We start from the raw sequence: 72,089 nt of genomic DNA, 5'->3' as shown, positions 1-72,089 counted from the left end.
AAAGCCTACAAAAGTCAAATTGAAGTTAGCTGACCATTCTACCAAGATTCCCAGAGGCATAGTTGAGGATGTTCTTATTCAAGTAGCCGATTTCTACTATCTAGTGGATTTCATTGTGATAGACACCTAGGAGGCCTTTGATAAAATTCCAATTATTCTAGGCCGACCTTTCCTCGCTACCGCAAAAGCTTTGATAAATTGTCACAACGGTGAAATGAAGATGAACTTTGGTAAGATGTCCATGGACATAAATATCTTTCACCTGTTGCATAAGAATTGTGATGACACCGAAGGTGGAGATGTGTACTTCCTTGATAGTATGATACAAGAATCCTTCCCATTCAAAAATACAATTGAGAGTGCTCAATCTACAGAAGACTGTGACGAACCTGAGAACCCCACCACAGATGCGTTGCTAGCCATGTTCTGCAGAAAATTCAGGATTTAAGTGAGCAGAATGGAAAATTGACAGAGAGAGTATCATATCTTGAGAAGATGAACTCTACATTTCAGGATGAACAACAGACTTCTTCCCAGAAAAATCAGTTATTAGAGAATCAGCTTAAAGAAGTTTTGGAAAAACAACATAATCTAGAAACTGAAATGAGTCTTCTGAAGCAGAAAGTGGACCATATTGATAAGAAGCATTGCACTGTTGAAGCCTCTTCTACACCATCATCATAATGCGAACGAGAAGTATGTGAACCGGTCCATCGCCCACCTTGAGCCTTGATCGGCCCGGACATCCATTATCATCACTGTGGTGGTAAAGGGCACATCAAATACTATTGTCCTATTAGAAAGAAAGATTTTCGTCAATCTTCTACACAGAGGAACCACAAGGCCTATCACACAATCATCAGACCTGAAATAGTTCAAGGTAGAGAAGCAACTTCACCAGCAATCTTTCCAGTATATCAAGGAGTATTTTTGACAAACCACAAGGTGAGACCTCCTCGTCTTCCAAACATTCGTTAGATTTGGGTAAGAAAATATGATCTCCTCACTCCAAATTGATAATGCATGATATATAGTCTTAGGGTTCTGACTTAAAAAGACCTAAAAAAAAAAAAAAAATCTTGGCCAAAGGAAATGTTCTTATTTTTGGGATTAATTTTGATATTCGGTATCAATGGTAACATTTTCCCTTTTTCTCATTCATTTCATTTACTTAATTTCTATACATTGAGGACAATGCATATGTTAAGTTGGGGGAGGGTGTACTTGAGAAATGAATTTCAAAAATTAGTTTTCAAAAACAAAAATATTTTTGTTTCTATATCAGTAGCATGAGAAAAATAAATTTTAATGATGAGTCTGAGATATAGATTCTATACTGCTTAGTGTTGAGTTTGATAGATAGTTGATATTATTGATTTCATTACCGCTTAAACTATTTATTATGCTCGGACATAGTTCTTGTTGATAGAATTCTTTATCAAGGCACCACACTATAATACTTGGTCAGTTTTGAGTACTTTTGTTAGAAGAGAGATTTAAACCCCTAGTAAACTGGAAGTAGAATATTTAGACTTAGCTCGTGAGACTTGAGCTTTATACCCATTCTTTGGAGAGTTCTTACGAAAAATTTGAGTCTTAGTGACTCAATATCTTTCAATTTTTTATGTCATTGTAATATAGTCTCATTATTTGTTGATTTGGTTAATCACGAAGTGACATCAACTGGGGAGATAGCCATTAGGTCTTGTAGTCTATTCGAAACAGAGTATCATACTGATAAGTCAAGTAGTGAACCCATTCAGTCTTCATCCCACCTAGTAAGACCATCATGTTAAACCCTTTTGAGCCTTACAATAAGCCATTTTCTTTCATAAAACCCTTTACCCTTTACCCAACTCCAGACAAGGAGTATAGCCAAAATATTTATCAGCCATACCCATATGTTTCTGAGAATATGAGGGGCACAAAGAGGAAGAAATAGCCACTGAGCTAAAAAAAAAAAAAAAAAAAAAAAAAAAAAAGTTGAACAGAATGGATGGAAAAGCTAAGACAAAGGAAGAATTTTCTCTGCAATACAAAATTTGAAGAAATCTTCCAAATAATGAAGCAAAACCCTTAGTGTTTTTCAGAAACAACCTTTGAATCCTTTTTACCTTTGCTTCATAAACCAATACCCAAGCCAAGTTACAACCCATGACTTATCATTACAGTATGGTACGAAGTCTAGAATAGGTGAGAGGATGCTAAAGTGAAGGACCCGACACTTCATATGTGATTGACATTCTTTCCATGAGACTAATTTCATCAAGAAGTCCGTTTTTCAAGGTAGTATGCGGGATGTTCGTATTCATTATTCTTTTCCCCACATACATGAGGTAAAATAGTAGACCATCTTCAGAGAAATTCTTTTCTGAGAGTATGACCGGTGAGGATTGAAAGTCGAGATTATCTGTCTAAAGATAAACTTGGGATTCCATTTCTTGGATTGGAGAGTATAGGAGATTGACTAAGTACACACATAAGCCTTGATTGAGAATTTTGTCAATTTTTACTATCTCCCATCATAATCTATGAGTCTTTGCAGCAATGGAGACCGTCTGTTGGAGTAAGCACTAAGTGGGTAAGGAATTTCTCTCTCTGAAAAATACTATCATTCTTGAACATGCTATTGATTGATTTTGTGGGTATATTACCTAAAACCCTCACGAGACTATAACTCGTCCTTTTTGGGGAACTTAAAGGGTTAAAGCCTTGTTGCATATGGTAAATGCAATCGCGATGCCTGCGAAAATGAGTTAGGATTTTATTTTTGTTATTAGGATGTGATTTTGATCACTTATCTTTTTTTATCTTATTTGCTAAGAGACTAGCAAAAGGCTAGTTGGGAGTTGTGATAAGTGCTCAAAAAGTGTTATTTAACCCTCGATTATGCCTCTTGTTTAGCCATCTTAGTGGACTAATAGTATTTATAAGTTATGTTTTATGATTCTACAAGTGAAAGAGAGAGTTTTGTGGAATATTAGAGAAAAAGGGGTAAAATGGAGCAATTCGAAGCATTAAGGATCACATGGGAAGCCCGTGGAAAATCATGGAGAAGGCCAAGGAATTGGAGCTATTAAAGATGTGACTTGGACTTGTTTTAAAGTCTATTTGGAAGCCCAAGGCCAAAGGATTCGTTGTTTGGACCAAAGCCCGCAAAAGAGGATAGAAGGATAGAGCAGAAGAGACAAAAGAGACAAAATAGGCTTACGCGTCTGGGATGCATGGATCGAGCGTCCAAACGATTGATCAGCGGCCTCGAGGCGATGAATAATGCGGGCCCGGACACATGGATCGGCACTGTAGCCAATTTCTTCTTAGTTTTGGAGACGAAGTTGGACTCTAAAAGAAGTCTATTTGTATTAGGAAACAAATGACGGTTTGGAATACTTCTAGAGCTCATTGTAACCTTTATAAATAGAGGACCTAATTGCCTCATGTAATTTGCCAATTCACTTATACTCTTGTCTCCAGAACTTGAGGCAGAGAGAGATTAATAATAAAAGATCGGTTTTAACTAGCTGAGTCTTAATAAATTAGTCTTTCTAGTCTTATGTTCTTCGACTCTTTTTCTTCTCGTTCTTCGTGTTCTTCCTTCTTTATGGAAGACTAATCTTCTCCTTCAAGGGAGAAGATGAAGCCGGTGCTTAAGGTTTAATGATTCTTCTGGTTCATGGTATTCTCCAATCAGGTTAGTTCTTTATGTTTTTAGTTATTAGTTCTATTACCCACACCAGGGGATGGAAGTATATATTAAGGTTTTTATTTATTGCAATTGAATATAATGCTAGAATAGAGTTTTATTTATTGTAATTGAATATTATACTATTATTCTCTACTTTTCATCTAGTTGTGTAGTGTTTCAGAGTAAGGGAAGTATTCCTTGTGTTTGTCTTAGATGGTGATTCATTGAATAGCTGCCCAAGCTCACATAAAAAGAAAGAAGATACTAGTAACATGAACATAGGAACAACCTTAAGTAGAGTGATTCGTTAACGATGTTTCGTCCAAGAGGGCATCGACACTCGCTCGATTGCCTAATTGTAGTCTACTTGTGAGAACAACCATGAAGCAAAATGTCATTGAATCAAAAGTATTGGTGGATTCTAATCTCTTGAATTCCCTTTCTTATAAATTCTCAATAGTTTAGTTTAGTTTAAGAATCTATAATATCTATAATCATAGTTTTTAATCCCTCAAACCCCCTTTCCAATCCTATCCTTCATATAAACATACACTTAAAAGCGGAACGATACCCTACTCATCCTTTACTTATTGAGAGATAATTAGGTTTTGATACGCTTCTATTTTGTTCAACGACCATCATCCATCTACATCATCCATATACTATCTCATCCATATCTCATAAACGTAAAAAGAGGCAAGGTCAATGGGTATTCATGTATCCGATCCATCAGCTCAGGTCGACCGTCATCTCCGACAATTGGAGAGCAAGAATAACAATCTGAAGAAACAACTGCGTCAACTTCTCGAAGATGATTCAGGGTCCATGGCAAAAAGTGTTTAGGATCGTTTGAACACTGAAGCATCTCTGTCAAAGACTCCAAGAATAAACTCCCGCACCAAGAAAAACCGTGCGAGTAGCTGACGAAAGGCTTCGCGCAAATAGAATGTGCAACATCGAAATCCAACACTTTCCAGTGTAATCGTAAGTGAATCCACAAACTCCTCTGCCGACCTTGATGCCAACCACCCTAGGAGGGATCACCAACTCACAAAAGATCTCATGACGAAAACCGTTTTAGCCGATTCGAACCGTACTAAAGGAGATCAACAAAATATCCATATAGGTCTGCAAGGTAGACTACCCAACCAATGAAAAACCAATGAAGTTCCTACTCTAAGCTCTAGAAGGGGTAGGCAAGCCACTGCAAGTCCTCGTCGCAACAGCAGTATGTGCCGATCTCGACAGCAGCACTATTCACCAAGTAGTTCTAGTTCACAACCTAATCGCTCAAGTTGTAGTCCAAATCCAAGAGCTCATTGTCGACCGAAGTATGTTGACAATGGTAGCGATGGAAATGGGGACTCACTTGCAACAGGTCAAGAAAATGGTTATGACAGTCCAGCACTCCGTTCGTATTCTCCCGATGTTCACCAAAGGAGACGAAGGAACCGATCTCCACTACTGGCTTGGTTACCTTCACCTGTATGGACAGGTCGACGAGAACTCACTCCACCTCCTCTGAAGAAATCTTGGCCAAAACGTCCACAATTCGGTCGTGACCATCGTCGAGAGAATGTTCTATTTTCTGAACGACGTCTCCATGAGATGATACTGAAGGCTGTTAATGATAAGGAGTCACGAGAAAACAAAATACTAAATCTCACTATAGAGAGTGGTATCGATTCTCCCTTCTTTCTCCGAATCCAAACAACTGTTCATCACAAGGGTTTCAAGCAGCCAGAATTCGAAAAGTATGATGAGATTGATGCAGATCCTTTGATACATCTTGTTAATTACAAAAACAAGATGATCTTATGGACTTTCGGCGATGCTCTTCTTTGCAAGTTATTCCCGTCCACACTCATTGGAATTGAGTCGATGAGATGGTTTAACATGCTTCCAAAAAGATCCATCCACAATTTTACTGATCTTGCTTACAAGTTTGCCGAGCATTTTTGTCACAACTAGAAAGAACCAAAAATATTGATTCTCTATTCAGTATTAAACAACAAAAGAACGAAAAGCTCAGTAAGTTTGTTGTGAGATTTAGGAAAGCGGTTGTTGAAATTCCAGATGCATCTGATATTCTTGTCATTTATGCTTTCAAGGAAGGCATTAATTATGATAGGGATGGCGCTTACAACTCTATAGTAAAAGACGTCCCAACAACTCATTATGAACTTTTTGCTTGAACTCAACAGTTTATTGGAGTTAAAAATGATTCATCCGCACGAGTTCACAGAGATAGGGATCGAATAAGCAAGCCGCAGGAACAAAGTCAAAAACTGAAGTTTCAACAAATTACTAATTAAAAGTTCAAGAGTGATGGTAGGCCACAACAATGGAACGACAAAGAACAAAAGAAACTTCCAGAGTTAAAACTTACCACCCTCATTGAGAAGTATGCTGTTATCTATGAGAATATTAAGGGAAAGAATATCTTATCTCCACCTTTTCCTCTCTCCGAAGATACCAAGGCTACACATGACAAATCAATGTGGTGCAAATTCCACGATTTTGGTCATGAAACTGAACAATGCCGATCTCTAAGGGGGAGAATCCAAGGTTTGATAGAGAAAGGTATGCTCCAGGATTACATGTTGGGTAAAACGAAACAAGCTTTAGTCGTGACCGCACACAATATAATCAAAGTCGGTCATGCCAGAGTTGATTCAATGTTTAACACCCAGCGCAAGAATTTTAATCACTCCAAGATCACTGATCTCAGCCACCACTATGTTTATAGTGGACTTGATTTTCTCCACGGTATGGGTACTGAGACTTATGAGAAAGGACCTCTCTGTTGGACTGACAATGATCTGATAGGAGTGCACCATCCTCATTATGCTGCTATTGTAATACAAACTTTTGTTGGAATTTATCGTGTGCAGAAAATCATGATCGATCAGGTAGTTCGGCAAGTGTGATCCACAAGCGTTGTTACAAAGGACTCAATCTCCCCGAGAAAATGATAGTTCCCGATCCAAATCTAATCATTGGCTTCGATGGGACAGTAGCAAAATCAATTGGTAGATCTCTTCCGATGACATTAATGAACAAGGAAGTTACAATTGATTTTCTTCTCATGGATTGTAACTCCTCCTACAATGTCATTCTAGGGAAGAGATTGGATCCACTCAATGGGAGCTGTTGTTTCTACTTTCCATTAGGCTATCAAGTTCTGGTGTGATGATATGGTATGCAAAGTTCGAAGTGATCAGATAGCAGCTTTGAAGTGCCATGAGTCTGTCCTCGAAGATTATAAAGATTCGGAAGTCAAGGGCAACACCATCCTAAATGTCGATCAATTACAAAATTCCATTGGCCGGGTAAACGCTATGGAGCAGCATTTAGGTGACCCCCCGACCATCGACATGCTCCTCGAAGTATAGATCAACAACAAGGAAGAAGAAACCACTTTTATTTCTGCGGAAATTTCCAAGAAGGAACAGGATGAACTCATTGAGCTTTTGAAGAAAAATTGCATAGTGTTTGCGTGGACGGTCGAACAAATGCCTGTGATTGATCCTTCACTTGCATGTCACAGGCTAGATATCGACAACACACAAAAGCCAGTGCGTCAGAAGTCTCGCCGAATGGCTCCCGATCAAAAGCTCAAAGTGAAAGAAGAGATTGACAAACTTCTAAGTGTTAATTTAATTAGGCCTGTACTATATCCGGAATGGATATCCAATGTAGTAGCAGTCCCTAAGAAAAATGGAAAACTTAGAATCTGTGTTGATTTTGCTGATGTCAATAAAAAATGTCCTGTTCACCCGTATCCCTTGCCTCATATTTCTGAAATGGTTTATGCCACTTCAGGGTTTAAACGAATTTCTTTTATGGATGCCTCAATGGGATTTTATCAAATTGCATTAGCTGAAGATGAACAAAAACTTACAACTTTCATAACTGAGCAAGGCTTATTTTGCTATAAGGTAATGCCTTTTGGTCTAAAAAATGCACCGGCAACATATCAGAAATTCATAAATACATCATTTTCAGACTTCTTAGGCAAGTTTATGAAAGCTTATATTGACGATATGGTCATCAAGTCGCATGAAGAGTCTTCTCACCTTCATTACTTGCAAAAATTCTTTGATCGGCTTGTGCATATTCGAATGCGTCTAAATCCAACAAAATGCGCATTTGGGTTAGCATCGGGTAAATTTCTTGGATATCTTATGACCAAATGAGGCATTGAAGCTAATACTGATCAAATTCGTGCAATTACCGAAATGCCCTCGCTAAAAACAAATAAGCAGATCCAGCAACTTACGGGTAGGATAGCCGCTTTGGGTAGATTTATCTCAAAATATTCAAATCGGCTCCACCCCTTTCTGCAAGCCATTAAGGGATCCCCACAATGGACAGATGAGTGTGACGTAGCTTTTCAGAAAATGAAATAATACCTAGTACAGCCGCCAATTCTTTCTAGTCCGACCACCGGACAAACAATTGGCATCTATTTGGCAGCATCAGAAATAGCTATGAGTGTCGTTTTATTCATTGATGATGAAAATGAACAACCAATTTTCTTCATAAGTAAGACCCTTATAGCTCCAGAAGCAAGGTATTCACAGATTGATAAAATAGCTCTCTCACTTGTCCATAGTGCACGAAGATTGAAGCCTTATTTCCAAGGGCGTATCATCAATGTCTACACTGAATACCCCTTGAGAAAAGTTCTTCGAAATGCTGATTCGAGCAGATTAGCAAAATGGGAAACATATTTGAGTGCCTATGAAATTATCTACAAAGCCCAATCATCTGAGAAACGCCACGCAATGGCATCATTTATGGCCGATTTTCCTGTCGATGACATACCGACCATGGAAGAGCAGTTTGAGGAACCTCCTCCTAATCCACAACAAGGATCGGCTGATCCATCCACAAGTGCCGACCCTTCTTTATGGATTCTACACACGGACGGTTCCAAGAACAAATCAGGTTCAGGTTTTGGTTGTGTTTTGATCCGACTTAATGGCGAGAAAATTGAAAAATCTGTTCGCCTCGGATTTTGCGCATCAAACAATGAAGCTGAATATGAAGCGGTTCTTTATGCAATGCGAACAGCACTTGACCTGGGGGCGACAAAGATCGAGTTATTCACTAACTCAAAGCTTGTTGCGAATCAATTTGGCGGATCTTTTGTTGCTCGAAATGATAGGATGGCTGCATATGTCCGAAAACTGCATAAGCTATCCATTCATTTCAAATCCATTGCAGTTCACCAACGCTCTCGCAATGATAATCGTCACGTCGATGCCTTAGCCTATCTCTCTGCCGCAGTTGATGTTAACAATGAAAGAAAAATCTATATTGATTTCCAACCTTTTCCAAGCATAACTGTTATAGAAGAACATGTTCAAAACTTATATATTGCCCATTTATGCTATTTCCAGACGACATCTCGGAATTTCGAATTCGAGCAAGTAAATGCCGTAACAACAAGGAAAAGAAAGAGAGAAGAGCTAGCTTAATCGGTCGGCACAAGTTCAGAATCTCACTCAGAGGAAGCAGCTCAAGAAGATTTAGCCGACCATCAAAATTTGACCGATCATCGTCTTGAGAATGATTCTCCACTCACACAGGATGCCGACCAAAACAATGTTGATATGGAAGATGAGTCCCATGAAGCTAGATAATTCTCCAGAATTACCACATTTGGATCTCCAATCTATCGACGGTGATTCTTCACTTTCCTACAAAATTAAGAGAGATGCCTGGAAATTTGTCATAATTCCAAATTCTAAAGGCAAGCTCTTACTTTATAGGAAAGCAAACAATTTCAGTCCTCTTCTCAGATGTCTTTCCAAAGATCAAGGTCATCTAGTTCTCGAAGAAATACACTCTGGACTTTGTGGAAACCATTCTGGGGGACGTAATCTTGCACATAAAGCCATGAATCAAGGATACTGGTGGCCTAGCATGCAAAGACACTCAGCGGAATTTGCCCAAAAATGCATACCATGTCAAAAACATGCAAATATGGGCAAACTTCCAACAACCAAATTCTAAGCACTTGGCTTTTTGCGAAATGGGGCTTGGATATTGTGGGACCCTTACCAAAGGCTCCTGGATGTGTACAATTCTTATTGGTTGCGACTGATTATTTCACTAAATGGGTAGAAGCTCAACCGTTTGTCAACATCTCAGCAATAGATGTACGGTGTTTCTTATGGAAAGACATTGTTTGTCGCTTTGGAATTCCATCTAATATCGTCTCTGACAATGGTAAACAATTTGATGCGGAAGAAATTCACAAATTTTGCGCCTCACTAAAAATTCAGCATAATTTCTCCGCACCATATTATCCACAAGCAAATGGACAAGCAGAAGCAACCAATAAGATGATTCTCTCGACTTTGAAGAAGAAGCTTAATGAAGCAAAAGGAAATTGGGTTAAAGAGTTGCCAGCAGTGCTTTGGGCTTATCGCACCACTCCAAAATATTCTACCAATCTTTCCCCTTTCAACCTAGCTTATGGCATGGATGCTGTCCTCCCAACAGAATTAATTGCACCAACTACAAGGACAGAAGCAATACAAAGTGGAAACAATGATGCTGCTCTAACTTTGGTTGCAGACTCAATTGATTAAACTCGAGAAGAAGCTTTACAATGTCTAATAAAATATCAGGCAGACATGAAACGCAAATATGATAGAAAGCTTTGCCTCAAGAGTTTTGAACCATAAGATTGGGTACTTAGCCGAAAACAGAAACTCATTGAATCTGGGAAGCTGTCAGAGAATTGGGAAGGACCGTTCATCATTGATATATGCCAGCATCTAAAGGGTCTTATTTCCTTCGTCGAATCACTGGAGAAAAATTTGCCAAGCCTTGGAATGCTTTTCATTTGAAAAAAGTTTTATCATTGAATGTTTTATTTTTCATTCATTGTAATCATTTCATAATTCAATAAAATTCGACCCATCTTTTGTTTTAACTAGGGATCAAATATCCCAAATTTTATTTACACTATGGGGGCGGCAACACCCCAAATTTTATTACGTTATCATTACACTGTGGGGGCGGCGACACCCCAAATTTCATTATGTTATCATTACACTATGGGGACGGCGACACCCCAAATTTCATTACGTTATCATTACAACCCCAAATTTCATTACGCTATCATTACACTATGGGGGCGGTGACACCCCAAATTTTATTATGCTATCAGCACACTATGGGGGCGGCGACACCCCAAATTTTATTATGTTATCATTAAACAATGGGGGCGGCGACACCCCAAATTTCATTATGTTATCATTACACTTTGGAGCGGCGACACCCCAAATTTTATTACGTTATCATTATATTATGGGGGCGGCGACACCCCAATTACGTTATCCTTAATACTTATATCTATTTTGCCGACCTAACTCAAGGCCAGATTACCCAACTCTTATATATTTTGACTGACCCCTTATATTTCGATCTATTCTGATTACCAATCTAATAAAAAAAAATAGATAAAATTCAATTATCATGAATACAGTGGAAAAAAAAAACATAATCGAGATAGAAAAAATCGTAACCTAACCTCACATCATCCTAACAAAAAAAAAAACAAAACCTTCACTCAAGAAGTTGCGACATAATGCTATCCTCCACTGGAACTAGAATACCTTTTAGATCTGACGGTGATACATCTTCCAACTTCCTATAACACATAGTATAATAATCTGACAGCTGCTGCAATTTTTCCCGTTTCTCATAATCTCTCGATTTCCAAAGTCCAACACTTGCCGATGCTTCACGCAACAACGCCCCAGATTTCTTAGTTTCAACTGCATGCTTCTCAATCATAGCATCCTTCTCTTCACACCCAACCCTAAAATTTTCCACCCTCTCATGATATTCATCTAACTCCTTCTTCAAAAATGCATTCTCTTCCAATAGTACCTTGTAGTCTCCTCTAATCCCCTCAGCCTCACAAACTCGTTTTGCCAATTCCAATTTCTCACATTTTAAAATCTCAACTTCATCAATCAAAACCTTCTGCTCCCTGGGAACAACAATTTCTTGATTCTATTTTGATAATTTAGCTTTCATGATATTCATTTTCATCTCATAGTCATGCAAAACTACTTCATTTCTCATAAGTACTCCTCTCATACGTTCATTCTCCTGAAAGATGAGCTCTCTCTCCTTCCAAATATTTCTCAATCTCGCATATTCACTGGTTTTAATCTTATAATTTTCTTTTGCTTCTAAGATTTCTTTAGCACAATCCCCAAGCTTCGGCCTAAGAGAACAAAAAATAATGTGTTAAAAAAAAACACACACACACACACACACACACACACACACACACCACCGAACCAGCAAACCCTAAGCACTAACCCACCGACCGCCACCACCAATCGGCCCAAAAATCATTCGAAATTGATTAGGGTTAAAAACCCAATAACTTTAATTAATCAAAAACTCTAATTCATTAGTTCAAAAAAATCCTCCTCAACCATAAATCTCGACCTCTATTAACAACCCATACAAGCTTCAACAACACCCAAACCATTAATCCACAAAACCCATATAGATAATCTCATTACCACAAAACACTTCTAACCACCAACAAAATCCTTAAGACATCAGGAGCAATGAAACCAAACCATCGTAATAGAAATTCTATTCGAGACAAATTAAACAATGATTTGGTATCTAATAATACCACATACTCATCATCATCATAGCACAACAATAAAGAAAAATATAATCTGACGTAGATGCAGTACTTCAAATTTTCCATAACCGCCGGCCACCATTTACTACAGAGAACATGCGAGGAATCATATCTATGCCTTAATGGCAATTAAATCCTTTTTATCAAATCAACATTTTTATAACAATGTTCCAATATATCAAATAAGGAAATCACTAACAGATATGATTAGCAGTCAACTAAAATTTTAAATAACATGTTCAGGCTACTCACCTCTGTTGTGTTTACGAGCGGCGTGAATGAATATAAACTTGAGAACGAAAAATGTCACGCAACAATCCTCAGGAAGCAATCCCAATAATCTTCTCCTTTCTCTCCTTTTTCTACTCTCTGTGTAAAAACTCTCTCCTGTTTAAAACTCTCCGTGTTTTTTCAAAAACCCCTTAAAAATAGGGAATGGGGTTTATCCTCTTTACCTTATCTATTTCTAATATTTATCATTTTATTTTATTTTATCTTTTTTTATTATTTTTATTATTTATTGTACTAGGAAAATATTAATTAAAAACACGGGGTGTTATACCCAGAGCCCATGCTCAGAGCTTATCTACAATAAAGCCCACACTCAGAGCCTATGTTCAAAGCCTATGCTCAAAGCCTACATACCTACACGTAAAATCAATATCAATTGCGCACATGTTTTGCGAGTCAAACAACTTCCACAACTTCATCCACAACTTCATCCACAAGATTTTTCCATCATTCAAGATTCATTTCTTCATCCCAACTTGGATAGTTCTCCGTGACCAGTTCTCCAACTTCATCCCAAGATTGGATAGTTCTCCCGCCAGTTCTCCAACTTCATCCCACGATTGGACAGTTCTCCCGCCAGTTCTCCAACTTCATCCCACAATTGGACAGTTCTCTCGCTAGTTCTCCAACTTCATCCCACGATTTGACAGTTCTCCCGCCAGTTCTCCAACTTCATCCCACGATTGGAATATTGGAGAACGAGGAAGTAACTATCACCAATCCTACCTATAAAATCCAACCTTCATCATTTTCCAGAACTACGTATCGAGACTTGATCCCAAGCTATATCTTTGGGTATGTAGGTAACTTCAGACCGAAGTCCAGTCTCAACTCTCAACAACAACCATCCCCTTCGCAATATCTTTCGAAAAGATCACTTCCGACCCAACTGGTGAGTTTTGGCAAATCTTGTCGAAACAGAGGTATATTGGCTACTATGATGTGGTTTCCATATCACTCTGTCAGATGGAAGGTGACCATTAATGGTAGTATTGAGGATGTCTTCTTTCAGTTCTACACACTACATGTTATGGATCACAGAACTCCATGTTCCATCCTGTATGAGTTGGTTCACAGTTGCATCCAGGGGAAAGGGGAGCTCAATAACCGCCTGTGAGTAGAGAAGCAACGGACTATGCTGACATCACAAATCATGCCATATGAGAGTATTTTCACCATTGGCAATGGAGTACAAGATGTGCTCTTTTGCATCAATTTTGCTTTTGAGTATGCTCCTCCAAGACCATGCACAGTCAGAAGGAATATTCATAGTCCAGAAAAAGTTTTTCTTGACATGATTCTTCCATATCCAGTCAACCCAAACACTCTCTTCTTTTGCAGCGACCTTGAAAATAAGTCCGTAATAAGCACTTCTATTCCAAACCTTCATATTCATAATACCCAACCTTCCTTCCTCTTTTGATTTGCAAATGGTATTTATACTTGCTTGATGGAGGCATCTTTTCGACTCAGTACCACTCCAGAGAAAATTAGCACAAATCTTTTCAACTTGTCCCAACACAGTTATAGGTAGAATAAAGGTTCTGGACCAGTAAATATGAAATTGGCTAAGCACAGAAGAAATCAACTGTAATCTACCTGCATGAGACAAGAATAAACGTTTTTTTTTTCCTTCTAGATAAACCATGTATTTCTCGTTCTTTTTCTATCAACCCACATTCTAAAATTGTTTGGGGGTGGTATATTTTCGTAACGACGAACAGAGTACAAGTTTCTGCCATTTTTGCTCATGTTCCTATGGTAATATCTTTCCTTTTCTTTATACTTTGAGGACAAAGCATATTTCTGTTTGGAGGTGGTATAGTAACATTTTGCAAAAACTAGACATTTATTATATAACATTTCTTATATTAGATAGATTTAGTATATTTCTATATTTCTTTCTTTCTTAAAATATTTCAAAAAGACCAAAAATATTTTTCCGTTTAGTACTAAAAGTCTTGTTTTCCTTTTTCTATGATGAATAAAAGGTTTAGAAGTCTCATTATAGCAATAGAGTAAAAATTTGTTCTTCGAACTCAAACTAATATACATACAATAGTTTATGCACCTTTTCATGAATGACATACATCAGCATTTGATTGTATATAGCAGTGAGTTTCCGAGACCAAGCACTACTAAAAACAAGACTTGTAATGACAGCTAAAAGGCATCATGAAACAGGTTTAATGACGTTTTTGATAATTAAAGAAACAACCGTAATTATAGAGCCCGTCATAAAAATTAACAAAAACCGACATAAAATCAATGACAGTTTTAGTAAACTGTTAAAAAAAAAATCTTTTTTTAATGTCAAAAAATAGGTTATAATCGTCATAAGATGTACAATATTTATGACAGTTTCAGTGAAATTATCAACATTCAATGACAAAAAGCGTCAAGATATACCCTTGCTTAATGACATTTAAACAACAAACGTCATAAAACATTTCTGATTTTTCAAAAAAATAATAATTGTACTTTCCATTAACTTATCAAGAGAATAAGTGAATAACAATAGTGAACAGTATATACAACACTGCTAGAACTATGAAATGACCAATGACTAACATTGTAACACTTCCCCATTCCATTCAACATGACCAACAAAATATTATGCAGCTAGACCTAAACAAATTGTGTTATGCTCTGGTTATTCATCCGTCATATGTATCTCCCAATTAACATGCATGTTGAAGATTATCCTATTCTTGCATGCCAATTACGAGCAATGTAGCTAGGGAACTTGATCGATGCCCCCGAATAATAATTTGCAAAAACCTACAGGAGTTCCCAAGATAATCTAAGTTTTAGTTAATACTTAATAGTGTCATCTTATATAATTAAAATAAATGAAAAGTGAGAGATAAGCACATGGTTTAGTAAAATAATTTTAAGAACTTGTAAGAGTCCATTTGTTAATTAATTTGAATCTATGAAACCATTAGTCATGACAAGTCACTACTGAACAAAAGAAAGTTATGAAATGTCACTGAAAGTCATCTTAACAAAAGAAATAATGCACCCATTATAAAAGCAAAGTTTGGTATAAGCAATAAGACATTTTGATACCCATATGATATTAATGACAGAGAAAGTACAAAGGAGAACAGTTATACTCATATAGATAGATCAGACTATTTAGATCCTCGACTATAGTGTATATGTCCTCTCTTAGACTAGGTAACCTTTACATAATCACTTTGTACCTGCGCAATGAAAGGTATCCCAGGCCAAGTTTACTGGCCAACCATATTATACCTTGAACGACCCAAGAACTAATTGCTAGGAACCAAAGTATATATCGTTAAGACGCACTTGTTCTTAAATATAGGTAAAGTGGCAGCTAGGGACCATGTTGCACTCATTCCAAAGTACACTTACGAATAAACAAAAAGTCTGCAAATACAACTTAGTTGAACTAAATCTAGTCTAAAATATACAAGTTCAAAGAAGAAAAAAGCACAACAACTTAACATATAATCCAATGTGTCCGTAAATAACATGTTTATGCTAAATTTGAAGTGGAGCTACCTTTGCAACTAGCTAAACCAGATTACAATAAATGGAATTAAATGCTTTTCAACAAAAAAAATCATAGATAAATTAAGAAGTCATCTTGATCAGGAAAAAAACCTTCGAAGAAGAATACATAAAAAATATATAGAATTGTAGAAGGCAAAAACAAGAACGTAAAAGAATGCAAATATATCAATAGAACAACCATGTAGCAGATAATAAGATTACTATAAAAATTCAAAACCTTTGTCTCAGTTAGACTGCCCAACAAACTCAATTAAGACTAACATAACACCCTAACCATCTTTTATTTTCATGTATATGACATCTATCTCCAATTATTCTAAGTAATGAGAAAATCCACAAACCATCTTTCAACAACTACAAAGCAAGATACTGCATTCCACTCAAACACAACCATTTTTTAAATCTCAGTAGTCATTTGTTTACGAAACATGGTCATTGAAGGATTCGAACTCACCAATAAAGCAAGAATTCTACCATACACAGTACCACTGCATACAATTCCCATGATTGATGAAAAAAAAACACATATCTTTAATAATTACTTGTTCAGAGCAGCACTGTAGATTGAGGGGTTAAATCATTGCTACTCTAGTTGTTCTAGTTAAACCCCTCTTGCAAATACACTAACAATATCAGAGAATAGAAATTTTATGATTAATAATGCTAAATATAATTAAAGTGGGGAAATCAGAAAAATTATCAGATTTGTTAAAGTAAATTTTAGTGAAAAGCTTCAAGAAGTCTTTCTTACTTTGTCGGCCGGTATCTCTAATGGAAACAAAAAATTGAGCGGCATATTGAGGATTGATTTCTTGATGGTTAAATTTCCCAAGTGGTATATTGCGATGTCTTCAATTCAAGTTCAAAATTCCCAGAAGTATAGTAAATAAGCAGATGAAGGAAATGAATGACCAGATGGATGGACTTAGTATGAATAATGAAATTTTCTAAACTCACGAGGAAAATGAAAATGGGTACTGATCGGAAAAAAAAAATGGAATTAGGTTTGAGCAAGAGAGCGGCTGTGTTTGGTAGAATGAATCTCTCGATTCCTTGGCCAATTTGCTAACTTTTTTCAGAGTACGTGGTCAGTCTTTAGTTAGAGTTTGAGAGAGGAACAAAAGGAGGAGATGAAACTGTAAAGCTTATCAGAACAGGAAGGAGGTGAATTAGCTAGGTTTGAAGAGTATAAACCGATAAGGGGAGAGGTTGGGTGTTTGAAATTTCAACTTTTTCTTTTGTTTCACGACATTTTGAATAAAAAAAAAACGAGTTGGCTCTTTTTGACGCTTTAATAGTTTTGGGGGCAGTGCTAGGTTTGTTTAATCTTGACGGTTCACCTTTTCTAATGATGTTTGGGTTTTCTTCTTTTTCTTTTGTCTAGTTCTTGATGGTTGAATATGGTCCAAGAGCGTCAAAGGTGTTGACGGTTTATTATGGTGGCCATCATAAAATCATAATATTTTCATGACGAGTTATACACGTCATAATGTTGCAATAGTTGTCATAAAATATATATTTAGATTATCAAAAAAAATAAAAAAAATAAAAAATCAACATATTTTCTTGACGGTTGGGTCATACACGACATAATATTGCAATAGCTATCATAAACATATTATATTTTCTTGACGCTTGTGTCATACACGACATAATGTTGCAATAGCCGTTATAAAATTATTATATTTTCTTGACGCTTGTGTCATATACGACATAATATTGCAATAGCCATCATAAATTTATTATATTTTCTTGACGCTTGTGTCATACACGACATAATATTGCAATAGCTGTCATAAAATTATTATATTTTCTTGACGCTTGTGTCATACACGACATAATGTTGCAATAGCCGTCATAAAAATATTATTAAAACACTTATCTTCACAGGTTTTAGCAAAGCCGTCAAGATAGATAAAAAAAAACAACCATCATAATATGTCTATTTTTAGTAGTGAAGGTTAGAATAGTTAAGTTCCATATCCTGTGAGAATCTAGTCAAAAGCCTCATTTGAATGATTATTGAGTGATGACACAAGGATGTCCGGATAGAAAGATAACACGTCCACTTGCTTAATCACCATGCCATATCCTAGGAGAGAATTTAGGTCATTTTTGGATCGATATAACCAAATAAACGTTAAAAACCCAAAAATATTTTTTTTCCTCTAGTTACCCCCCTTGAGTCTTCACCAAATTCTAAAAGCCTTTTTATTTCTTCGCCATCAATCCCTGAACCGTTACCACATACAATAAAAAGCTTACCCAGCTGACGAGTTGAGAATTGGATGATATGTAAAAAGAGAAGAGAAGGTCAGCCTTGTACAAAAACAGAATAGTTAGAAGCTTCAAAAGAAAAAGAAAAGAAATAAGAGAAAAAGAAAAGATTCAAGATCGAAATCTCCTAAAAGTTCAAAATTAAAAGGAGTTGATTTCAAAATAAATAAAAGCAAAGTTAGAACTTCCAAAAATTCAAAATCATATGGAGTCACAAAGCCAAAGGGCTAAAAGAATGAACCACAATTTTGGAAGCAAAGAACAAAACGAGGTTCTTCTCTAATTACGAATATCCTGAAGACCCAATTTCTCAAAATTATTAGAGTTTGTTTTCCCTTCTCTTTATTTCTAAACCACTACCTTAGCCTCGTAATTCATAATAAAAGACCTCTAGCTCAACTAGGAATAGGATGGTGTGATAGTAAGTGGATATTATGATCAATCGACCCCTGTTTCCTTAGACGTCATTCAAGTATGTGAGGAATATAAGTGCCCTCTGCACTTGAGAAAAAAAAAAGTTGAGTGAATCTATCAGAGAGTTGTGATTGCAACACACCCCTGAAAGGACCCAACTTAAGGATGCTCTCCAAAAGTTTTGGAAACGACTCTGATTTTGCATTTCACCGCTCATGTTTTACATGTTTATCTTTAGATGATTAAACTACTGTATATATATTATTTTGAGTTCAAAGGAGCTTTTCTTTATTCCCCCACTAATGAGATGTATAAACCTATGAGAATAAATAAGAAAACAAGACCCTTTGTACTAAATAGAAGAAGTTTGTGAGTACCTTCTCTGGAAAACTCTCACGAGCCTTAAGCTCGTCCACTAGGGAATTCCTAATGGTTTAAGATCTTGTTGCATATGGCCAATGCAATCACACTTTGCGAAACGAGATTAGTATGATAAATCACACATTTGTGATCTTAGTTTTTTCTCTCATCTTTTGCTTGAGGACAAACAAAATGTTGTTTGGGAGTAGTTGATCAGTCCCCCAAATGTGCGTTTTATTATCTTTACAATGCTTCAAATATGCACTTCTTATGCTTAATGAAGAGACACCTTATAGATTTTGCTACCATTTGTAGGATACATGCCATTTAGGACGCATATTCCTAATACGTGCATTTTGGCACAAAAAGGATAGCTATTTACGCTGCTTGGGAACATTCCAACTTAGGAGCAAGAGTGTCATAAAGTCAAATTCAAAAGTCAACGTCAAAAGTCAAATCAACTGTCAAAATCAAAGACTCAAGGCTGGAAGATACTGACCCAGGGACCTAAAGCAAAATTCAAGACTTCTAATATGTGGGCTTAGGTCAAAGGCCTATAAGTTGGTTTTTAGAAAGAAAGGTATAATTGTAAATGGTATCCTATATAAACCAAAGTTGTAGATAAAGATCTTTACCCTAGATCTAATCTTTGGTCATTAGGAGTAAGTTAAATGTTTTTATTTTAAATTGTTATTTACTTATTTTCTATTTTCATGTACGTTCTTCGAGCTTTAGTGTAAACCAAAGTTCTTAATCAATTCAATACAAGTTTTCTAATAATTTCAATACGGGTTTAAGATTGAGAGTAATTCCAAATAGCCAAGTAGGAGAGAAGAGTTACAAAAGTTAGTGTTTTATCCATAAAAAACCATCCTCTAAACAAAGAGTCTAAGATGAACAACAAAACCCTTTCCACCAACATCAAATCTTCTTCTTCAAATGGTGTCGCCGTCATGGATTCATATGGAAAGAGGAAGATGGAGAAGAGTAACAACCATTGAACCTTGTGATTAACGTACGAATTGACTTGAGGACACTTGTTGAACTATGAACAATCATCGTTCATACTCTTATTGGACTATGAACAAACATTGTTCATACTAAACAATCATTGTTCATACCATTATTCGACTATGAACAATGATTGTTCATACTTCCACAACATGAGGAATGATCAGTGAGGGACACCTATTGGACTATGAACAAACATTGTTAATACCCCTATTTTGACTATGAACAATGATTGTTCATACATCAATACCATGAGGCATGATCAGTGAGGACAATTTCAAGAACATCTTTTGGAAGTGTCATCCAAGTTGAAATTAATCACATTACACACTTGATTCCTTATTTGATTAACGTTAAAATTTTAGAGGATCTTGGTGGATTCGAACCACCATCTCCTTTGGATATCTCCAAAGTGCTCGACTATTTGAGCTAAAGATCCACCTTGTAGATGTATTGATTGTTAAATTTACACGTTGGACTTCAGGATTTACACGGTCTACATACCTTCCAAACCCTATAATCAAAATCTTTGAAAGAGAAAAGAATTGAAAGATGATTGGTTGTTAACAAGTAACCTAAAATGATCAATAATTTAAATAAAGATGATTAGTTGTTAACACACACGAATTGGTAATCGAAATGGATACTTGTTGAAGAGATTCGATTTGTAGTTTGATGAGATGCGTCATGAATCAAAAAAGTCTAGTCGGTTGGAGAAGAAAAGAATTTTGGGTTTTCTCACACGTAATTTTGTTTATTAACAGGAAAGGGTAAAAGTGAGATTTAAAAAAATAAAAAAGGTCAGGCTAACTTATTTTGTTCTTAAGAGTTATTAAAATTTAAAAATTGGGTTCATGGGCTATTTAAATGTAGAAATTGGGTTTGTGAGTGATTATAAAAAAACCATATATATCCTCTAGAGTTGTTTTGAAATGAAATTGGGGCTTGGGCTAATTTCTTGATTTTTTATTTACTCCAAATTTAGCGCCAGTGATTAACGTACGAATCGACTTGAGGACACATTAGCCATGTGGTACGAAAAATTTCATCATCCTCAAGGGAACGAGGATACCTTTGGGCCAAGTTTCTCTTATGGCTCCACCGCCTCCACGGCTAATTGTACTTTAGGGCTGGCCGGTTCGTTACAGACTTATAGTACCCTTTGGACCGGGTGGACACTGTCTGAGCCCAAAGTGTGGCCCAGTCCATCCCTAGGGGTAAGGACTAAAGATCCAATACTATTTATGACGTGGAGTCCAGCCCAAGTTCTTCTGTCTTGAATTTTCCCAAAGTAAACCTTACCATATTGGCGTGGTCCATGATTGAGGCTGTAAGGCTGCTGGGAGAGTTAAAGTGTAAAGATGAGGTCTCCTTGTAAGTAAACACAATTAATCAGCTCTCAAAGAACACACCCTCCTCTCCCTCTTTCAAAAAGTCTTTAGTCCAACCATACTCATTGCCACAGCCCACAGGAATGAATATTGAGATTGTAGGGTCGATAGTCGACAGTCGACACACATTGTTACTTTTGTTGTGGAAATAAATGAGATTCCACCAGCCAGAGAAGTGTGGCCTTACATGCTGCATAGGAGTGTAAAAAAAAACCGTTGACCCATCATCCGGTAGGGTACCCGGTCTTCACCCGCCATCCAAACCCACACCGACCCGAAAATAGACCCGCCCCGCCCCGCCACCGTTTTTATGTGGTCGGGCTATGGGTGTAGGTTCTATGCTCAAACCCGACCAAGCCCGCCTCGACCCAAGACCGTGTCAAAAGCCGTTGAGCCAATCCCGTTGACCCGCACAATTTCAAGACTCTAACTCTAATATTTTTGTATTTTGTTTATAATTTCTTTTAACTTTTGTAGGAATTTGAGAGATATGAATACAAACTTATGAGTTCAACATCAATTTCACATATTCAAGTTTGAACATTGGAAAAATATCAAAAGTTCAAATTCAACTTTCGAATTTTGGAGAAGATAAATCATTCATCCTTGTATTCATTTCAAATTCTTTTAGTTTATATTTTATTGTTTTATACCGTAGATCCTTGCTCCCACCTTCATTTTATCATGCTATGGAAAATAATCAATTTACAAATGGTAAATCACGATAAATAAGTTTCAAATTTACAGATATGGTTTTGGGTTCAAATTCAAGTTTTTTTATTTTTGTTTATTTTTTATTGATTGATTCCATTTTTTCTCTATGCTGTGAATTGGAAATATATTACTTGCAGAATTAGAAAGTTGATTTTTGAGTGAAATTGGGTTAAAATGGTAATTTCCACCCGACCCAGATGACCCGCCCAAAACCCGCCCGTAAAGTGATGGGTGATGGTACTAAGACATGACACTTCAACCCGCCCGCCCGCCCGGGGGACCACTAGATTTGTATCCCCTAGCCCCGCCCCGCCCCGCCCCATCACTATTTGACCCGCGGTTGACCCGGCCCGCCCCGTATTACACCCCTAATGCTACATATCCAATTAGCCATGGAGAGTAAGGCCCAACTCCCCAATATTCTCATGTGATATACTGGCTCTAAAAAGTATGGCACAAAAGAAAAGAGCATCTCAATCAAAGACCATTAATACTGAGTAGTTGAGAATGCTCCCAGTGACCCACGTCAGCTCCCCTTTTTTCTCTCAAACTGACACATCATATTTTTCTTAAAAAAAGTAAATATACGCTCTTTTTTGTAGATTTCAATTGTTCGTAACTGAAAATAGATAAAAACCGCATTCTTAAATCTTATCTCCATTCTCCTAAATCTTATCTCTATTCTCTCCATTCTCCTAAATCTTATCTCTATTCTCTCCATTCTCCATTCTCTATTCTTAAATCTTATCTCCATTCAAAAAGAAACCTTAAACACGACCTTAAACACGACATCTGATGTTTCTGGAAAAATAATCCAGACCCCTCTTAAGAATGAAAGCCTAGCGGTAATTAAGAGGATAAAGCCCACTCTCGGTGCCCTCTTAAGAATGAAAGCATTACCGGTGCGGATTGTCTTTCACCAAGGACGGTTTTTTGTTGGATGCATTACTTCATGAGTCACAAGCTTTAAGTGGCACGAAGAATCGATCATCCGAGAAGAGCTCAAGTTCATGTGTAGTCACACTGGTGACATAGTAAGTTCTACGAACTGCGGAGAAGAATGGGAAGAATATGGTGATCCTATTTCTCATTGCGGTCGCCTGCTCTGATCGGTTTTCAATGAGAGTACTCTGTTAGTGGAAACTCATTGATCGAACCCTGCTCCCCGAGGGTTGTTTGGTCGCGTTTTATCTTTTTTGTTTGTTGAATGGTTAAATTCTACTACGTTTCGTCGAATGCTAATAAATTGATGCTTTATGCGGGGTTTGGAATAAAGACAGAACGGTTGATCATGATATGAGTCCCGATGAAAAAAGTAAATTGGGAGTATTACTGCATACGATGCTTTACTTGATCTTTTTAATGTCGAACAGAGTTATGAATGTGCCAAGGACCAATCAATCCCCGACCGATGCTATATCAACATTAATTGAGAAGATATTTGTGGTGATTACAAGTCAAAGTTTACTGAATCTTCTTCACTAAGTCAAGGATGGGGTTCTTCTTTTTGGAATAGCTTGCCTGCTTCCGTCCAAAGGTTACTTTTTCCCTCCAAATATGTTGTGGTGTATGAAATGGAAAACTTATTGGTTGCATTTACATGGAACAATTGTTGATATTATTTTGTTAACTATGAATGGATGGTGAAAGTGACTCTCTTTTTGGTTATTGCACTACTGGATTTGTGTTGTAGAATATCTCATACTCTACTTCCTTTTCTTTCATCGTAGTATATAACATATTTTACTTTTCACAATAGTAAAAGGTGCTCCCTGTCTCCCTGACCTTTACAAAGTTTGGCTAAAGATTGTGATCGTCAACCATAAGTTTTCATGTGTAGAAGTGGTTATCGGGTGTATGCAGTGGTCTAGGAGTTATAGGTGATAGTAGAAATTGCATGTCAAGTGTCCAGAAATCCAAACGTGGTTCTTCTGGTGTGAATGATTCTTTTGCCGTATATTCAAATGACTCTGAAAGGACTTGCTTATTGTCATAAGAAATGGGTCTTGCATATGTAATGTATAAATACTGCTGAATTGATGAAGAAAATGCCGGAGATGCTATTAGATTACAAGAAGCGCAGATGGGCAAAGAAGATGAAAGAGGAGGATGCAAAAAACTGAATTTCTCCTTGGTGGAAATACTCTCATTCAGTTCTCCTTTGAAACTCATTTTGTATTAAAATTTTTGTATGTAACACCCGTTGAATTTTGAATAAGGTCGTACACTTTCCAGAAATGCTATTGTAGAAATATTATTATGAATCTTATATCGCTTAATTAAGATGTTCCGAGGGAACTCGAGAGAAAGTGGTTGAAGTTCAGTTCACCTGAATGATCCTCATCCATCACATATTGTACCTTCACATTTTGTGTCGATCGCCTCTTCTCTGTAAAAGCCCAAAACCAAAAGGTATTGCCATCAGATGAACTGGATTTTCCAATTATGACTTACCAAATGTACCCAACACCTAAAGGTATTGCCATCAGATAAATTGGATTTTCTCAATTTAGACTTACTAAAGTGTAAGTGTAACATTTAATCTTATTTTTTCTTTGAATGATATATTCTTTACAACATTTGTCTTTCTCATCAAAAGTCAACAATGCATTTGATCACCAAAAGGAAGTACAAAGAAGTTACAAGAATCATTTGCTATCTGAGGCTTGGAAAAAATCTGCAATTCGGCATGCCAATTTTATTTTTTTTTTTATTTTTTTCCTTGAAGCGGACATTGATCATTGTAGTTTACTACTCACGCGGAGACTTCCGGAAAAGTTTAAAGCGTTCCTTAGGACCATGCTGATTCTTCAGCGTACATCATCTAATGTTTTTCGTTAGTGACAATGTAACAAAAGAACTTCACCATTGGGAACGATGTAGTGGCGTTTGAGGTGGTCAACTTCACAAGTGGTGTTAGTGCAGTCAGAGTTGTAACTAGACAATTCCGTTCTAAACACATGCCTAGAACTTAAATTTTTTTTATACCCCATTCTTATTTTTTGATGATTTATTCATTTTATCATTTATCTTTTTTATGAATTCGAAATTGACAAAAAAAAAAGCTTATTATGAAATGCTAACTATCATTGTTTGTGTTGAATTGATTTGGGGTCTAAATGTATGTGACAATGGAACCAAATCGAATAGTTTAGCGACACATTTAATTGACCTTTTCACCTATGAGTAAAGTAATAGGTAATCTAAATTTTCAGTAAAATAGGTGTTTGACATGTGTCAAATATGGCAGCTCTAAATGAGGCATTGATGCGGAAGTCTAGCTTAAAGGCTGGCTACAACACAATTGGGTTGAAGTACACAATTCAAGCTTTGCTTTCAAGAATTATCCATGAACCCCGGATATTCCAAAGCGGCATCAAGCGGACTAACAAGCTTAACATGTTTCAATTGAAGCCGATCAACAACAAATGGACCACAAGAACAACAAAGCTATGAGAACAACAACTCGGTCACAAAGCATGAGGGAGCAATAGAATTATTGAAAGGGAGTATTTTTTTTTTTTGTAATACTCATAAAATGGTACCTTGGGCACCAATGGTCGCTCACCGCTTTTCATGCACCCACTTAACTGTCTCCCGAAGTTTAGCGGCACATTTAATTGACATTTTCACCTATGAGTAAACTAATAGGTAATCTAAATTTTCAATTAAAATAGGTGTTTGGCGTGTGTCAAATATTCTCAAAATGAGGCATTGGATGCGGAAGTCCAAATGAAGTGCTACAACACAACATCCCATAATAACATATGGTTTTGCAGTATTTTTCTAAGTCACTTCAAGTACATGATACATTGAAGCAATCCTTAGATTATTTCGGGCAATAGCAAAATTTAGTGTCTAAATATATGTAGTTATGAACATCATTTACAATGGAATTTCCCAATATGAAATCTATCCCGTGAATTAGAATGTATAAACCCTTCAAACAAAGTATACATATATTATAAGCAATGAATCATTAGCTATTAATATACATATATTATTTATTCAAATAGACTTTAGGCTTTTAAGCCATTAGCTATCTATATAGCAAGTCCGGCCATAGGCCGGGCCAAATGGCTAGTAGTTAAGGGTGAGTTAGTTAGTAACTTAGTAATAAATATCTTGATATTTGTTGAGTATTCCACCTCATTTTTTTGGGTGTGTCACGTACGTCCATGTTTGGTATACATGACATTTCTCTCTCTAAGTTTGATGAGCTTCCACAATGTTCAGCGATTTGAGAAATTCCACGCTTTCAGCACCTTTATTTCAACTGAATTATTTTCTACTCCAGTGTCAATTAATATAAATGGACTATAGTACTAAAAACTATCAATGTCACTCATGGATTATAGAAGAAGGTAGAGTAATTTTTAGGGTGGTGGTTATCGAAGAAAAAAAAAAGGTTTAGTAATATAAGCCAAAAAAAATATAGAGAAGGAAAAATGCGAAATCATAATTGAAAGCATCCCTCCAACTTCTGCTTTCTCTTTCTATACTTCCACAAAGAAAAAAGAAATGAAGGTTGTATTGTACCCCTGTAGCTTCACTTTCTTTATCGAGCCCACCCTTCTCCACCACTTCTCCCCACACGCAAGCAAAACAAGCTTCCTTTTTATTTTCTCTCCTTGCATTCCTTGTTATTTAAGATTCTCTCTTTCATATCTTTTCTAGTTTTTATTGAGGTTACTTTGTGGTGAAATTAAGGTAGTTGGGATATAGAGTTGTTGGCTATTCTACTATATAAATCTAACTTCACTTGGTATATACTCTTGATTGCATACATACATCACACATTTCCTTTTTCTGCTTACATACATTATAAACTTGTCCAGCTTTTCCATTTTCCAAGGTGGAGAAGCTTTGAGTTTTGTACCTTTAATGGTTTTCAGCTATATTGGGTAATTGTTTCACTAGCATATATATTTTTAGGAATATTTTGTTGGCCATTTTAGAATAGCGATTTTTTCTGAACTATGGTACCAAGTAGAAAACTGAAAGAGAATATTTAAGTATTGAATTCTCTGTTCATGTACACTTCTCAATCGATTCATCTACCTCTATCTGTGTAGCAGATTGGCATCTTGACATAGCAACTATGCCATTTGGATTGGTCTCCGCATGGAACAAAAGAAGGAGAAGCAAGTCGCAGGATCACATCGACCCTTGTAACTAATCTACTCTTCTTTTTATATTTGTTCTTCTTGTTCGTATAGTAGTTAGATTCTTTGGATTTTATGACAAGTGTTTGCTACATGATGTAGGGATATACAAACCTGCGGAATGTTGGCAACTTGAAGATCAAAATTTATCTGCTAAAAGACATCATGGATCATCTGTCTACACTTTCAAGGAAATGGAGGAAGCAACAAGTTCCTTCAGCGATGAGAATTTAGTTGGAAAGGGGGGATTTGGACGAGTGTACAGAGGAACTCTGCGGTCAGGAGAGGTGTGTAAGTAGCCTATATATGCAAACTGGCAATATTAATTTCAAGCTAAAGATAAAATTAGCATAAGGTGAAAATGCCAGTAATCAAAATTGCTGTAAACTTGACAAAGCTGATTCTGTCACCAAATTATGATGAAATTCAAATACAAACTCTGCCAAAGTTAATGCATATATATCATATTAAGAAAACAAAACAATCTTAAACAAGAAAGATATCAAAACACTGAAAGTTTGTCTACTAACAATCTGGAATTTGTCAACTAAGCAATTGGTACAGTCATTTAACATTTTGTTTTGCAAAATCTAAAGGTTGTGGCAGTAAAAAAGATGGAGCTTCCACCATTTAAAGTAGCTGAAGGTGAACGTGAGTTTCGCGTAGAAGTGGACATATTGAGCAGACTACACCACCCAAATCTGGTTACCCTAATAGGGTATTGTGCGGACGGGAAGCAACGGTTTCTAGTATACGAATTTATGCTCAATGGGAACCTACAAGATCATTTAAATGGTTTGTTCATCGGAATAATCTTATACTATACCATCTACCTCAGTATCTGTGTCGTCTATCCATTTTTTTCGTTAAGTTTGAACGTTTCCTGACACAAATACTAGGAATCAGTGAAGTGAAGATGGAGTGGCCACGAAGGCTTAAAGTAGCAATTGGAGCTGCAAGAGGTCTTGCTTATCTACATTCTGGTTCTGCAGTTGGAATTCCTATTGTTCATAGAGATTTCAAATCAACAAATATTCTTTTAAGTGCAAACTTTGAGGCAAAGGTAACAAATATACGACTGGTTTTAGCCAAATCCAATCATTTGGCATTAGGCAAAATTGTCAATTTTGTATTTATAACATGAATTATTGTGGTTTAGCAGATTTCTGATTTTGGCCTAGCTAAGATGATGCCTGAGGACCAGGAAATGTACGTAACCACTAAAGTTCTCGGTACTTTTGGTTACTTTGATCCTGAGTATACATCGGTAGGCAACTTCAGTTATTACTCATTTATGGCAGAGTTTCTCTTTGTCAATCATTTTCTTGGACTATGATTAATATAGGAGGTTTACTGACATTGTCGCACACATCCAATCATCTATCGTCTAAGTAGTATATCCCTTTTTCATTGTAACAAAGTTGTCTAAATTAAAGAAGCAAACTTTGTGTGTGACCTCAGACTGGAAAGCTGACTTTACAAAGTGATGTATATGCATTTGGAGTAGTTCTTCTTGAACTCTTGACAGGACGTAGAGCGCTGGACTTGAACCAGGGGCCTAATGATCAAAACCTTGTGTTACAGGTACAACTGAGATTGGAATAATTAACCACTTTAGTTTGAAGCCCCATAAATAATGAACACAGGAAAGTAAATTCACTTGTTAATTGTTATTTATTCAGGTTAAGCATATACTAAACGACCGGAAGAGGTTGCGGAAGGTGATAGATCCTGAGATGAGTCGGAGTTCGTACAACATAGAGTCTATAGCAATGTTTGCCAACCTAGCTTCCCGTTGCGTTCGAGTTGAAAGCAGCGAGAGGCCCTCAATGACAGAATGTGTCAAGGAGCTGCAACTGATTTTCTTTACAAATGCAAAAGCTTTGGGTATGGGAATGCATACCTTCAGAATGGTTTGAGGATTTCAAGATATGCTATCAATGAGTACACCTGCGGCCTGCCTGTTACAGAACAGTTTACTTTGCTATTTATTTCTTCAAATGCTCCCTTGAGAACTAGATGTGCATTTGAAGCACCTAAAACCATCATATGATATAAAAACAATCCATATTCTAATAGGTGCTGAATAATTAAATGAAAGATTTGTCAAACCTTGCTGTAACAGCCCGTCTAGCTCAGTTGGTAGAGCGCAAGGCTCTTAACCTTGTGGTCGTGGGTTCGAGCCCCACGGTGGGCGTATAGAAATTTTTGTTCTTCTATTTGTATTTTCTCAGCTACACAGAGACATACTTCTATTGCACCTATCACGGCAGAGTGCAGAAACAGAATATGAGGGCCAAGCACATCGACTTATCTTTTATAGGACTTTTTCAATATTAACTGTTACAATCATATCACTTCTGGTGTTGGAAGTTATTTATCTATCTGTACACTATTGGTGCCGCCTACGTGGTGTATTTGACCAAATTCCGGAGTTCTGGAAAAATGAGCAAAAGTTCAAAAACAGATACTGTAAAATAAACTATGAGAAATCTAGTATTTTCTTTAGTCGGAATGTCAATTATAGGCAGAAAATCAAACTCAAAAGATTCTGGAAAATGAAAAATTTTCAGCCCAAAGAAAAGTATCTTGGAGTACCTATCATGCTCTCTAGAAAGAAGTCCGAAGATTTTGACTACCTGGTGGATAGAATCCACGGAAAAGTTAAAGGGTGGAAAGCAAAGGTTCTATCTCAAGCTGGGAGAACTACGCTGATCCAAGCAGTGATTCAAGCCACCCCCCTATATGTCATGTCGACTTATATGCTGCCAGTGGCAACTTGTAATAAGATTGACAAGGCATGTAGGGATTTTTGGTGGAATGGCACGGAACAATCAAAAAGTGTTCACACCATTGGGTGGGAACAGATTTGCAAGAGTAAACAAGAAGGAGGGTTGGGTCTTAGGAAAACCAGAGACATGAATATGGCTATGCTAGCCAAACTCCCTTGGAAGGCAGCTACGGATGTTCATTCTCTGTGGACTCGTACCATGTTTAGTATATATAGTAAACACTGGATAGGAGATGTTATTAAACCACCTGACAAAGCCTCCTACTTCTGGAAAGGCATTCACAATGTCTTCAATTCTATCAGTGGGGGGCTGATGTGGAGAATAGGGCAAGGCACTACCATCTCCATACTGAAGGACCCCTGGCTTAAATGTCTAAACAATCCCGTGACTCTGGAAGAGCTGGGGGTGGTGGATAACTCCCTAAATAATCTTCATGTATCGGACCTCTTTATGGCAGATGGTAGTGGCTGGGACCTAGCCAAGCTCAACAAATGTTTCCACCCCTTCTTAAGTCAGCTGATTCAGGAGATAGTGGTTAGACCTCATGCTGCCCTAACTGATAAAATGGTATGGGCTATGGAAAGGTCTGGGAAGCTTACGGTTAAATCTGTTTATGACTTCCTTAAAACCAAGGAAGGTGAGATGGGGCAAAGCTCTAGTGTAAACTGCAGAGCTCTCAAGCATATATGGGCAGCTCCTCTGCCATATGCTTCTCTGCCATATGCTTTGCAGATGTTTATCTGGAAAATATATATGCATGTGCTGGCCTTGGGAGATAGGTTGGCTGAAAAGCATATGACAGGGGACTTCTCTTGCCCTTTTTGCAACAAAGAATTAGAATCTGCAGAACATCTCTTTTTCACTTGTGAGTGGACTCGAGCAGTTTGGTTCAGCTCCCAATTGGGGTTGCGAATAACTCCAACACAGCAGACTCACAGCTTGAGGGGCAGAATCGAGTTATACCTTACTTGGTGCAATAGCAAGGACAAGGACCTACAGCTGGCTGGGACTCATACCATGTACCTGCTTCAACAGATATGGAGGTCTAGAAATGAGATGAAATTTGAAAAAAGGAAAGCTAACAGAGACCGCATCATCAGACAGAGTAGAGTGCTAGCAGACAAATGCTATGCAACCTTCAGAGAAGAACCCTCTCTATCTCAAATCCCCATTAATTGTTCTGAGAACCTTTTAGATAACTTGTTTCCGACAATCCCAAATGACAGCATTGTGATTAGGTTTGATGCTTCTTATAGCAATTTTCGGGTTACCGATTGGAGCAATTGCTAGCAATAGTGAAGGGGTCATGATTGGAGCAGCAATCCGAAGGTTCAAGGCTCAGGATATTGGGGAAGCAGAAATGGGAGCGGTGAGGTGGCCATATTCTTGGCAAGGCAACTCAACTTTGGTAGCTATGTTATAGAAGGGATAACTTGAAGTGAAGCTCCAAGGAGCAGCATGTCCTTGGTATCTGGAAGCGCTGAAGGCTCACATTATCTTTTTAGTTCATGCTTTTAATTCCTGTACTTTTAATTGGATCAGTCGGCTGTTTAATGGGGACGCAGACTCCCTAGCGAAATGGGCATACCATCAGTTGGGAAGTTCTGAACTTCCAAAGTGTATGGTTGAAAACTCCTGTGTTCCTATACACCTTTAGGTGGTTTTAATTTAAGGGTAGTAAGTTTACATCGAAAAAAAAAAAAAAATAGTTGATGCTGTTACCTTTTCATGTCAATAGATACTGCTTACTCAAAATCTAACATTCCGAAGGGTGGAATATTACTCAGAGAAACACTAGTAACTCTCCAATAAGAAACTCCAATTGCAAGAGCTTTGCCCCTGGAACACAGTCCAGACTAATCCATCTTATGCATGTACTCTTATCTGCAACATTTTATTCTTACCAACAATAAATCTAACAATAGAATCGTTTGATCACGTAGTACTGAATTTGACTTCAAAATTCCTTACTGTCAATAGTGAAAACTGCTTATGTTTTTTGCATTTGTCGATAATAGTTGGTACCATTATAACAATCATAGCCACTCAAATCTTCACTCACTTGAAAACAAAAACAAGAAAAGATATACAGAAGTACATGATTTAACACAACATGGCACTAGAAGACAACACATCTTTCTTACAGGTCCATCGCTTTCCACAGGTTGTTGCATATATCAATTGGAGCTGCATTTGATGGATCAAACTCAAACGCCTCAACCAACAACACATCTTTCTTACATGTCCATCTTTTTTTTTGATAGTTTCTTACATGTCCATCGCTTTCCACAGGCTGTTGCATATATCAATTGGAGCTGCATTTGATGGATCAAACTCAAACGCCTCAACCAACTTCTTATTTCTTTCCAGTATATCTATAATGGGGCTTAGGAGAACCTTACAACAACAAGATAAAAAAAGCCTTGTCTTAATTTGAGCTAGCTAACAAAAAAAAAACTCTACATGCATGCCACAAAGGATACTGCCCGAAGTTTTGGTTTTGTCATCAATGTTTGGGATGATGTTTGTGACAGAAGCATACATCGAAAGCTTTTTCCTGCATAATCCGGAAAATAAACAAAAAATTAATAATGTTTATTTCCCAAGATTCTAACCTCACAACATATAGTAGGGAGCATAACATCAGATTGGATATGAGTTAGGATATAATATTAGAGGCTAAACATAAAATAATCTTTTCATGATGATTTGACCACCTATGGGTTATTTTGGATAACTACATTGTATTCAGATTGTTATTAACTTATTATGAAAAGCAAGAAGATTGCATTATATATAGTGGACTCCAAACCTAAAAATAACATCAGGAAACGACTAAACTACCCATACATAAGACATTTACTAATATACCCTCTAACACCACCTCTCAAACTCATAATGGCGCGCATAATGAGTTTGCAACAAGACGAACTAGACCATAAACTACATCACCACCAAAGCAAAACAATCCACGAAATGTTCGCTGCAACACACTTCAAACCAGAATCATGGACGCCTACAGTAGAAACACCTATTATGGTAATGCTCCAGGAGGCCAGCGAGAGAACCGCACAAGACCAAATCAAGAGATCTCGAGATGGGAGAATGGAGTAAAAACCAAACAAGGTGAAAATCAAGCGACAATCCCTGCCATTCTCATAATGCTCCCCAGCAAAATTCAGGAAGCACTAAATCAGAAAAGTAGAAAATCACAAAATCATTAAGCTACACGAGAGAAATATCAAACACAAGACCATAACCGAAACTGAGCAACCCAAAGGTCATAACAAACATATCCGAACAAACCACCAAGGTAATAGCCGCATCAAACTAGGATCCATATCAACCAAGTGGAAACCAATCGATAACTATACGAAGCAGAACCAAATTCAAAGCATCATATACACGGTCGACACCAATATCACGTTCTACATAATCCTTCATCAAAGACTGATTGCCCAAACCAAAAAAAAACCCATGAGAACCACGTCCCAGTTGTTGAGAAAACACCATTTGGTCAAAGCTGCCCCACATTCATCTCTTTTTTCACCCATATTCAACCCAGCAATAAATCAACATCTCACTAATAAAATTTTGTTGGCCAATGGCACAGCCCCAATATTTCTCGAGTCCAAATCGACAACACCAGATCAAAATGAATCACCAACACATCACTAACAAGATCGAATTGTAATCACAATAGCCAGAAATTTTTTAGGGGGAGAAAGAAAATAAACAATGTTTGATTTCAAAAGAAAGTTCGGTAGAGCAGGAACCTTGATGCATTTTTTCCCCAAATTACCTTAAAGTTAGTATGTATCTACAGAGAATTATTAATATGTGTCTACATAGAATTATAATATTATTAGCAGATAAAAATCTCAACCGTCTTGAAATCATGAAAAGAACCTAGTTGCAATGCAATTGTAACTCTAAAACAACATTATGATCAAGAGAGTACTAACAAATACAGGCTGCATTGAGTATCACTTGACTAATGAATGATGGTTTCCATGTGGATAACTCGTAAACAATTCCACCAAAAGTATATGCACCACCAATTTATAAACGGGTCATTGTTTTGATCGATAGCTTCTTGGGGTAGTGCATAAGTGTTCCTTTCTTTAAAGATTGATGGTACCCAAGCTTTAACCTATAATAACAAGTTTTTTTCCAAATTACCCTTACAGCTACATTCTACCCTACCCCCAGAAAAAAAAAAAAAAAAAACTAACTTGAGGGTTTTCAGCCTCACACCCTTGGCTCCGCCAAACCATATTGAACAGCTCACCAAATCCAAACAACAAAAATTTCTATCTTTACAGAAAATACTAGATCTGAACCAACACAAATAACCGACAACCCACACAGAAAAGGAAAGTAAAAGTTTCTCAAAACAAAATACTAGATCAAATCGACAATTCGTTGATACTGAAAAGAAACCGAAAACCCAATTGTTGAAAGTTCTTCAGATAACCAAATCCCAACCAAAAAGAGACCCACTTGAATGTAAAGAAACCGATTTCTCGGAACCAAAAATCTCCCTTACGAAAATTCTCAACAACATAAAGGAAGTGAATACTCGAACTCAAACTCAGAATATACCATGTTAAAACTTCTGAAATATATTGAATAAGCAAGGTGAAATAACTACATAGGACTCACTCTCCCTAAATTGGGGGAGAACGTGAAACATGACTCCTAGCTGTGCAATGTGGGACTAAAACCCACTACATATAATACTACTAAGGCTGACCTAACACCTGACATTCTCAACATAAATGAATTCTTAAACATCTCTAACTATAATTTTAAAAAAACGCATTGAGGCTTAAGCCTCAAGGGGCGTCTTAAGCCTTTTTGAGATTTAGCACCTTGAGGCTTAAGCCTCACATGTTTTTATACTTTTATACCTTTTCTATTTTTCCACTTTTGTTTTTCAGTTTTTTTACGACTTAGCCCTTCCAAAACTTCTTTAATGATTAAAAAAATTCTATTAGGTTATGTTTTGAGAATCAAAATACCTCATTCTATTACAAATCCCAAACTTCCATTATCAAACCCCATTTTTCCTTATTCTCTTCCTTTCATTTTTATATTGAGTCTTAAGCCTCAAAGCCTCGGCTTTGAGGCTCACCTTCAGCCTCACAGAGGGTCTGAGCCTCAAGGCTCTGATGCATTTTTTTTAAAACACTGTATAGTGAGTTATAAAACTACAACTTCAGTGCATCACAAAAGCCTTACATGTCACCCAATTGGTCTTATTATGTATCATCCCAATCAACCAACCTACTCTAATTTCTACTCATTGGGACAGTCCTAGACTTTACCTCTCGTAGCTTGCACTCGGGCACATACAAATATTTGTATACATATGTATATTACGGCACTTGTACTCAAACACCTTTTTTTTCGTACTGAAACCCTGTTTGAGTCCTTTTTCACTAATACCAAAACGTTATTGGTGATTGGAAATAGTGTCACAAAAACATTATAGGAGGGGCATATGAGGGAGATCCATAGAAGGCAGAGAGTATAATAGACCCAACAGCATGAACATAAAAAACTCGCGGTAACAGAATGGTGAGCATCCAAAATTGGAAGCATTGACTATAACTCCCCGAGTCAGGGGCAGACCTACAGCAGGGCTAACAGGTATATATATATATATATATACTGTAATTAAACTATAAATGTATAGTATTTGACAAGTAAATGTGCAATTTAGCTTAAAGTATAAAGTTGCAGCCCACCCTGACTTCATATCCTGGTTCCACCCCTGCCCTGAGTTCAGCCATACTTTGAACAGATTACATAACGACTTGACAATTAAATCCTCAAACCTGTAGCCTCCTCTCGCAGGTGTCTGCATTGCATAACCATAACAACAGATCAATATTGGCCAACAATCTTTGTTAGGTGGGATGCTTCTTCCAAACATGAGTTTTCATACTTAGAATCGAAATTCCTCCCTTCATTTTCGGACACCTGCAGGAAAGACTTTGCAAGCAATTCAACCACCCAAAAAACTGTTGATATTGGTAATAGCATCAAATAAGTTGCCTTAAGTCCACTGACAATGTAAAAGTTGTTGAGAAATTGATTCTTCGATTTCATTACACATTGGGCAGGTTAGAGATAGCTCCATGGCCCTAAATAAGATGGTTGTCTGTAGCTTGCCCCACAGTGCACACCAAGTCAAAAACATGATCTTTAATGAAACAGGAAAGTCCATACATTTTTGTCAGAGAGGGACAGCACCGGGTTGAGTTTTTCTCTAATCTTTGTTTCCAAGAATTTATATACTAGATCTTTTAACTTGGCATACATCTTTCTTAGACCATTTACATGTCCAGAGGTCTTTGTTGTCTTTAGGTCTTTGGGGTGTTAAGTAAAGCGTTTAAGAGCTCCAAAAAAGTTGTTTCCCTTACGTTTCTTCACAAGTGAACATCCCCATTCAGACATCTTGCCTTCTCTAGCCTTGTCAACCAATCTACAAAAGGTCTCTGTTAAAATTGTGAAAAGAAGATGAGAAAGTGGGTCTCTCTCTAAAGAAACCTACTGGAGAGCCTTCCATCATACCAAAAAGGAGGCAGTGCATATGCAAGTGTGAATCCAACCTCACCATACATTTCCAAAGCCCATTCTACCAGTAGTAATGGAAAACGTGTCAATTGACATGGTTAAACCCTTTGGAAAAGTCCAATTTGTAATGAATGCCTGGAACCTCCGATTCAAGTTTTGAATCTATGCCCTTAATGGCTTAGAACGCCATCCAAGATTTGTCTACCTCCAGCAGATGCTTATTGGGTTTCTGAGATTTATACAAGGAAGAGTGACACTGATAATAGAAGTAAGACCTTTAGAATTATCTTGTACATTTCCTGCCAATAAGGGTTTATAATAGAATAGTTACTACTTCTGTTAAAAATGAACTATCAATTCCCTGTATAATTACTAGATCCAATAAATTATGCCAAGGGATCACTAAAACACAACTCACTAGTACTGCGGCTTCACAATAGTACATACTACATACTACTGCCTTTAATCTTCAGTATAAATCTGTTAACCAACTCAATCAACTCATTTTCTTTTTTTTTTGAGTCGTGGATATCCTAGAACTTTTTGGTGTTTCTGTTCTTTTTGTTGAGAACCACTTTACACCAAAAGCCTGGGCTGATTGAGAAAACATTGGTGTTTCGAACATGTTGCAACTTGCAACCAAATGCCTAAGTCCTAACAAGGGGCAAAACCAAACGTCATCGCACTTCCATTTTCTAGCTATTCAATTGTCCATCTCAACAACCTCATAATTGTTTATGTGCTTCAGCCATTGGCCATTTGCTCTCAGGTCTCAACGTGTTAAGCGAACTCACGATCCAGTGTGCATGCAGTTTAGACATGCTAGACCCTACAAAGCAGATATACAACCTCTCCACGTGGAAAAAGCTTAGTGTTTGTGTCCACGACATAGTTCACAAGTGACCTTTATACTATTTCAAGGAGCTTTTGGAATATATATAATATAAAACTTATATTATATATATTCCAAAAGCTCCTAACTCCTAAGTATTTAGTACTTATATTATAAGTACTTAGGAGTTAGGATAGACTGAATGCACTCAAGGCAGATGATTGATATTATTGAACATTCTAAACGAAAAAACACCACTAGGCAGAAAAATGAAGAAACATGAGATGTCTTGCAGGCCACGAGTATTCATCTATTTTACTCTTAAGACTCTGAACAAGCCTACAACAAGGTTATACTAAACAGCACAGTCATGAATGGCCCACTGATGTGTAAGTTCTGAAACAGAGCCAAGGCCTACTACTGAATGATGTCCTCAAGTTGACCATATGACTCCTGATTGGTGGTTCTTATCAATTGCTTCCATGACTATGGAGTTTAAACGTAGTGAGATTATATCATGGGTGCATTAGTGCATAACATGGTACTAACTAGTAAGTACATATGATAAAAAAAAGTAAGTATGAAATTCTTCTTCCTCTTATATATATTTCTGCTTCTTCTTTCGGAGTAGCATCACTGGCTCCATAATATCATTCTGTTAGCAGAGTCACAATGACGTCCACCAGGCTAAGGTGACGACTGACGACTACTCTTAGTAAACATTAAAGTAAATCAAATGCTTGACTAGAATCATGAAATCAAGTGTGCAGTACTTACTGAGCCCTTAATTCATCTTTCTCACATTGTTTCAGCATCTTCTTTTGATCTTCTATAGTAAGCCTCTGGCATTCTAAATCCTGAATCTGCTCATTGGCAATTGTGTTCATTTTGTAGAAGAAATGGGTTAGTGATTATGTTACCGGAACTTTTAATGATAAATATGCCAAAACCAATAAATATTATACTTATCTAAGTTCCTCCATAAGTGAACCTTCTTTCTGAAGTTCCTCTTCCAACTCATTTTCAAGACTGTCTAGATCTTTATCACTAAGCACTTCAGTGTTTGCCGCATGTATCCTTTGCTTGCACGCATTTATCTTCTTTTGATACTCTACAGCATAAAAGCACTTGTCAAACTGGATAGCACCGAAGTCAAATGTTGTCTTCATGAAAACATATCTTTACTTTAGCTAATAACTAAGAAAGTCATATGCTGACAGTGGTTTTTGACATCCTCCATGTTTTCTGACAACGAAGAGAAGTAGCCTACTTCAATAATCCAACATCAAGGCACAAAATTGTAATCATGCTCAAGTTAAAGCAATACAATACCCTTTTGTCCTTTTCATACTATTGCATCTATTAAATAAATGAACTGTAACTAAATCAACATAGATTCACTGGGATAAGCTGATTATCTTGTGGGTAATCTGCACGTATTGATCAGCCTATAGAACAATTGCTTTATTTTCCTTTTTAATTTGAGAAGTAGCAGTTATACTGACCGAAAAAAGAGTTACAAGAAATGGGAAGAAATTTAGCATCTATATGAGCTGAGATTCCCAGTAGAATAATCATTCAGAATTTTGGACCGCATCAAAATGATTTTGCATGTTGAAGAATTATAACCATCCAACTTTAACTTTAAGTTGACTTGAAGAGACGATTTTATAGGGTCGAATTTTCCTTTTTTCACAGTACTAAAGATTGGCATCCAACTTAAAACCAATCGGTGATAAGTGGAGAGGCCCCAAGACATATATTTTATGCGTGGCTTAACATATCCCATGTGGGACTAAACATCTCAACACGTAGATAGGTGGTTTGCAAATAAGATCATGTAAACCATTCATTCGCTCTTGGGGTTCCATATGAGTCACATAACCGAAAACCGAAAACCGAAAAATGTATTTCAATGGAGCCAAGTGTAAGAAAATATGGGTCTAATTGATATACTATACAATATGAAGAGTATGCACTCATGGACCTACATGGGGAAAAAAGTGAAGGACTATACTTGCCACAACAGATGGCGTCCAAGTGCTCCGTAGAATGGTTTCCCCATACATTTTAATCCAATTTTCTACCTTGACGTGCTTGAACATAATCGAATGATATGATACAAACAGTGAGATCACCTTGCTAAACATCAGCCCTGGACACTCATGTGGGCATCAAAAATATATATCCAAAAACGAGTTACGGACAAATTTGGACGGCCCAAAATGGTTAAAATTTCAAGAATCTTCTTTATCTATGGTAGCAGATAAGTTGGAGTCAGATGATTTTGTGATGACCTCCAATGTAAGAAGATAAAATAAGATGAAAATCAGTTTGGAGGTGATCTCAATGCCATGCAATGTGTCATTCAATGTTCCATAAGTTTAATAATTTGAACCCTTAAATTAAATAAATTAGAAATGGAGCACAAATACAATACAGAGAAAATAGTACACACCTTCAAAAGAAAATTTAACCTCATGAAAATCCGCTTCGCAGCTGGTTCGAAGCGTCTTGGCCCCTTCAAGAGATTGCATTAAGTTATTGACATCCTTTTTGTTCTTGAGAACTTCAACAAGATCATCACCATATGACATCAACTTCTTAATATCAATTCGACCGACATCTGCCATTTGGATTTATCTCTCAAATGGTAAAACAAATGCTTCCTTGGCCCTAGCAGATATGAAACCAAACAAGGGATTGTTATAGGTGCACGAACTGGATCTTTAATTCATCTTCGTAACTAGTGAAGACTTAACAAGATTCTTGACAAAAACAATCGGTGCACTTTCTGTCCAAGTCTTATCTCGAAAAACAAGATCAGTAAGACCTGCATGTGAGAGAAAAAATAACATTAATGACTTAATGCACATAATGCTCTCCGGTTACTTTTTGTATCAGCAACATGATTCGCTTCTATACAGAATGAATGAGGTGACAGGAATCAAAAATACCAACTATGCAGGGGAAAATTCATGCTCAAGTACAAACACGTAGGCCTTTGGATCAGTGGAATCATGGTCTTATCCAGATCTCTAAATGTCTCAAGAACCATCAGATTAGCCAAACCAAAAAACTGTACAAGACTCTTACCATAAAAAGAATCAAAGAAATCTACTTTTTTCAGCTAAAGCAAACCGAATAAAACACAGGTTAGTACCATTTAGTCTCATTTCTCCCATCTCTCTTCATAAACCAAACAACAACAGGTGATGTCTGTACCTCGACTTTTCTATGTTAAAACAAAACTTAAATGGAGAACACTGTTTTCTCCAAAAAAAAATTCATCCCAATACCTGAATGCGATGCCGTCTACATAATGGGAAGTCCTCACAGCCATATGGGTACAAAACCATGTCAGAATAATTGGCACATCTCAAAACACCCTGTTTCTCCCATTATGCTACAAAGTTTCAAGGATGACAATCTAAATGATAAAAGGTATGACTTCCAGAATTGCTCCAAAAAAAATATAATTACAACATGGTCTAACCAGATCCAAAGGTTAAAACACGGTTAACTTCTTCTTTAACATAAACAAAGCAGAAGATGGACATAACATTTTATACAACTGTGACATACATAATATTAGAACAAAAATGTATCTTTTCAAAGATAAAGGAAAAAAAACCAAATCTTCAGGTAGCATCATCCTATGAACTTTAACCCTATATGTTCTGCAATTGCCAAGCTTGAAGTCAGACCAGGTGACTCTATTCCAAACAGGTTTATAAGTCCACGCACTCCATTGATATCCTCTCCCTGTATAATAAAATCAACAGGAGGCTGTCCAGGACCCGAAAGCTTTGGTCGAATTCCAGCATAACCTGGCTCCAGTGATCCCTCCTTCAGATTTGGATAGTACCTTCTTATTTCTGGGTAAAACTTCTGTACACGGTCAGAAGAGACAGAATAGTCGAACTTATTCAAGAAACTTGAGATAGAGTCAAGCTCACCAATCCATTCAACATCTGGGCCGAACTTGACATGGCCATCCAAATCCAGTGTAACATGCACACCAAGGCCACCATCCTCGGGGATGGGATAGATCAAATGTTCGAAAGGAGGAGTCTTATTATTTGATAGGGTGAAATAGCAACCTTGAGCATAATAAGATGGTGGGATCACTCTACTATCTAATCCTTTGAAACTTTTTGCAAGGGATGGAGAACTAAGACCCGCAGAGTTTACCACAAGATTAGGGACAAGTATTAGCTCTGGTTGTGGGGGACAGCCCCCAATGCATTTCTCTATATTCTTGCTTTGAGAAATATGGATTTGAATACTATCTCCTTCAAGATGACCACCAACTACAGTAGTATTGTAAGAGAAGGTTGCTCCATGATTCTCAGCTTCCCCCACTAAAGATAGCATGAGAGCATGGGTATCAACTATCCCAGAATAAGGCGACAGCAATGCTTTTAGACATTTCAATTCTGGTTCCATGCGCATAGCTTCAAACCCCTCCATCATCCTCAAACCTTCAACCCCATTTTCTCTTCCTTGACTCAGAAGAACAATCAACTTTTGAATCTCCGAAGACCCTGTAGCAACTATGAGCTTACCAATCTGCTTATGAGGAACCCCATGGTTAGCACAGTACTGATACAACAATTTTCTTCCTCTTAAACAAAATATAGCCTTGAGAGAGTTGGGAGGATAGTAAATGCCAGCATGGATGACTTCGCTATTACGGGAACTTGTGCCAGAACCAAAGGTTGGAGCAGATTCAATTACAAGAACGTCTCTACCCTTCAGAGCCAGATCCCTCGCAACTGCTATTCCAACCACACCAGCTCCAATCACAACGCAATCTACATTCTCTTTCGGGATTGTCTCCAATAACAGAGATTGGGATGGGATTGTCGACTTCCTTGATTGAATCCATACACTGCTCGTGCAACTCTTCAAGGTTCTTCGAAGCGTATGTCTCAGCATATTTTTGGACACTCTCTAGGCTTACTCAGAGCATCAGGACAAGAAAAGCTAACCATAGACGGCACAAATTAGGAATAGAGAGAAACTCTTGTAGCAGATCGTTCACAGTAGACTTAAACTTAAACTCGGTCATACAAGTATAAAATGGTTGAAATGTTTGTAGTAAATACATTGGATTACAAAAAAGGAAATGTGTGAGTAGTATGAGGATAACTGTGAATTCTACAAAGAACACAAATGACATTGAAAGTTGAAAGTTGAAGATTATACCTTGGAAGTTTCCCTTTCTCTAGACTTGTGCTTCTTTTGCCACTCAATCAACCCCCGGAAGACATTGTCCTACTCTGTTAGCTTCGGACGGGTAAAAAAACCCAAGCCCAGTGGATCAAGCCTTTTGAAACCCCAAGCCCATATTAGAGAAGTTCCGGTAATTTGATGACCAAAACTCCAAAAGAAATTAAGTCGGAAATTGCCAATGATTAATGGGCCTCAGCCCCCTCATTTCGGTTCAGTTACATGTAAACCCCCTGTGTACGGACTACGGACGTATCCATAAAATTTCCCTATTATTCACGTCCAACCAATTAACCTCCGTGCTTTCTATAATGGACGTAAATCTCGCTCTAATTTTTATCTTCACACTAATCTGTTTCTTTTTTTGCCCTTCTCAATAAATAACCAGTATATATATATATATTTTTTGAGTTTGCTCTAACGAAGAAGCCAACGAAAACACTGATTTTAACTTCGTTTCTTTCCCATTGAAGAGAGCCATTAGTATTTGATTCTTATGTGAAAATACTATTTACCACTTGCATCTTCATGATGATATTTATAATTCAATGAGGGACTTCGAACTAGGGCGTTATTATCACTCGATGATTGATGAGATCAGTAGATTGAGTGGAATTTGTTTGATGAAATGTTTGTAGGAAATAAGTTGGATTTACGTGATTTGAAGAGGTTAGTCAAGTAGGAGATCTTGTATGGGAGAGAATGATCACATTAATCTACTCAAAAGTAATGGGTAAGTAGAAACCAAAGTAAATGCAGAGACAAAATTGGAGAGTTGAAATTGTCTGATGCCTTGACAAAATATATGTAAATATATATTTACATAGTAACTTGACATATGTAAATACAAATTCATATATGTAAATGCAAATTCACATAGTTTATTTAATTTATATGCAAATACAAATTTGACATATGCAAATTTGAATTTACATATGCAAATTTAAGTTTACAGAGTAGTTTGATATAAACAAATTGGAATTTACATATGAAAATTTAAGTTTACATAGTAGATTTGTGAAACAAAACAAGCCTGATGAAAAAATGTATGGAAATTTTATATTTTCATAGTTGTTTAACCTATGTAAATTTGTATTTACATATGAAAATTTAGATTTTTGTAGTAGATTACTAAAATAAAACAATTCTAATATCAGACGTATGCTATGAAAATCTTAATTACACAGAAGATTAACCTATGAAAATTTTAACCCGCATAAGATGTAGAAGTTCTTTTTGTTTAAGATTAACATGAATTTTCACAAACATTTGTTTTTGTCATCTGACAAGTGCGTGACACAGTCTATACAAATCGGAATTTACATGTGCAAATATGAATTCTCATAAACTTTTTTCTAACATGGCTATAGAAATTTGACAAACTGACAAACGTATCAAGCTCATTTTTTGCATTACATCCAGAATTCAAAGATCAAGAATTCAAACAAAAATAGTATCCAAAAGTTACATTCAGAATTCCAAAACAAACTGACATTACATAAAAGATCAAAGATTTACATCCATAATTCACTTTCCATGCTTTATAGAATAGAAAAGCATTCGACTGATGCACCCAAGCAAGGCATGGATCGCGAGCTCTTTGAACTACTTTTTGATTCCTCGCGCCTGCTACTTCGGCTAGAAGCACATAAATAAGGCCACAAGCATAAGGATCCTATCAACTTGTTCCGACACACCTAAGATAGAAGAATAATCTTCTTATCTTAGTCTTACTTCACCGGGAAAGAAGAATTGGCTGCACTCTCCCTCATTGACTTGAGTAAGAGATCGGAAAGATATTCTTCACCAACTGTTCGGAATCGGTATAACTCGAATCTTCAAGTCAAAGTCTTGCTTATGAGTTTATATATTCGTGTTGATTGAGTTGCTGATAGTAGGGAATTCCAGTAAAAAGAAAGTCCTTTGAATCATAAGCATTAAGTTCTTGGCTAGCTACTTTGCCTTTCCATGGCTTTAAGAATTCAACCTCGTCTTGCGAAAGATAGCTGGTCAGAGGATTGTCAACATTCGCGAGGCTGGCCATCTTGCTAATTGACTTCTTTGCTGAATTGGGATTGGACGTGGGATATATTTCTTATTTCCCTCTCGATCTCTTCTCTGGATCTCACTGTCAAGAAGAGAAATTTGAGATCTAGGGTTTTATGTGTGGCGGTATTTTAGTCAGTTTGGATATTTTAGAAAGATAGGGGGTTTTTATGAGTTAGTACGTAATGAGGGGGTTTTTATGCCGGGTATGTATCAACCAGGGAGATTAAACCCAAAATCTGGATTATCTTCATGATTTTGCCATATCAAGGAATTGGTCCCAAGGCCTATTTTCAAGTTAAAATCACTCTCAAAACTAGCAATTTTTTTTAATCACTTTATGATTGTTCATAGCTTATGTTGATATATGAACAGTGATTGTTCATTCCCCAAATAGGTATGAGAATACAATCAAACCTGGTTTAAATATACCAAACTCTGAGGAAGGACATGTATATGATATGGTTGTTTATGGATATTCATGTGCACTTCTAGTTGGCTCCTAATAATAGGGTAATTAGGTCCAACAATGATCGATTATTAGGTTTTGGTCCTCCTAACCATGAGTTGACTTAGTTGACCAACGATGGATGTCCGCCCATCTCACATATTTTACTATTACCCATAATACCCTTATGAGGTCAATGTTGACCATCTCCAATTTTGTAGTTTGACGCCAATTCGACGGTATGTGATGAGACACGTGGTCTATTTTTAACGGGTAAGATCATCTAGATCTTGGGCGTTGTTATCAAAACATGTGTGAACTGTGGATCTAAATAAAATTGGCGGGAATACACTTACTAACTCACACCTTCGTTCACTCTCTCTCATTTCTATTTCTCATTTCTCTGTTCTGTCATTTTCCACACAGAGAGAATGACAGTGTTAACAATAATCTCTCATTGACGTAGTTTGGATCTTCGAAGGAAAGAGCAAACTTGGTTAGGAGTTGGAGTTTTATATATTAAAAAAAAAACAAACTTGGTTAGGAGTTGGAGTTGGAGTTTTATATATATATTTAAAAAGAAGCAAACTTGGTTAGGTACGTTGTCAATGCTCATTCTTTTGCATGTTTAATTTGCATGCCAATGATTGTTTTGAATATTTAAACCCTAATAACATTTAATTAGGTCATAAATATTACGTATTTTTTTATTCCAATGGATTAGACCTTTTTTGTCTATTGGTTATGTTATTTAATATAAAATGATGGATTCTCCATGCTGTTGCCATTAAATAATTATTTAAGAATAGTGGATTTGTATTTCAGTTTGTATTTTATTGATGTTTATGGCCATTCCTTATTATATGAAACTAGTATATAGCCCATGCCCACGACACTATTTCAAATTAGGCCCAAAAGAACCCCAACCAACCGAATGATAAAAGCCCAGCCCACAAAACGATCATGATCCAGTACTATTTCAAATTAACATTGTAAACTGCACATACTCTATAAGACTTTGGATCTGCCATGTCATAACTTGTTAAATACAATGGTAGCCGCCGGATGGGGCCCTGCAGACCCCACACCAAGCCTTTTTATTAGATAGATGTTGTATTTTGGCTTTGGTTCAGTCATGTGGTATGACAAAAGAAAATTTGTTATTCATTTGGGAGGTTCAAGGAAAAAAACTATGCCTGGTTTATTTGGTTTGGAAGAGTACTCTGGTGGATTGAAGAGAGTGTATTCAGTAGAAGGAGATGAGTTGAATTGGATGGAATTCATCAAGGAAATTATGATGTTTGTTCCCAGGAAAAAGGTGTCATCTGTTCAATACATTTTAGTAGGGTATTTGTGTCCACTGAGTACTGACAAACAACTTATAGATATGTGGGAGAACATAATAGTTGAAAGTGACAATAAATTTCATCTGTTTATGTCTTATGATTACCAGAATGTGTAAGGAATGACCCAAGATTGGGAGACAAACCCTAGGGTCATGGGTGTATGTCCTTCACTGCCCACACATGAGTCCACACTTAATTCAAGTCCACCAATTGATAGGTCTAGTTCAATCCCTTCACATCATCCAAGCTCATCTCTCATCTTTGACTTGACCATGCCAAATGATGAGTCAAGTGAAAATGTCATTATAGACTTAACCACTTCACAGCCTATGCCAAATAATGAGTCAACTAAAAATTTCATTGTAGACTTAACCACTTCAAAACAACATATTCTGACAAAAAAACCAAATGCAAAACTTCCTAGAAGAGTAGTATTGCTGAAAGATGGGATTCCAAAGACTTTTTTACAAAACAAGTCTAATTTCTCAGATTTTGAAAGTCAGAGTGATGAAGATGATGTTGAACCAATTTCTGGAAGCAAGTGATGAATCATTGGATGAAGGATTTAAGGATGATCAAGGGGGGGGGAGGAGATTGGCTTTGAAAGTCAAAATGAGGTTGGAGATGGTGTGGAAGCAACTGTATGTTGTTGATCAACAAGTTGTTGGGAGTAGTCAGGCATGTGAGGAAGAAGTTCTTTCTCAATTCAATGATTTGTTTGAGAGTGGTAAGTCATTTGAGCATGATATTGAATATGGAAACAATGATATATTCCTTGGTGGTAGCTCATATGATGAAAATGATAGACAGTTTGAGGTGGTTGCTAGATTTGGCCCTTGTAGTCAAGATACATTTAATTTAGGTGATCCTGAATCTGAGAAAGAAGATGAGGATTGGGATCCTGTTGATGTACATTCAAGTGAAACTTCAGAAGGTTTACTAGTGTCAGATAATGAAGAAGAAGATACTGAGATGAACAATTTTGTGATATCAACAAGAAATTGCTATATGAAAGAAGATACTGAGAGGACTGATAACCCAGAAACAACAGTCTCCAAAAATAACTTGAAATTGAAAACAAATATGGAATGGAGACACATTAGAGAGTGTAGACAATTTATAAAAGATATCGCAATCTCCCACATGTTTAGTTTCAAACAGAAGAAGAATATGATAAGGAAATGTATTTTGTGATTTGTAAAGATAAGGACTGCAAGTGGTTTGTGAAATGTAGCAAGAAGATAAATGAGCTTACAGTGAAGCTCAGGAAGTATAATGACATCCATACTTGTGAAGCTGATGAGGAGAACAAAGTTGTGCAAGCCAAAGCTCCTTAGGTTGCTAATGAATTGGAAGCATTTGCAAGGGCCCATCCAACCTTGCTCAAGTTGACTTGTTTAATGAGATATATCGTGAGTATGGTGTACACATATCTTATTGGAATACTTGGAGAGCAAGGATCATGTTGCAAGAGAAAATGCATGGTAATTATGAAGAGGGGTACATGATGATTTCAGAAATGAAAGAACAAATTTTGGAAAGGAATGAAAGAAGCATTGTAAAGTGGTACAAGGATTCTGCAGATGAGTTTGTGGGTTTCTTTGTTGCATACAAGGCATCATTAGATGGGTTTGTGAAAGGGTGTAGGCCAATCATTGGACTTGATGGTTGCTTTCTTAAGGGCAAGTATGGGGGATGTTGTCTTAGTGCCATAGGAATGGATGCAATGAATGATATTTTTTCACTTGCTATCTTTATATGTAGGGGTGAGAATAAGATTACCTGGAACAAGATGCTGAGCTTACTTAATCCCAACTTGAACAAGCATTCAGCAGGACATCTTACTTTTATATCTGACAGGCAGAAGGGTCTCATTTATGGTGTTGCGAATAACTTCCCATATGCATATCACAGGTATATTACATCATATATTTAAACTTTATTTTCTCATATTATAGTCTATATTCACACCATTAGGTCACCTCAATCACAGATTATGTTTCAGACATATGTACAAGAATTTTAAGATTGTCTTTAAAGGTCATTATTTGGAGAGTTTATGTTGGGGAGCAGCTAAAGCATACAGGATAACTACACGTGAGGCATTTATGGATTTAATAGAGCAGGCAGACAAGGATGCCAAAAAATGGTTGGAAAAGGAATCTAGGAAGACATGGGCTAGATCATATTTTGATCTAACACCAAAGACTGATGCTGTCACAAGTAACTGTTGTGAGTCTTTTAATTCTTAGATCCTCAAGATCAGAGACAAGCCACTGATGCAGTTTATGGACAAGTATACATTGACAATTATGTCACTTATGTATGATAGAAGAGAGATAGGTGATAGACTAAGTGAGGGTGATTTGGTACCTGCTGTACAAGGTGTAATTGAAAAGTTGGAAGCCAAGTATCTTAGGTATAAGATTTCAGGAGTTGCACCAAATGAGTTTTTGGCCACCAATACCAAGAATGGGAAGACTTTCCTTGTGCACATTACTAATATGACATGTGAATGCATTGTGTGGCAAATGACAGGGATGCCCTGTGTCTATACAATAGCTGTGATAAGACTAAGAAGACCAAAGAAGGAGAGTTGGGCCAAGTGAGTTGTTATGTTATTGTAAATTATTTTGTTTTATAGTATTTCATATTATCTTCTTATATTTTGTATATTTTTTTAGGTACTACAGTCATTACTACACTGTGGAGTAATTTAGAGCAACTTATGCAGATTATATCTATCCAATTGCCAATAAAGAATATTGGGACAAGGTTGTTATCTGAATCCACACTATTATATTTATATATTATCTAAATGAATATGATTCTATTTTTTTTTTTATAAACAGATTAAACCTAAGAATGTTGTACTACCTCCTCCAAATGAGAGAAGAGCAGGGAGGCCAAAGAAACAAAGGATAAGGGGAAATGATGAAGAAAAGGCTAGTGGCAAAAGAAAATATAGGAAATGTGGTGAAGTAGGACATAATGCAAGAACTTGCAAGAAGGCTGCAAAGGAGACAAACTCATCACCAAGCAGAAAAAGTAACTTTATTGGGGCCCTAACATGTTTGTTTTTATTCTATTGGGATTTTGTCTGTTTTCTGTTTTCAAAGGAGACCAAAACTAACACACATATCTATGTCTGTTTTAAAACTTGTCTATTTTCCAAGACTAGACTAGACTAGACTAGACATATAAGCATGGTATGTTTTCAAAACTTGTCTATTTTCCAAGACTATACTAGACTAGACTAGACATATAAGCATGGTATGTTTTCAAAACTTGTCTGTTTTCCAGGACTAGACTTGACTTTGGGTTATAAAACCAACACATTACTTTCATACCTCTCACACACTTCTCACTTCTCTCGTTTCCACATCTCTCACACACATATCAATGGGAAAGGGAAAGAAGAAGGTAAAGGAAAGGGACTTGACATTGTTGGACTGGTACCCACTCCACTTAAAAGATCTCATCCTTCCTGGTGTTTACAACAATTTCTCTGCCAGACAAGCTGAAATCTGTAGACAATTCATAAACCTTAATCCAAAGTGTTCACACAAAATGGTGCTGGATCACATGGTTGAGCTGAACTAGGAGAAAAATCATGGATCTAAAGGGAATGAGGAAGACCTTCATGGTGGTGAGCACCAGAATAGACCAAAGAAAGTTGTTGTGCAAGCCTTAAAGGCTAAGGGATTTGTGCTCCCAAAATTGAAGTAGTGTTTATGTTTGTGATCAACTATGTCTATGCTAAGTAAGGTCTATTAAGTTTATGTTTGAGTGAAAAATGTTTGAGTGATGAATGTTGTTGTAGTACGTGGTCTATTATGTATAGGGTACTACGGTATGTTTTAATGTTATAATGTTTGAGGGAACTGTCCTGTTAATTAGGACTATGTTTCAATGAAATAATGTTTAACTGATTGTCATCTATTTTAAATTATGATTGCATCAATTAATGTTTCTTAAATCTTGATTAGTCAAACAAAAGGCTCAAAATGGAGGACAAGAAGAAGAGCATGATTAGCACAACCAAGCTGAGTAGCAGCAAGAGCACCATGTTCATCAGCAGCAGCAACAAGAGCACCAAGAGCATCAGGAGAATATAATAATGCTAATCAACAAGATGTTGGGCAGCAAGTGCCAAGAGCTGGGAGAGGGGAGCACCTAGGGGAAGCAGACCGCCAAAGGGAAAAAGAGGATCAAGGGGGTTTCATTACTGGTTTGGTGGAGAGGATGATGATGGTGGTCATGTTCAGACACCAAGTACACCAGGGAATACATCTGCTCCTTGCTTCTATGAGCCTTTAAATCAAACCCAGTGAGATCACTCACATCACATGATGTTGGAGTGTTATTTTGTCTGTTTTTTTTTTTTTTTTTTTTTTTTTTCAAGAATCTTATCACAATGCTCTGTTGGAGTGCTATGGTTTTTGTGTTTTTTGTGTTGAAGAATCTTATATAGTACAGTGCTATGTTTTGATATGTAAAAGCACCTCGTGTTATGTAATGTTTATGTTAGAAAGACGTACTATTTAAAAACAGACAACTTTATTTATAGGGTATGAATATAGTACTTGATAGCACTACATCTACACAGATTACACTCATAGTAGAACACACAGAGTAATTGATAACACTACATCCACACAGATTACACCCACAGTAGAACACACTATATTTAGAACAGCTTACACATAACATTCTTCCTCACAACTCTCATGCACTCTTGACACAAGTATTAGGAATATGACAACCAGTGCACAACTCACACTCTTCACAAACTTCAACTTGTTCCTTGCAGAGGTTACAAACTTGGTGGTATACCTTTTTGTCGAAGTATATCCATTTCGCAAACTTACAACTAGGACGAGAACACTTTAGATACTTGAATTGCCTAGTTCCTTGATTCGTGTGACCTAACACAACTCTCATAAAGCCACAACAAGGTGAATAATCACAGTGAATGCCAAAGTATGAACATGTTGAAGCATAATGACCCTCTTCATAGCACAATTGACAAACCTACAAAACAGTAAACATCAATTAGCTTTTGGTCCTTCTGTTAATATCATCGTTTAGGTTTTAGTCCTTCTAAACTAAACTAACTTTACCTTAGGAGCGGCAACAACTGCAACAACCTCACTTCCACCCATCTTCTCCCCTCTCTTCTATTACCCTTTTAGGCTTGAATGGACAACCTTACTTATAGGATTGAATTCCAACAGTTAGTTCAGAAATTAGAAAATTGAATTTCCTGGTGTAATTGAATTCCAACGGCTACTTGTCCAGATTTTGACACGTGTCTTATATTTTTTTATTCAAAAACCAATAAGTCACATGTAAAGCACGTCAAGGGTATTGTGGGTAATAGCAAAATATGTGAGATGGGCGGACGTCCATCGTTGGTCAACCAAGTCAACTCACGGTTAGGAGGACCAAAACCTAATAATCGATCATTGTTGGATCAAAGCCTAATTACCCTATTATTAGGAGGATCAAAACCTAAAAACCCCCTTCTAGTTGCCTATTATTGGCAGTTTAATATAATTTTTTAAGCTAGGATTTACTAATTACTTAATAGTTATTACCTAGTTAGATTTTTCTTTTTTCTTTTCTTCAACTTTATCAGGTTTTCCTGCCTTTCGTTCTCTCTTAACAGGGTCCGTGAGCCTCCTCTTTTTTCAACATTGCTGGAAGCAATTTTGAGTTGTTAAAGGACATAGACATTTATGGTTCTGACCTAGAATCTGCGAAAGCTGATGAGATTGGGTGGCATCACAACTGGAATCTAATATAGAATCGGCAAGAAAGCTAAAAAGAGTGTTCTAGACAAGAGGGAGTAGTAGCAACCCATCAGGCAGATGGTTATGCTTCATAAGATTTATAATCTGAACCCTATATACTGAAGTAACCATATGCAACAGTGCAAAACCTGCATCAAGTGTATGATGCTCTTTCATTCGTAGATCTTTTTGCAAAGCATGTAAATGCGTGTGGTGAGGTATTGGTTCCACTTAGGGTGAGTCGTGTGAATGCGAACCTAACAAGTGAACAAAAAGGGAAGTTGGTCCAAACAAGACTAAGCTATATGAATCACCTCAGTCAGAGACGAGTAGAGGAAATGGAAACTCTACAGCTATTGATGATACAGATAAAAATAGTGTGTAATGCTGCTGCATAGTGCCTCGTCTGCAAAGCAAAGTGATGTGAAGAATGAAGATATTGAGACACAGAGGAGACCCCTTTCTGATATGGGGGTAGCAACACCAAGGTATGTGTAGGTACAAGTGCTTAGAACCTTTGAATTATGGATGGTTTTACGTGGCATGATATTTGACCAGGAGTTGTCCAAATTTGATCTTGCATGAGTTGCGTGCCTCTGAAATTTCTGGGCGTGCATCTTTTCAATCGGGTTGTCAGTAATGACTTTTCTTATGACCTCACCACAATCAGTTACAGGAATACAGGATCATGATATTCTCATACTGGAACCTATTATAAGAGCTTGCACAAAATTTTCTGTGCTTCAACAGTTTATCGTTATTGAATTGTATGAGTTGTGTCGCTTGTACTAAAAGAAAGAAATGTCCTGGGTTCTACATAAAACTGTTTCCAAATCTAACTTTTATGTTCCGTACCGGAGCAAATTGGTTGTTTTGTATATTGTTGCGCTTCTTATTTTATCAGTTTATTTGAAGGCTGGATCCTCCTTATTTTTGCTCAATAATTTGCGTACTCACCATAAGTGAAACAATGCAGGTCAATTCAACCACTCTGGCCAAACCAAATGAAATGGAAGAAATCAGTAATCAGCTCGTTCCAGAGTACCTCCACCTACTAGTCAGTCAGATAGCACTCACCCGAAACAGCATGATCGAGGAAGATGTTGCTTTCGAACGACCACGGGGAATGCGATCAGCAACTATGAATAATGACCCCCTTGAGAGTGAGGAATTCAGTTCAGGCGGATAAATGCATTCGTAAAAGAGTGACAGGAGGTGTAGCTCCTCCAAACAGTCCCGCTTTGCAAACAATTGTTTCGGATGAGCTGGAGAATTGTGGCATTTGACCAGAGAGTAATCTCTTATTGTTGGTTTAAGGCGTTTCGCTATAAGCCCTGAGGGTTCGCATTCGAATAGAGAGTTATAGTGGGTAAATGTGGTTCTGACAAACGTAAATGTGGTTGTGGTATTGTGATTGTCTTCCATTTGTAAAGACTGCTTGTTATTTCCTTATTTTTTATAGTTGAAAGTGACCAACACAATTCATCCAGATATCCATTTGTAAAGACTGCTTGATATCGACACTATAAAATAAATCAGAAAGTTCATGAAGTACATAGTTCAGGAACACAAAAAATCAGTTTAAGGAGGACGCACAACTGCACAAGTCGCATATTGGTTTTTTCATAACTATAGAAATGCAGAACCAACACAATCTCCTCTCTTTATAAGACTGTCTAGTCCAACCATCCAATGCAGACAAAATTAGCCTCATATGAACGTCTTTTCTTTTAAGATTGGTTCCAATAAACCATTCTTAATAAAGAACCAAGACAATCTCCTTTATTTATTGATTGAAACTTCTCTTTATTGATTGGTCGCCATCTTGGTCACGTGATTGAAACTTCTCTTCATTAAATAGTTCATTTTCCACATTAAAAACATCATATGCCCATTCTATTTCACTCAATGTCATAAAAGAAAATGGATAAAAACAAAAAAAGAGGTTTTGAGGTTGTAAATAGAAATAGAACAAAAGAATTTGAAAAAAAAAAGATGAATATGTGTAGAGAAAGAAAATATGTGTGGGTTAAGTTTCTTTGGAGAGTGATGAGAAAAAAAAATGTATGGATTTAAGAAAGGTTTCTTGAGAGTAAAAAGACCAAAATACAAAACTTGAGTAAAAAGACAAAAGTTGAAATTTAGGTGTTTTCACTTTTAAGTGGAGTCTGTTGTACGAGATTATTTGAGGACATGGCCGGTATTTTAATTTTTTTAAATTGGGTCTGCAGAGCAGTCCCAATTAATATTGGTTTCACCGTTGGTGTTTTTTAATAAAATCAGTACGCGTAGCACTAACAACTGAAACAGTCAAAAGAACGTGCATGATATGTAAGTCAGGGACACAAATGATATAACCCAACGACTAGTTCTTAAATAGTTAAAAGATCAGTCCAACCCTATCGTAACAGTTTATACTGTACTCTGTTTCTCCCGTTATGCTACAAATTTTCAAGGGGTCACAATCTAAATGATAAAAGGTATGACTTCCAGAATTGCTCCTAAAAATATATTTACAAGATGGTCTAACCAGATCCAAAGGTTGAAACGTTAACGTCTTCTTTAACATAAACAAAGCAGAAGATGGACATAGCATTTGATACAACTGTGACATACATATTATTAGAACAAAAATGTACCTTTCCAAAGATGGAGGAAAAAAACCAAATCTTCAAGTAGCATCATCCTGCGAACTTTTACCCTATATGCTCAGCAATTGCCAAGCTTGAAGTCAGACCAGGTGACTCTATTCCAAATAGGTTTATAACTCCACGCACTCCATGGATATCCTCTCCCTGTATAATAAAATCAACAGGAGGCTGTCCAGGACCAGAAAGCTTTGGTCGAATTCCAGCATAACCTGGCTCCAGTGATCCATCCTTCAGATTTGGATAGTACCTTCTTATTTCTGGGTAAAACTTCTGTACACGGTCAGAAGAGACAGAATAGTCAAACTTATTCAAGAAGCTTGAGAAACAATCAAGCTCACCAATCCATTCAACATCTGGGCGGAACTTGACATGGCCATCCAAATCCAGTGTAAATTGCACCTCAAGGACACCATCCTCGGGGATGGGATAGCTCAAATGTTCGAAAGGAGGAGTCTTAGCATTTGATAGGGTGAAATAGCAACCTCGAGCATAATAAGATGGTGGGATTACTCTACTATCCAAGCCTTTGAAACTTCTTGCAAGGGATGGAGAACTAAGACCCGCAGAGTTCACAAGATTGGGGATAAGTATTAGCTCTGGTTGTGGGGGGCAGCTCCCAATGCACTTTTCTATATTCTTGCTTTGAGAAATATGGATTTGAATACTATCTCCTTCAAGATGACCACCAACTACAGCAGTATTGTAAGAGAAGGTTGCTCCATGATTCTCAGCTTCCCCCGCTAAAGATAGCATGAGAGCATGGGTATCAACTATCCCAGAATAAGGTGACAGCAATGCTTTTAGACATCAAACCTTCAACCCCATTTTCTCTTCCTCGATTCAGAAGAGCAATCAACTTTTGAATCTCCGAAGACACTGTAGCAACTATGAGCTTACCAATCTGCTTATGAGGAACCCCGTGATTAGCACAGTACTGATACAACAATTTTCTTCCTCTTAACCAAAATATAGCCTTGAGAGAGTTGGGGGTATAGTAAATGCCAGCATGGAAGACTTCGTTATTACGAGAACTTGTGCCAGAACCGAAGGTTGAAGCAGATTCAATTACAAGAACGTCTCTACCCTTCTGAGCCAGATCCCTCGCAATTGCTATTCCAACCACACCAGCTCCAATCACAACGCAATCTACATTCTCTTTCGGTGCCTCCAATAACCGAGATTGGGATGGGATTGTGTATAGGACGTATACATGACCTAGGAGGTTAGTGGTGATAAAGGGACGGATGCGGTATAGCGTTAGAAGACAGGGTGCATAGGATCAGATCCGCGGTATCCCAACCGCTCTGGAACCGCTGCGAAACGTGGAGAGTGGGAGAGCGGCACCAGGAACTGCCAGGTAACCGCTGCGGTACGTGGAAAGAAAGAGGATATAAGAGAGAGTGAGAAAAGGCCAAAGAAAGGAGGTCGATACGTTTAAGATTAGAGGTTGTAATCACAGTCTATACATTTTGGCGCCGTCTGTGGGGACCAGCGAAATAAAATGGCCACCATAACAAAAAAGGGGGTAGGAAGACCTAGGAAAGAAGTTGTTCGAGAGGTAGTAGAGGAAGAAGTGAGGGAAGAAAGAGAGGTGAGTAGAGAGGAAGACATATCCGATGTGGCGGCGGCATACCGGACTTATGCAAGAAGAAATAGTCGAGGTTAAGAAAGCGAGAACGGATTTAATTGAGAAAGGAAAAGACACCGCACAAGATGACATGGAAGATAGGGATCGCCGGGGCAGTGAGATGGAAGGGGAGAATGAGGTATACCAGTCTAGGGGAGCAGATGCGGTAGAGGGCATCACGCTGGAAGTGGTACAGGCCATGATCGAGAAAGATAGAGAAGCTAACCGTCACGGTAAAAAAAATGAACAAAGTGCGGCTCAAAAGGAGGTTGCTAACCTCAACAAGAATCCAACTGGCGGATTCGGTGCGGAATTGAGAGGTACCTAAGAGATTGGTCGACCAAGATTCGAAAGGTATGATGGGAAAGGTGACCTAACCCGATCATTTGCATCATTTTAGACAACAGATGCCCGTGGCGGGGAAAATAAGTATATGCCGGTCCGCTGCTTTTGCATGATGTTCCCCGCAAGCCTTAAGGGGCGCCGGTTTGGTATTACCGCCTATCTTCGCGAGCATCGGTAGATTTGAAGAACTAGAGCGAGCTTTAAGTGGACCATTTCATCCACTTTAAAACGGAGAGTAGTGGATATCGCGGCTCTGTTTAACATCAAACAGAGGTCAGCGGAGTCGTTAAGGGAGTTTCTGTGCAGGTTCAAAGAAGAGACCCTGAGGGTAGAGAATCTGGAAGAGCATACCGCGGTCATTGCATTTCAGCACGGCTTGAAACAAGGGACTAGGGTGCACGAATCAGTGTCCAAAATCGAAATTACCACTCTGCATGCTCTGTACCCAAAGGTAGAAAAGTATATTCGGTACGAAGATATAATGCAAAGAAATGCGAGGGAACAGAAAAGATCGGGGAAGGCAGTGCAGGCAGTGGATAGAGACGACAGAAGGGATAGGGGTAAGAGAGAAGAGAGAGAAGGGGGATCCAACAGAGGGGAGAGACGGGGACCCGACAGATCTGGAGATCGAAGCGGGGGAGGATATTCGTGAAAGAAAGCCGCATCGTGGTGAGATAGAACAAACACCTCCGAATAGGCCATTAGAGGAAATCTTGCCCCTCATCGGGCGGGGGCTGCGGCGATATGAAGGACCGCGGAACACACCTGAGAGATTGAGGAAAACCATTTTGTGCCTATCATCGATTAGGAACCACGCCACTAACGAATGTTATGCTTTGAAATGGTTGGTGGAAAGAATGATTGAGAAGGGATGCTTAGAGAATATGTCGCGGAGGTTCGGTCATGCCGAGAGGACAGGGGCTCCGCTAGGATTTTGGGTACAATAAATGTCATTTACAGTGGAGAGACACTCGGGAGGAATGCCCACCGGGACAAGATGAGAAGGACAGCGAGCTTACAGCAGGTTAATGAAGTAACAAGCATGACGCGGCTAGTTTCAGGAACCGCGATTGCAGTGGGAAACATAACTTTCACTCCGAAAGACTTGGAATCAGTGATTTCGCCGCATGAAGATGCGTTGGTGATTACCATAGCAATGGGTAATTACCTAGTGAAGCGAGTGTTGATAGACTGCGGAAGTTCAGTAGACATGTTGTTCATAGGGGCAATGGAAGAGATGAATATAGATAGGGATCAGTTGAGGGTTTCTCAGACTAATTTGTACGGCTTCAATGGAAGTATGACAAAGCCTATAGGGGAAATAACGTTGCCGGTAACTGCAGGGCCGACGACGGTATTCACCAGATTTATGGTGGTAGATACGGGGTCCCAGTATAATGCCATTCTGGGAAGAAGATGGATTCACGAAATGAAAGCTATTCCGTCGACCTATTATCAGGTCATCCGCTTCCCCGCGAAAGGGGGTGTGTGAAATAAAAGGGGACCGGTGTTCGGAATATACATCAAGTGACGGTAAAAGGTATGGTCCGTGGAATAGAAAGTGACAAGCAGAAAGAGTGACAAGGGAGAAGCGTAGCAATTTACGGAAGCCGTGACTTTTCGGAAGGATCACGAATCTCATCGAGGCCAAAACTCGGACGAGATTGAGATCGTGAACTCAGGGGTGGGGAGGAAGAAAATCGCCGATTGGGGTCGGACTTGCTTTAAGAGTGGAAATTCAAAGCCTGACACAATTATTAGCGAGAACGTTGACATATTTGCTTGAGGCGATTGAAGATATAACGGGGGAATAGATCCGAGTTCGCTTGCCATCACTTGCACATGAAGGAGGGTGCGAAGCCTATAAGACGAGAAAATGAGAAGCGTAAGACCCAAATACGGAAGGGATTCGCGTGAAGAAGTTATCGCCTTTAGGGATGCGGGTATAATCGGGGGCGTAGGATGTCTGCAGTGGCTGTCAACGTGGTCGCGGTTCAAAAAGAACGGCAAAGGTTGAATGTGTGTGGACTTTGAGGCGTAAATAAAGAGTGTCCTAAAAAGATGTTATCCTATGTCGCTGGTGGATGAGTTAGTAGATAGAACAATTTGGTTTCAAGTTATTCTCTTTCATGGATGCTTCCATGGGATATAAACAGTCGCGATGTTTGGCCCGGATCAAGAAAAGACTACCCGTGGTAGAAGGAGTACGTATTGTTATACAAGAATGCCTTTTGGTTTGAAGAATGCGGGGGCTACATTTCAGCGGTTGGGGGAAAAAATGTTCGAGGACAAGATTCGAAAAGGTATGGAAATATACATTGATGATATGGTTGAGAAAAGCATGTCGGAAGAAGAGCATTTGAAGGGTCTCCAGGAAACTTTTCACATACTGCGGAAGCATAGTCTGAAGCTGAACCCAGAGAAATGCACATTCGGGGTATCATCGGGGAAGTTCTTGGGTTATATAGTCACATATCGTGGAATTGAGGCCAATCCTGAGCAGATTAGATCCCTAGTGGAGATGCCGTCCCCTCAGAATGTAAAGGAAGTGCAACGGTTAGCAGGTAGAGTCGCGGCATTGAACAGATTTATATCCAAATCCTCGGACAAGTCGCGGACCGCCAGACGCTTGGCGAGAAAAAACGCCAGATTTTCGATGGACCACCGAGTGTGAGGAAGCCTTCCAAGAATTAAAGATTTATTTAGGGAAAGCCCCTTTACTATCACGGCCAGAGGAAGGAGAGATATTGTATCTATATTTGGGGGTATCGAGTACAGCGATAAGTTGGTTACAGTGCGTCTTGTAGACAAAAGCGAGAGAAACCGGTTTATTTTGAGTAAAACCATGCTAGCCGCCCGAAGTCGCGGCGTCACAAGAGAATTGAGAAGTATGCTTTAGCGTTGATGTTCTCCGCATTGGCTGAAACCCTATTTCGATGCACTTTCGGTGGTAGTGATAACAAATTTGCCTCTCAAGCAAAGCGTTGAAGGCGAAAAGTCGGGGAGAATCTTTGAAATGGGCGGTGATGCTTAGTTGTTACGAAATCAAATATCAAGTTAGAACGGCCGGAAAAAGCGCAAGCCATGGCGGAGTTCTAGCGGAATTTCCAGCCGAGGATCCAGCTTGGGGAGAAGAAATGGTTATGGATCGGGAAAGAACCGGTCGTGATCCCTTGGACCCATGGGATACACGCAATGGTTGGAGATTATTCGCGGACGGATCGCCTCTGAACCGGAAATGGGATTGGCGTGGTGTTGGTGACTCGCACAACACAAAGTTGGAGTTATCAATGAAACTAGGGTTTCGCGGCTTCTAATAATGAGTCGAATATGAAGCGGTGATAGCAGGTTTGAATATGGCACGCGGGATCACGGGAGTAAGCGAGTTATCGTGTTCTCGGACTCAATTTGGTTATTTGTCGGATGAATGGGGATTTGTGGCGCGTTGTCCAAGGATGGCACGATATTTAGAGGTTCTCGAAAAAAGCGATAAGTTCAAAAAGATTCAATTTGCTCATTTCAGCCGTGGTGAGAACAGACATGCTGACGCTTTAGCATTTGTGGCCGCGGTACTACCAGGAACAGAGGGTCGTTCTATTGAAATAAGAGTATTAAACAAACCAAGTACATCTGAAACTGAGAGTGGGTGTTTCACCGTTGAAAAAGAGGTAGGATGGATGACGCCCATTAAAACTTTTCTTATGGGGCGAGATAGAAAATGCGAAGGAAAGACGTCAGATGGAACAGGTTAGCCAAAGATATGTTTTGTTAGATGGGGAGTTGTACAAAAAGAGTTTCAGCGGCCCCCTACTGAGATGCATAGGGCCACCGCAGGTGCAAGAAGTTTTGGCGAAGTACATGAAGGTGATTCGCGGAAGTCACTCGGTGGTCGAACCGACCCATAGATTGATATCGCAGGGGATATTTTTGGCCTCATAGGAAAAGGGATCACGACGAGTATGCAACAACTTGTGATAAATGCCAAAGATTTGCCCAACTAATCCATTCCCGGCAGAGCCAGCCACTCCATAATGTGTTTAGTCCGTGGCGTTAAGCCATGTGGGCACTTTCGATATAGTGGGGCCGTTGCCGGCCGCGCCAAAGAGAAGATTTATGTTGGCGCCACCGATTATTTCACCAAGTGGGTAGAGGGAGGCTCCCCCAAGTCAAAGAGGAAAATGTGAAGAAGTTCCTCTGGGAGAACATTATATGCAGATTCGGTTTACCCCATACAATCATTGCAGATAATGGAACACAATTTACTGGAGGAAAAGTACGTCAATTTCTACAGGCCTACAAGGTGAAACAGAAGTTCTCGACGCCATATAATCCGGAAGGGAACGGCCAAGCCGAGGCATCAAACAAAATCATCATGGACAATTTAAAGAGAAAATTGGAAGACCGAAAGGGAGCGTGGGCGGATGAATTGAATCATGTGTTATGGGCTTATCGTACTACACCGCGGACTTCGACAAAGGAATCACCATTCGCAATGGCATATGGCATAGAGGCTGTCATACCGGTGGAAATGATAGAGAAAACGACAAGAACCAGGGCCGTGGAAAGGGGTCTTAATGAAAATATATTGGCTACTGAGTTGGATATAATGGAGGAAAAAAGAGATACAGCTCGAATACGACTGGAGGAGTATCATAGAAGGTTACAGCGACAGTATGACAAACGAGTGAAGCCGCGGGAATTCACGGTTGGGGAAATGGTGCTGCGAAGGATTACACCAGCCACAAAAAAGGAGAATGACGGCAAACTGGGGCCCAACTGGGAAGGACCGTATGTCGTGACAGCCAAGGGAAATTCGGGTACTTACAAATTAGAGACCCCGGCAGGGGTAACTGTGGAGAAACAATGGAATATAAGAATGCTAAAAAAATTCCATGAGAGGAGCAGTGTGTAACTTTCATTGAAACAAGCATCTTTTCTGTAATGTATATATGTTATGTGAGGAATTCTAAGTCAATGAAACAATTTGGATTCCTGGCTCAATAATTTGCATAGAAATTGATCGATACTGGCGTAAAGTCGTGATCCCCTTCGGACAACATTGAATCCATCCGGGTAACCGAGGCTGCCCATATCGGGGCTCCATGTACCGTTTAAAGGCAATGGGGGGATGAGCCCTTCGCGGACTACACCTCGAATCTAGCGGGGGCAAACCGAGGCGCCCCCATCGGGCCAAGGCATTGGAAGAAGCGGGGGATGAGCCCCTTCGCGGGACTGTGTGAGTCGAATCAAACTGGGGGCAAAATGAGCGCCCCTATCGGGCTTCACAGCCGTTCAAAGGCAATGGGGACGAGCCCTTCGCTGGATTGTGAGTCCGAATCAACTGGGGGCAAAACCGAAGCTGCCTTCTATCGGGCTTCCAGCCATTCAAAGGCAGGGACGGGGCGAGCCGTGGACGGGTTGTGAGTCCGAATCAAAGCCGGGGGTAAACTGAAGGCGCCCCTAAGCTTCACACCATTCAAAAAGACAGGGGGGGCGCCGTGCCCGCGGGTGTGAGTCCGAATCAAACCGGGGGCAAAACCGAGGCTGCCCTATCGGGGCTTCCACACCATTCAAAGACAGCGGGGGGGACGAGCCCTTCGCGGACTGTGAGTCCGAATCGAATCCAACCGGGGGCAAACTGAGCTGCCCCTATCAAGCTTCACAGCTGTCCAAAGCAACGCGGGGGGGGGACGAGCCCTTAGCGGACTATGAGTCCGAATCAAACAAGGGGCAACAACCGACCCGGCTTCCCTGTCAAAGCGAAAAGCAATGGGGGCAAACCTAACTTGGAAAAAAAAAAATTATGCAATATAAAGGCAGGAGGAAGAGATCTCTTCACCTACAGTACATCATCTGACAAAAGACCATCATATCTAATGTCCAGCTAACGGAGATTAGGAATCCAAATGAAAAAGGGTTAAGTCAATGGAATATATTGATTAATAGTTATATGCATAAAGAAGTTAATATACGTTGTAATCAAACACAACAAAAGCGATTTACTTTTGCAAAGGAGCACAAAAAGTACTAGTTACAAACAACTTGGTTCCTGACAAAGGCAAAGATACTTGTTTAATTATTACAAAACCAAGGCCATCTACAAAGAAAGTAAGCCAGGTGGGCTACTACTGAGGCGCGGTAGTCGGTTCTCCAGGGGAAGCATTTTCATCTTCACTGATTGGAATGCTGACATCGAGCTCCTTATAAAGCTTGACTGCCTTGAGCCGGTTTGCTTCCCCCTCCTTTTCCAATCTTTTTAGCGGCATCTACCTTGCTTTCCGGCCGTCGGGGCCGTGTATCGTGGTTTACCGCGATCCAGATTCTCCAGTCTTTGGTCGGTCGCCACGCGAGGGCCACATAGCCGATGTCTAGACTCAGCTGCAGAGACACAAGGGGTATAAGAGTGGCACAAAGAATGGAGAAATAAAATTAACACTGGGTAGACACAACCCACTAGCCCAAGACATACCTTTTCCCATCCAGTGTAAATGGAAGCCCTGTGAGAAGCAACGGTTCCAGCATCTCCATAAGCTTGATCCCGCGGCAGGTGAGAGCTGAAAAATATAGAGGCGACAACGGCTGGGTTTTCCAAAGCCGAGTCTCTTGTCGTCACATCACGGTCCCTAGCCTTAAACTTGGGGTGCCACACCTCGGCAGGCCCAGAGGTTACCGGACCAGCGGAAGACGAATCATGTCTAGGGCGGCGGGCAGATATAACAGACCTCGGAGGTTCAGTACGGCCTGTAGTTTGGGAAGGAACGGCGGCGGAAGTTTTAGCCCTTTTGGCGGGAGGGCTCTTATTTGACAAGTCAACGAGGCGTCCCCATCGAGTGAGTTTGTCCCAAAGCTTGTATTTGTTCACATCCATGGCGGGGCAGCAAGGGGGGCGGTATTAGCAGCAAAATCGTCCTCCCCTCACCCCACACGAGAGTAGGAAGGAGGAAGGTTTTCTCTTGATGCTTGGCCTTGTTTTTAGTAGCAGCGGCCCGTTGAAGCGACAGCTTCGTGAATGGGAGATTTTTGGTATAGTTGAAGGACTTGTAAAGGCGAGCGTTGTCTTTTGAGGTGGGGATGGTTTGAGCTTCCTTTCTTTGGGGGCGGCGATAGAGGGGCCTTGGTATTTGCCAATGTTTTTAGAGAAGGGTCAAATAGCGAGGGGTGGCTTTTTTCGGATCAATGCCAAGGACTTCATTTGTGAACTACCGAGTTGGCGAGAGGATTGGAAAATTTCGAGTAAACACCGTTGTATATTTGGGATCGCGAATCTGGTCTCCAACCTACATCACCAAGAGCAAAACAAATTAGTGATAGGGGGAGAGAAAAATACGCGACTCTAACGGCTTACTTACCACTTGTTAGGAAATGGAGATGCCTCGAGAAACTTTCGGAGGAGGTCCGTGGACAAAATTTACGGACACACAACGGTAATGCGATGCCACACTTTGTCGGAAGTGGTAATGTGAAGAAGGAAAGACTTCTTTTGAGGGCCGGGTGCAAAAGGATCGGAATCCCACACCCCCAACTTAGTGCTTTTCTTTATGTAGAAGTGGGCAAGGATATCACGGAGTTGTATTTTGGGGGAGTGAGTCTCATTGTAGTGGTTGGCGGCATACATAACACGCTTGAAGTTACCTATGCCCTGACGGAGGAATGTTGAAATGGTTACAGACCTCGACGTCAAGGGGAGTCAAAGGGAAACGTAGGCCGGCTGCTATCTGTCCTACAGTAGCTACTAAATAACCAGGGCGCGGCGATACTAAGTGAGGGAAGTGGGTGACGCCAGACACATGTTCGAGATTAACGTCACCTGGAATGCCGTAAGCGGCCTTAACGGCATCTAGATTGGGTCTGCGGTAATAGGACGGCTGGGATGACAGAGAAGGTGTCCTACCGGAAGTAGAGGGAACAGCGGTGGGATCGGTAGAGTTTGAAGCCGGGGATTCAGATCTGTCCGCGGATTGATTGCTAGACCTAGGGGTCGAGGATTCAGATGGGCCTGAGGTGGTGGCGGAGGATTGGGTGGAGGAGATGACCTCACATTCCGATGAAGGCATAATGGAAACAGTGCAAGGAGGGAAATTCAGAAAAAGATGGATGCGCAATCTAGGAAAAGAAGATAATGAGGAAGCACTTCCAAAATAAACAGTGAATGCACAAATTACGAGAGGAAAGGAAATGAAGCTAAAAGACAAACCCGTAACAAGAGGGGCCAAAGCAAAGGGGCGTAACCAAGGCGTCTTGGGAGGTTCGCCAAGAAAGTGACGAATCGGAAAGGGGAAGAGGTTGAAGAAGATGAAGTGAAGGTTGAAGAGAGAAATGGCGAGGGTTTCTTGTTGAGGGTTTTGAGATTTGTGAGAGAGAGAGATTTAAAGCCGGATTTGAGGGGCAAGGGCAAAAGCGAGCCCGGAAACGTGAGAGAACCAAAGGAATAGGGACGCGTGTCATCTCGGTTTTCGAAGGGGCAGCCTACGAGGCGCGTGCGCCGTATTTCGCCGTATTTCCAGTTGGCAATACAGAGGAAACACGTGGAACACGTGCTGGGAAAAAGAGATTATGTCAGAAGTGGGAGGATCAAACAAGAAGAATTCAGCAGAGGGTGTACGGAAAGAGAAAAAGGAGTTCTCGGCACCATTGCCTGTCGCGGACCAACAATGGGGCCGAGAGAGGGCATCTGTATAGGACGTATACATGACCTAGGAGGTTAGTGGTGATAAAGGGACGGATGCGGTATAGCGTTAGAAGACAGGGTGCATAGGATCAGATCCGCGGTATCCCAACCGCTCTGGAACCGCTGCGAAACGTGGAGAGTGGGAGAGCGGCACCAGGAACTGCCAGGTAACCGCTGCGGTACGTGGAAAGAAAGAGGATATAAGAGAGAGTGAGAAAAGGCCAAAGAGGAGAGGGGGAGAAGATTAGAGGTAGTAATCAAGGAGGTCGATACGTTTAAGATTAGAGGTTGTAATCACAGTCTATACAGATTGTCAACTTCCGTAATTGTATCCATACATTGCTTAAGCAACTCTCCAAGGTTCTTCGAAGCATATGTCTCAGCATCTTCTATTTTCTTTTCTAAGCTTTTGCAGAGCTATTTTAGGTTTTAGTTATAACAAACAACTGTTGGAGTTATCCGTCACATGAGAATGAGGAAGAAGAGAAATCAGTTCTGCGTGAAGAGGTCTGAGCGTGCGCGCACTCTGATTGGGCTAAACCCAAGGTGCGCCCGCGCCCTTGGTACTGGAAGTCACGAATAGGTTGTTGAGGGCGCGCGCGCTCGGAATTGGTCTTGCCGAGAGCGCGCCCGCACCCATGCCTATATGTACATTCTAATTCGCTACAGTAACCGCGAATTTGAAAGGGTAGTATATAAACAGAAATAAGGTTTTGGAAAACCTAACACAAGAAACAGAAACCCAATTTTGAGAGCTATCAAAATTGAGAGATAACCTTTGCAGAGAGAAAAACATGTAAAGAGAGAGGAGTGCTCTAGTAAGGTGAGAGACTGAAAGAAGTGATTGTAATCTTCCTTCCCACTTTATAAAATTATTAACTCTTGTGGAAGTAGGCACTGTTGGCCGAACCACGGTACATCTTTGTGTTGTGGTATGTTTGTTCTTCTCTTTACATTATTATTTGTTGTTGATAGTTGTTTAAAGAGTTGGGCATGCTAGCTAGGTTGTAGTGGATATTTAGAATTTATCTGGAGTAGAAGTGTTTCATATTACAAGTTATCTGTGTAGTGAGGATCGATTGGTATCGGTATTAACCCTAACAAGTGGTATCAGAGCCAGATTAGATTAACCTAGGTTGTTATCCAAATCTTATTTGGAAGGTGTTTGACGAAATTCCTGAGAGAAGATTTGAGTTTAAATAACTTATAGAGATGGACCATTCTATGAACACTCGCATGATTAGTCTAAATAGAGCGAACTACACTATTTGGAAAACTAAGATGGAAGACTTGCTATACTGCAAGGACTTGGCACAACCTATTGAGAATGGGGGAGAAAAACTGGAAACGATTCCTTTGGCTGAGTGGAGCAAGCTTGACAGAAAAGTAATAGGGTATATTAGACAGTGGATTGACGACAGTGCTTTTCACCATGTATCCCAAGAGACTACTGCTTTTGGCTTGTGGAAGAAACTCGAAGATCTCTATAAGAGGAAGTCGGCCGGAAACAAAGTGCTGCTCATTAAGAAGTTTGCCAACACAAAGTACAAAGAAGGTTCTTTAATGTCTGAGCATCTTAATGAACTGCAAAATACCATCAATTAGTTGCATTTGATAAAGAATAATATGGGTGACGAAGTTGAGGCTTTGTTCCTATTAACCTTAACCTTTCTACCCGAAAGTTAGGAGACGTTATCAGTTTCTCTTAATAGAGCCGCTAAGGATGGAGTTATTTCTATGGAGATAGCCACCAGGGCATTGTTGAATGAGGAGACAAGAAGGGGTTCAAGAAGCAGCTCCTCTCACTCAGAGATCCTTGTCACAGAGAAGCGGGGGAGAGGTAAAAGCAGAAAACCATCTCATTCTAGAGGTGATGACAAAAGCAAATCTAGAGGCGAAGCTAGAACTCTTAAGGCAGAGAGACAATGTTACTATTATGCCACCAAGGGTCACTTCAAGTATGAGTGCAGAACACTGAAGAGGGATGAGAAGAATAACTGTGTACATGAAGACATGGTACAGAGGAACGGAAACACAGGCAGAGATACTACTGCACTAGTCGACGATGGTCTAGTGAGAATTGTGTCAGAATGTGGTGTGTGCTGTCTTAGTACCTCATGCCAGGATACAGAGTGGGTGATAAATACAGGAGCATCCTATCACGTCACACTGCACAGGGGATTCTTCACTACCTACATATGTGGTGAGTTTGGTGAGGTAAATATAGGTAACAGTGGCGTCTAAAAGATTGTAGGCATTGGGGATGTTCATATAGAAACCAATGTCGGCTACACCTTGACATTCAAGGATGTAAAACATGTCCCTGACATTCGGCTAAGCCTAATTTCCACTGGAAAGTTAGATGATGATGGCTTTCTAAACTCGTTTAGTAACGGGATATGGAAACTGAGTAGAGGTTCCATTGTAGCAGCCAAAGAGAAGAAAACTTGCTCTCTTTACAAGACACATGCTAGTTTGTGTAAAGCAAAAGTAAATGTGGCAGAAGAAGAAGCTTCTTCCGAACTATGGCACAAGAGACTGTGTCATATAGGCGAAAAAGGCATGAAAGTTCTTGCCAAGCAAAAGGCCTTGCCAGACATTAAAAGTACGTATTTAAATAGATGCACTCACTGTTTGGTAGGAAAGCAACACAGGGTGTCTTTCCAAAGATTCCCGTCTCACAGAAAAGACAATGTCCTTGAGCTAGTTCACACTGACTTATGTGATCCTATGAAAGTAAAGTCCCACGGGGGAGCTTTGTACTTCTTGACTCTCATTGATGATGCGTCAAGAAAGATATGGGCATATAATCTGAAGACCAAAGATGAAGTACTTGGCATGTTCAAGACTTTTCATAGCATGGTGGAAAGAGAGATAGGGAAGCTTTTGAAATGTATTCGCTCAGATAATGGGGGTGAGTACATAGGGCCATTTGAAGAGTATTGCAAAAGTCATGGGATTCGTCATGAGCAGACCGTTCTCAAGACACTGCAATAGAATGGAATAACCGAGAGAATAAACCAGACCATTATAGAGAGGATGAGATGCATGCTGTCTCACTTTAAGTTACCTAAAAGTTACTGGGTAGAAGTAATGCGAGCCGTGCATGTGATCAACCTATCACCGTCAAAGCTACTGAATAGCGATTATCCAGAGAGAGTATGGTTAGGCAGAGATGTTGATTATGGATACTTGAGGGTATTTGGGTGCAGGGCATTTGTTCATATTCCCAAGGATGAGAGATCCAAGCTTGATGACAAAGCCAAGTAGTGCAATTTTCTGGGTTATGGGGATGAGAAGTTTGGCTACAAACTCTATGATCCGATTAACAAGAAGGTAATTTGAAGTTGAGATGTTGTGTTCATGGAAGACCAAATCATAGTAGATTTTGAGGAGGGTGAGAAGCTACAAGCTTTCACTAATGATCTTGTTGATTAAGAACCAGAAGTTCCTACTGTGGAACGTGCAGAAGGCATTGAGAATACAGAGAACCATGGGTTTGAAGGTCATGATGATGATCCTATTGCTTATGATGGGATAGAACATATTGATATAGAAGATGTAGATGAAGTGCATGAACCACCACCTGAGCAAGCAGAAGTGCATCCTCCTGGGCCAAGAGCAAATGGGGTCAAGAGGTCAAACAGAGAGAGACAAACTTCAACCAGGTATCCACCACATACGTATGTTTTACTATCTGATGGTGGAGAACTTATGTACTATCAAGATGCTCTTGAAGGTACAAACAAAGAGAAGTGGTTGAAGACCATGCATGATGAGATGGATTCTTTGTATAAGAATCACATTTATGAGTTAGTTAAGAAATCGAAAGGAAGAAAAATTCTCAAGAATAAGTGGATATACAAAGTCAAGCATGAGGAGAATAATCCACACCCAAGGCACAAAGCTCACCTTGTTGTGAAGGGATTCAGTCAAAGGAAAGGGATTGACTTTGATGAAATTTTCTCTCCTGTAGTGAAGATGACTTCTATCCGGGTGGTATTGGGTCTAACCGCAAGTATGAACCTGGAGGTTGAGCAACTAAATGTTAAGACAACTTTTCTTCGTGAAAACCTTGAAGAAGATGTCTACATGGACCAGCCAGAGGGGTTTGAGGTCAAAGGCAAGGAGCACCTAGTATGTAAGCTGATAAAGAGCTTATATGGGTTAAAGTAGGCACCGAGACAGTGGTACATAAAGTTTGATTCTTTTATGGCAAAGCAAGGATATAAGAAGCCTGCTTCCGATCATTGTGTGTTTGTTCAGAAATTTCCAGATGGGGATTTCATAGTGCTCTTGTTGTATGTGGATAATATGTTGATAGTTGGCCCGAACATCAACAAAATATCCAAGCTGAAGAAAGACCTGAGTAAGTCCTTTGAGATGAAGGATTTGGGTCAAGCAAAGTAGATACTTGGGATGCGGATCACTCATGATAGAAAGAGTGGGAAGTTGTGGTTTTCTCAAGAAAGCTACATTGAGAAAGTGTTGAAGAGATTCAACATGGATCAAGCGAAGCCAGTCAGTTGTCCGCTTGGTGGCCAGTTCCATATGACCAAAGAGATGTGTGTAAAGGGTAAGCATGAGCAGAGTCAGATGGAAAAGATTTCTTATGCATCTGCAGTGGGCAGCTTGATATATGCAATGGTGTGTACAAGACCGGATATTGCTTTCGCTGTTGGTGTTGTAAGCCGATTTCTGTCAAATCTGGGTAATGAGCATTGGGAAGGTGTTAAGTGGATATTGAGATATCTCAAGAGCACTTCCAAATCGTGTTTGTGTTTTCTTGGAAGTAAGCCCTTACTTGAAGGTTACACTGATGCAGATATGGCAAGTGATGTTGACTTGATGAAGTCCACCTTTGGTTATCTGGTTACTTTTGCAGAGGGAGCAGTTTCTTGGCAATCTAAGTTGCAAAAGTATGTTGCCCTCTCCACTACAGAAGCCGAGTATATTGCAGCCACTGAATGTTGCAAAGAGATGTTATGGATGAAGAGGTTCTTCGATGAACTAGGGCTAAAGCAGAAACAGTTTGTAGTTCTATGTGACAGTCAGAGCGCTATCCATTTGAGCAAGAATTTGAGTTTTAATTCTAGATCCAAGCACATACATGTGCATTATCATTGGATTAGAGAAGTACTCAAAGACAAGCATTTGTCTATTGAGAAGATCCATACCGACAAGAACGGGTCGGATATGATGACCAAAGTCTTATCGAAAGATAAATTTGATGTTTGTTGTGCTACCGCCGGAATGGTAGCACACTCCTCCTGTTGATTTGGAAATTGCATGGAGGTATCCCTCCTCACTGTTCGGGAGGGGCAGATTGTTGAAGTTATCCCTCACATGAGAATGAGGAAGAAGAGAAATCAGTTATACGTGAAGAGGTCCCTGGCCACAAGGCCAGATTGGCTAAACCAGCGCGCCCACTCCCTTGGTACTGGAAGTCACGAACAGGTTGTTGAGGGCACGCGCGCTCGGAATTGGTCTTGCTGAGACCGCGCCCGTGCCCATGCTTATATTTGCATTCTAATTCGCTACATTAACCATGAATTTGAAAGGGCTGTATATAAACAGAAACAAGGTTTTGGAAAACCTAACACAAGAAACATAAACCCAATTTTGAGAGCTATCAAAATTGAGAGATGACCTTTGTAGAGAGAAAAGCCTGTAAAGATAGAGGAGTGATCTAGTAAGGTGAGAGACTAAAAGGAGTGATTATAATCTTCCTTCCCACTTTATAAAAGGATTAGCTCTTGTGGAAGTAGGCACCATTGGCTAAACCACGGTACATCTTTGTGTTGTTGTATGCTTGTTATTCTCTTTACATTATTATTTGTTGTTGATAGTTATTAAGAGAGTTGGGCATGCTAGCTAGGTTGTAGTGGATATTTAGAATTTGTCTGGAGTAGAAGTGTTTCATATTACAAGTTATCTGTGTAGTGGGGATCGATTGGTATCGGTATTAACCCCAACAACTACAACCCTAACCCAAAGGATTTACTTACTCATCTAACAGCTAGCTTAGCCCTTTGTGTATAATATTGAGGCGGTCGTAATGATTGAAAATGATGACATTGTCTTACTGCACACTAGCACCATTGTACGTGGTAAGACTTTATTTTTGTATATTTATGGATGAAACTTAAATACACAAAAGCATAACTAAT

At 38.8% G+C, this 72,089-nt stretch overlaps 4 protein-coding genes, 1 non-coding gene and 1 pseudogene across 13 annotated transcripts; 3 read left to right on the top strand and 3 right to left on the bottom strand.

Annotated features, from left to right (window-relative positions):
- Positions 1-26,568: 26,568 nt before the first annotated feature.
- LOC147523231 (Protein kinase superfamily protein) lies at positions 26,569-29,671 on the top strand. Of its 8 annotated transcripts, none has more exons than XM_086561711.1 (8): positions 26,569-26,911; positions 27,463-27,555; positions 27,652-27,836; positions 28,146-28,344; positions 28,449-28,612; positions 28,712-28,816; positions 29,011-29,133; positions 29,232-29,671. In XM_086561711.1, the coding sequence occupies exons 2-8, from the start codon at positions 27,486-27,488 to the stop codon at positions 29,466-29,468; spliced, it is 1,083 nt and encodes a 360-aa protein (XP_086417837.1). In that variant the 5' UTR covers positions 26,569-26,911; positions 27,463-27,485; the 3' UTR covers positions 29,469-29,671. The 8 variants fall into 8 exon arrangements, with proteins under 8 accessions (XP_086417837.1, XP_086417800.1, XP_086417843.1 ...); XM_086561674.1 differs by having other exon boundaries at positions 26,614-26,748; XM_086561717.1 differs by having other exon boundaries at positions 26,826-26,911; positions 27,460-27,555.
- A 2-nt stretch (positions 29,672-29,673) lies between these two features.
- On the top strand, positions 29,674-29,746 carry TRNAK-CUU (transfer RNA lysine (anticodon CUU)). Its single transcript has one exon. It is a non-coding gene; the product is annotated as a tRNA-Lys (tRNA).
- Positions 29,747-32,308: 2,562 nt separating this feature from the next.
- On the bottom strand, positions 32,309-43,100 carry LOC147523228 (plectin-like protein). Its single transcript, XM_086597902.1, has 6 exons — positions 42,970-43,100; positions 40,217-40,591; positions 38,728-38,869; positions 38,536-38,637; positions 32,825-32,898; positions 32,309-32,716 (listed from the first exon to the last, which is right to left on the bottom strand). Exons 2-6 carry the CDS (start codon positions 40,389-40,391, stop codon positions 32,610-32,612), a joined length of 600 nt encoding a protein of 199 aa, XP_086454028.1. The 5' UTR covers positions 40,392-40,591; positions 42,970-43,100; the 3' UTR covers positions 32,309-32,609.
- On the bottom strand, positions 41,194-43,052 carry LOC147523229 (L-2-hydroxyglutarate dehydrogenase, mitochondrial-like). Of its 2 annotated transcripts, none has more exons than XM_086597892.1 (2): positions 42,970-43,052; positions 41,194-42,747 (listed from the first exon to the last, which is right to left on the bottom strand). In XM_086597892.1, exon 2 carries the CDS (start codon positions 42,697-42,699, stop codon positions 41,410-41,412), a length of 1,290 nt encoding a protein of 429 aa, XP_086454018.1. In that variant the 5' UTR covers positions 42,700-42,747; positions 42,970-43,052; the 3' UTR covers positions 41,194-41,409. The 2 variants fall into 2 exon arrangements, with proteins under 2 accessions (XP_086454018.1, XP_086454022.1); XM_086597896.1 differs by lacking the exon at positions 42,970-43,052 and having other exon boundaries at positions 41,194-41,636; positions 41,718-42,963.
- Positions 43,101-55,309: 12,209 nt separating the features above from the next.
- On the bottom strand, positions 55,310-56,890 carry LOC147523227 (L-2-hydroxyglutarate dehydrogenase, mitochondrial pseudogene; annotated as a pseudogene).
- Positions 56,891-58,293: 1,403 nt separating this feature from the next.
- LOC147523226 (uncharacterized) lies at positions 58,294-58,743 on the top strand. Its single transcript, XM_086569982.1, has one exon. The coding sequence runs from the start codon at positions 58,294-58,296 to the stop codon at positions 58,741-58,743; it is 450 nt and encodes a 149-aa protein (XP_086426108.1).
- The last annotated feature ends 13,346 nt before the right edge of the window (positions 58,744-72,089 follow it).

The sequence above is a fragment of the Coptis chinensis genome, chromosome 1, assembly GCF_015680905.1.
Source record: "Coptis chinensis isolate HL-2020 chromosome 1, ASM1568090v1, whole genome shotgun sequence".
Lineage (NCBI taxonomy): Eukaryota > Viridiplantae > Streptophyta > Magnoliopsida > Ranunculales > Ranunculaceae > Coptis > Coptis chinensis.
This window is presented reverse-complemented; position numbering and strand designations above follow the sequence as displayed.

Excerpts from the sequence above, each read along its gene's own strand:
- LOC147523229 (XM_086597892.1), bottom strand. The coding sequence starts at position 42,699 with ATGCTGAGACATACGCTTCGAAGAACCTTGAAGAGTTGCACGAGCAGT.
- LOC147523228 (XM_086597902.1), bottom strand. The coding sequence starts at position 40,391 with ATGGCAGATGTCGGTCGAATTGATATTAAGAAGTTGATGTCATATGGT. Across the intron at positions 38,638-38,727 it reads TCACTTATGGAGGAACTTAG|AATTGCCAATGAGCAGATTC; the intron begins ATAAGTATAATA and ends CAAAATGAACAC. Across the intron at positions 32,899-38,535 it reads AAAGATGAATTAAGGGCTCA|GAAAAAGCTTTCGATGTATG; the intron begins GTAAGTACTGCA and ends CGGATTATGCAG.
- LOC147523226 (XM_086569982.1), top strand. The coding sequence starts at position 58,294 with ATGACGCGGCTAGTTTCAGGAACCGCGATTGCAGTGGGAAACATAACT.
- LOC147523231 (XM_086561674.1), top strand. The coding sequence starts at position 26,697 with ATGGACTATAGTACTAAAAACTATCAATGTCACTCATGGATTATAGAA. Across the intron at positions 26,749-27,462 it reads CTCATGGATTATAGAAGAAG|ATTGGCATCTTGACATAGCA; the intron begins GTAGAGTAATTT and ends TCTGTGTAGCAG. Across the intron at positions 28,613-28,711 it reads GTGCAAACTTTGAGGCAAAG|ATTTCTGATTTTGGCCTAGC; the intron begins GTAACAAATATA and ends GTGGTTTAGCAG.